This window comes from Ranitomeya variabilis, chromosome 3 (genome assembly GCF_051348905.1).
Source record: "Ranitomeya variabilis isolate aRanVar5 chromosome 3, aRanVar5.hap1, whole genome shotgun sequence".
Taxonomy (NCBI): Eukaryota; Metazoa; Chordata; class Amphibia; order Anura; family Dendrobatidae; genus Ranitomeya; species Ranitomeya variabilis.
The window spans coordinates 2,140,541-2,212,629 of record NC_135234.1 but is presented as its reverse complement, the minus strand read 5'-3'; the positions used below and the strand labels follow the sequence as shown (position 1 = coordinate 2,212,629).

General features: G+C 49.0%; 1 protein-coding gene across 1 annotated transcript; it reads left to right on the top strand.

The window, feature by feature from the left end:
- The first annotated feature begins 27,186 nt into the window (after positions 1-27,186).
- AGPAT3 (1-acylglycerol-3-phosphate O-acyltransferase 3) lies at positions 27,187-68,653 on the top strand. Its single transcript, XM_077293544.1, has 9 exons — positions 27,187-27,434; positions 65,047-65,278; positions 65,353-65,522; positions 65,728-65,889; positions 66,132-66,285; positions 66,582-66,684; positions 66,765-66,840; positions 66,982-67,180; positions 67,543-68,653. Exons 2-9 carry the CDS (start codon positions 65,101-65,103, stop codon positions 67,629-67,631), a joined length of 1,131 nt encoding a protein of 376 aa, XP_077149659.1. The 5' UTR covers positions 27,187-27,434; positions 65,047-65,100; the 3' UTR covers positions 67,632-68,653.
- The last annotated feature ends 3,436 nt before the right edge of the window (positions 68,654-72,089 follow it).

The window sequence follows — 72,089 nt, the reverse complement described above, 5'->3', positions numbered from 1 at the left end:
TCAGGCTGTGTACCGTATATGTGTGTATATCAGGCTGTGTACCGTATATGTGTGTATATCAGGCTGTGTACCGTATATGTCTGTATATCAGGCTGTGTACCGTATATGTCTGTATATCAGGCTGTGTACCGTATATGTCTGTATATCAGGCTGTGTACCGTATATGTGTGTATATCAGGCTGTGTACCGTATATGTGTGTATATCAGGCTGTGTACCGTATATGTGTGTATATCAGGCTGTGTACCGTATATGTCTGTATATCAGGCTGTGTACCGTATATGTGTGTATATCAGGCTGTGTACCATATATGTCTGTATATCAGGCTGTGTACCGTATATGTGTGTATATCAGGCTGTGTACCGTATATGTCTGTATATCAGGCTGTGTACCGTATATGTCTGTATATCAGGCTGTGTACCGTATATGTGTGTATATCAGGCTGTGTACCGTATATGTGTGTATATCAGGCTGTGTACCGTATATGTGTGTATATCAGGCTGTGTACCGTACATGTCTGTATATCAGGCTGTGTACCGTATATGTCTGTATATCAGGCTGTGTACCGTATATGTGTGTATATCAGGCTGTGTACCGTATATGTGTGTATATCAGGCTGTGTACCGTATATGTCTGTATATCAGGCTGTGTACCGTATATGTGTGTATATCAGGCTGTGTACCGTATATGTGTATATCAGGCTGTGTACCGTATATATGTGTGTATATCAGGCTGTGTACCGTATATGTCTGTATATCAGGCTGTGTACCGTATATGTGTGTATATCAGGCTGTGTACCGTATATGTGTGTATATCAGGCTGTGTACCGTATATGTCTGTATATCAGGCTGTGTACCGTATATGTCTGTATATCAGGCTGTGTACCGTATATGTGTGTATATCAGGCTGTGTACCGTATATGTCTGTATATCAGGCTGTGTACCGTATATGTGTGTATATGAGGCTGTGTACCGTATATGTGTGTATATCAGGCTGTGTACCGTATATATCTGTATATCAGGCTGTGTTCCGTATATGTCTGTATATCAGGCTGTGTACCGTATATGTCTGTATATCAGGCTGTGTACCGTATATGTCTGTATATCAGGCTGTGTACCGTATATGTGTGTATATCAGGCTGTGTACCGTATATGTCTGTATATGAGGCTGTGTACCGTATATGTCTGTATATCAGGCTGTGTACCGTATATGTCTGTATATCAGGCTGTGTACCGTATATGTCTGTATATCAGGCTGTGTACCGTATATGTCTGTATATCAGGCTGTGTACCGTATATGTCTGTATATCAGGCTGTGTACCGTATATGTCTGTATATCAGGCTGTGTACCGTATATGTGTCTGTATATCAGGCTGTGTACCGTATATGTCTGTATATCAGGCTGTGTACCCTATATGTGTGTATATCAGGCTGTGTTCCGTATATGTGTGTGTATATCAGGCTGTGTACCGTATATGTGTGTGTATATCAGGCTGTGTACCGTATATGTCTGTATATCAGGCTGTGTACCGTATATGTCTGTATATCAGGCTGTGTACCTTATATGTGTGTATATCAGGCTGTGTACCGTATATGTGTGTATATCAGGCTGTGTACCGTATATGTCTGTATATCAGGCTGTGTTCCGTATATGTCTGTATATCAGGCTGTGTTCCGTATATGTGTCTGTATATCAGGCTGTGTACCGTATATGTCTGTATATCAGGCTGTGTACCGTATATGTGTGTATATCAGGCTGTGTACCGTATATGTCTGTATATCAGGCTGTGTACCGTATATGTCTGTATATCAGGCTGTGTACCGTATATGTCTGTATATCAGGCTGTGTACCGTATATGTGTGTATATCAGGCTGTGTACCGTATATGTGTGTGTATATCAGGCCGTATACCGTATATGTGTCTGTATATCAGGCCGTGTACCGTATATGTCTGTATATCAGGATGTGTACCGTATATGTCTGTATATCAGGCTGTGCACCGTATATGTCTGTATATCAGGCTGTGTACCGTATATGTGTGTATATCAGGCTGTGTACCGTATATGTGTGTATATCAGGCTGTGTACCGTATATGTCTGTATATCAGGCTGTGTACCGTATATGTGTGTATATCAGGCTGTGTACCGTATATGTGTGTATATCAGGCTGTGTACCGTATATGTGTGTATATCAGGCTGTGTACCGTATATGTGTGTATATCAGGCTGTGTACCGTATATGTCTGTATATCAGGCTGTGTACCGTATATGTGTCTGTATATCAGGCTGTGTACCGTATATGTCTGTATATCAGGCTGTGTACCGTATATGTGTCTGTATATCAGGCTGTGTACCGTATATGTCTGTATATCAGGCTGTGTACCGTATATGTGTGTATATCAGGCTGTGTACCGTATATGTGTGTATATCAGGCTGTGTACCGTATATGTGTGTGTATATGAGGCTGTGTACCGTATATGTGTGTATATCAGGCTGTGTACCGTATATATCTGTATATCAGGCTGTGTTCCGTATATGTCTGTATATCAGGCTGTGTACCGTATATGTGTCTGTATATCAGGCTGTGTACCGTATATGTCTGTATATCAGGCTGTGTACCGTATATGTCTGTATATCAGGCTGTGTACCGTATATGTCTGTATATCAGGCTGTGTACCGTATATGTGTCTGTATATCAGGCTGTGTACCGTATATGTCTGTATATCAGGCTGTGTACCCTATATGTGTGTATATCAGGCTGTGTTCCGTATATGTGTGTGTATATCAGGCTGTGTACCGTATATGTGTCTGTATATCAGGCTGTGTACCGTATATGTGTGTATATCAGGCTGTGTACCGTATATGTGTGTATATCAGGCTGTGTACCGTATATGTCTGTATATCAGGCTGTGTACTGTATATGTCTGTATATCAGGCTGTGTACCGTATATGTTTGTATATCAGGCTGTGTACCGTATATGTGTGTGTATATCAGGCTGTGTACCGTATATGTCTGTATATGAGGCTGTGTACCGTATATGTCTGTATATCAGGCTGTGTACCGTATATGTCTGTATATCAGGCTGTGTACCGTATATGTCTGTATATCAGGCTGTGTACCGTATATGTCTGTATATCAGGCTGTATACCGTATATGTGTCTGTATATCAGGCTGTGTACCGTATATGTCTGTATATCAGGCTGTGTACCGTATATGTGTCTGTATATCAGGCTGTGTACCGTATATGTCTGTATATCAGGCTGTGTACTGTATATGTCTGTATATCAGGCTGTGTACCGTATATGTCTGTATATCAGGCTGTGTACCGTATATGTCTGTATATCAGGCTGTGTACCGTATATGTCTGTATATCAGGCTGTGTACCGTATATATGTGTATATCAGGCTGTGTACCGTATATGTCTGTATATCACGCTGTGTACCGTATATATCTGTATATCAGGCTGTGTACCGTATATGTCTGTATATCAGGCTGTGTACCGTATATGTGTGTATATCAGGCTGTGTACCGTATATGTTAGTGTATATCAGGCTGTGTACCGTATATGTCTGTATATCAGGCTGTGTACCGTATATGTCTGTATATCAGGCTGTGTACCGTATATGTCTGTATATCAGGCTGTGTACCGTATATGTGTGTATATCAGGCTGTGTACCGTATATGTCTGTATATCAGGCTGTGTACCGTATATGTCTGTATATCAGGCTGTGTACCGTATATGTCTGTATATCAGGCTGTGTACCGTATATGTCTGTATATCAGGCTGTGTACCGTATATGTTAGTGTATATCAGGCTGTGTACCGTATATGTCTGTATATCAGGCTGTGTACCGTATATGTCTGTATATCAGGCTGTGTACCGTATATGTGTGTGTATCAGGCTGTGTACCGTATATGTGTGTATATCAGGCTGTGTACTGTATATGTCTGTATATCAGGCTGTGTACCGTATATGTGTGTATATCAGGCTGTGTACCGTATATGTCTGTATATCAGGCTGTGTACCGTATATGTCTGTATATCAGGCTGTGTACCGTATATGTGTGTATATCAGGCTGTGTACCGTATATGTGTGTATATCAGGCTGTGTACCGTATATATCTGTATATCAGGCTGTGTACCGTATATGTCTGTATATCAGGCTGTGTACCGTACATGTCTGTATATCAGGCTGTGTACCGTATATGTGTGTATATCAGGCTGTGTACCGTATATGTCTGTATATCAGGCTGTGTACCGTATATGTTAGTGTATATCAGGCTGTGTACCGTATATGTGTGTATATCAGGCTGTGTACCGTATATGTCTGTATATCAGGCTGTGTACCGTATATGTCTGTATATCAGGCTGTGTACCATATATGTTAGTGTATATCAGGCTGTGTACCGTATATGTGTGTATATCAGGCTGTGTACCGTATATATCTGTATATCAGGCTGTGTACCGTATATGTCTGTATATCAGGCTGTGTACCGTACATGTCTGTATATCAGGCTGTGTACCGTATATGTGTGTATATCAGGCTGTGTACCGTATATGTCTGTATATCAGGCTGTGTACCGTATATGTTTGTGTATATCAGGCTGTGTACCGTATATGTCTGTATATCAGGCTGTGTACCATATATGTTAGTGTATATCAGGCTGTGTACCGTATGTGTCTGTATATCAGGCTGTGTACCGTATATGTGTCTGTATATCAGGCTGTGTACCGTATATGTCTGTATATCAGGCTGTGTACCGTATATGTGTGTATATCAGGCTGTGTACCGTATATGTGTGTATATCAGGCTGTGTACCGTATATGTGTGTGTATATCAGGCTGTGTACCGTATATGTCTGTATATCAGGCTGTGTACCGTATATGTCTGTATATCAGGCTGTGTACCGTATATGTCTGTATATCAGGCTGTGTACCGTATATGTGTGTATATCAGGCTGTGTACCATATATGTGTGTATATCAGGCTGTGTACCGTATATGTCTGTATATCAGGCTGTGTACCGTATATATGTGTGTATATCAGGCTGTGTACCGTATATGTCTGTATATCAGGCTGTGTACCGTATATGTGTCTGTATATCAGGCTGTGTACCGTATATGTCTGTATATCAGGCTGTGTACCGTATATGTCTGTATATCAGGCTGTGTACCGTATATGTGTGTATATCAGGCTGTGTACCGTATATGTGTGTATATCAGGCTGTGTACCGTATATGTGTGTATATCAGGCTGTGTACCGTATATGTGTGTATATCAGGCTGTGTACCGTATATGTTAGTGTATATCAGGCTGTGTACCGTATATGTGTGTATATCAGGCTGTGTACCGTATATGTCTGTATATCAGGCTGTGTACCGTATATGTGTGTATATCAGGCTGTGTACCGTATATGTCTGTATATCAGGCTGTGTAACGTATATGTGTGTATATCAGGCTGTGTACCGTATATGTTAGTGTATATCAGGCTGTGTACCGTATATGTCTGTATATCAGGCTGTGTACCGTATATGTCTGTATATCAGGCTGTGTACCGTATATGTTAGTGTATATCAGGCTGTGTACCGTATATGTGTGTATATCAGGCTGTGTACCGTATATGTCTGTATATCAGGCTGTGTACCGTATATGTCTGTATATCAGGCTGTGTACCGTATATGTGTGTATATCAGGCTGTGTACCGTATATGTGTGTATATCAGGCTGTGTACCGTATATGTGTCTGTATATCAGGCTGTGTACCGTATATGTCTGTATATCAGGCTGTGTACCATATACATTGGTATATCAGGCTGTGTACCGTATATGTCTGTATATCAGGCTGTGTACCGTATATGTGTGTATATCAGGCTGTGTTCCGTATATGTGTGTGTATATCAGGCTGTGTACCGTATATGTGTGTATATCAGGCTGTGTACCGTATATGTGTGTATATCAGGCTGTGTACCGTATATGTGTGTATATCAGGCTGTGTACCGTATATGTCTGTATATCAGGCTGTGTACCGTATATGTCTGTATATCAGGCTGTGTACCGTATATGTCTGTATATCAGGCTGTGTACCGTATATGTTAGTGTATATCAGGCTGTGTACCGTATATGTCTGTATATCAGGCTGTGTACCGTATATGTCTGTATATCAGGCTGTGTACCGTATATGTCTGTATATCAGGCTGTGTACCGTATATGTGTGTATATCAGGCTGTGTACCGTATATGTCTGTATATCAGGCTGTGTACCGTATATGTCTGTATATCAGGCTGTATACCGTATATGTGTGTATATCAGGCTGTGTACCGTATATGTCTGTATATCAGGCTGTGTACCGTATATGTGTGTATATCAGGCTGTGTACCGTATATGTGTGTATATCAGGCTGTGTACCGTATATGTGTGTATATCAGGCTGTGTACCGTATATGTCTGTATATCAGGCTGTGTACCGTATATGTCTGTATATCAGGCTGTGTACCGTATATGTGTGTATATCAGGCTGTGTACCGTATATGTGTGTATATCAGGCTGTGTACAGTATATGTCTGTATATCAGGCTGTGTACCGTATATGTCTGTATATCAGGCTGTGTACCGTATATGTGTGTATATCAGGCTGTGTACCGTATATGTTTGTGTATATCAGGCTGTGTACCGTATATGTGTGTATATCAGGCTGTGTACCGTATATGTCTGTATATCAGGCTGTGTACCGTATATGTGTGTATATCAGGCTGTGTACCGTATATGTCTGTATATCAGACTGTGTACCGTATATGTCTGTATATCAGGCTGTGTACCGTATATGTCTGTATATCAGGCTGTGTACCGTATATATGTGTATATCAGACTGTGTACCATATATGTGTGTATATCAGGCTGTGTACCGTATATGTCTGTATATCAGGCTGTGTACCGTATATGTCTGTATATCAGGCTGTGTACCGTATATGTGTGTATATCAGGCTGTGTACCGTATATGTTAGTGTATATGAGGCTGTGTACCGTATATGTCTGTATATCAGGCTGTGTACCGTATATGTCTGTATATCAGGCTGTGTACCGTATATGTGTGTATATCAGGCTGTGTACCGTATATGTGTGTATATCAGGCTGTGTACCGTATATGTCTGTATATCAGGCTGTGTACCGTATATGTGTGTATATCAGGCTGTGTACCGTATATGTCTGTATATCAGGCTGTGTACCGTATATGTGTATATCAGGCTGTGTACCGTATATGTGTGTATATCAGGCTGTGTACCGTATATGTCTGTATATCAGGCTGTGTACCGTATATGTGTCTGTATATCAGGCTGTGTACCGTATATGTGTGTATATCAGGCTGTGTACCGTATATGTGTGTATATCAGGCTGTGTACCGTATATGTGTCTGTATATCAGGCTGTGTACCGTATATGTGTGTATATCAGGCTGTGTACCGTATATGTGTGTATATCAGGCTGTGTACCGTATATGTCTGTATATCAGGCTGTGTACCGTATATGTGTGTATATCAGGCTGTGTACCGTATATGTCTGTATATCAGGCTGTGTACCGTATATGTGTATATCAGGCTGTGTACCGTATATGTGTGTATATCAGGCTGTGTACCGTATATGTCTGTATATCAGGCTGTGTACCGTATATGTGTGTATATCAGGCTGTGTACCGTATATGTCTGTATATCAGGCTGTGTACCGTATATGTGTATATCAGGCTGTGTACCGTATATGTGTGTATATCAGGCTGTGTACCGTATATGTCTGTATATCAGGCTGTGTACCGTATATGTGTCTGTATATCAGGCTGTGTACCGTATATGTGTGTATATCAGGCTGTGTACCGTATATGTGTGTATATCAGGCTGTGTACCGTATATGTGTCTGTATATCAGGCTGTGTACCGTATATGTGTGTATATCAGGCTGTGTACCGTATATGTGTGTATATCAGGCTGTGTACCGTATATGTCTGTATATCAGGCTGTGTACCGTATATGTTTGTGTATATCAGGCTGTGTACCGTATATGTCTGTATATCAGGCTGTGTACCGTATATGTCTGTATAGCAGGCTGTGTACCGTATATGTTAGTGTATATCAGGCTGTGTACCGTATATGTGTGTATATCAGGCTGTGTACCGTATATGTCTGTATATCAGGCTGTGTACCGTATATGTGTGTGTATATCAGGCTGTGTACCGTATATGTCTGTATATCAGGCTGTGTACCGTATATGTCTGTATATCAGGCTGTGTACCGTATATGTGTGTATATCAGGCTGTGTACCGTATATGTGTGTATATCAGGCTGTGTACCGTATATGTTAGTGTATATCAGGCTGTGTACCGTATATGTTAGTGTATATCAGGCTGTGTACCGTATATGTCTCTATATCAGGCTGTGTACCGTATATGTGTGTATATCAGGCTGTGTACCGTATATGTCTGTATATCAGGCTGTGTACCGTATATGTCTGTATATCAGGCTGTGTACCGTATATATCTGTATATCAGGCTGTGTACCGTATATGTCTGTATATCAGGCTGTGTACCGTATATATCTGTATATCAGGCTGTGTACCGTATATGTGTGTATATCAGGCTGTGTACCGTATATGTGTCTGTATATCAGGCTGTGTACCGTATATGTTAGTGTATATCAGGCTGTGTACCGTATATATCTGTATATCAGGCTGTGTACCGTATATGTGTGTATATCAGGCTGTGTACCGTATATGTGTGTATATCAGGCTGTGTACCGTATATGTCTGTATATCAGGCTGTGTACCGTATATGTCTGTATATCAGGCTGTGTACCGTATATGTCTGTATATCAGGCTGTGTACCGTATATATCTGTATATCAGGCTGTGTACCGTATATGTGTGTATATCAGGCTGAGTACCGTATATGTCTGTATATCAGGCTGTGTACCGTATATGTGTGTATATCAGGCTGTGTACCGTATATGTCTGTATATCAGGCTGTGTACCGTATATGTGTGTATATCAGGCTGTGTACCGTATATGTGTGTATATCAGGCTGTGTACCGTATATGTGTGTATATCAGGCTGTGTACCGTATATGTCTGTATATCAGGCTGTGTACCGTATATGTGTCTGTATATCAGGCTGTGTACCGTATATGTGTGTATATCAGGCTGTGTACCGTATATGTGTGTATATCAGGCTGTGTACCGTATATGTGTGTATATCAGGCTGTGTACCGTATATATCTGTATATCAGGCTGTGTACCGTATATGTGTGTATATCAGGCTGTGTACCGTATATGTGTGTATATCAGGCTGTGTACCGTATATGTGTGTATATCAGGCTGTGTACCGTATATGTCTGTATATCAGGCTGTGTACCGTATATGTGTCTGTATATCAGGCTGTGTACCGTATATGTGTGTATATCAGGCTGTGTACCGTATATGTCTGTATATCAGGCTGTGTACCGTATATGTGTGTATATCAGGCTGTGTACCGTATATGTGTGTATATCAGGCTGTGTACAGTATATGTCTGTATATCAGGCTGTGTACAGTATATGTCTGTATATCAGGCTGTGTACCGTATATGTCTGTATATCAGGCTGTGTACCGTATATGTCTGTATATCAGGCTGTGTACCGTATACGTTTGTGTATATCAGGCTGTGTACCGTATATGTGTGTATATCAGGCTGTGTACCGTATATGTCTGTATATCAGGCTGTGTACCGTATATGTGTGTATATCAGGCTGTGTACCGTATATGTCTGTATATCAGGCTGTGTACCGTATATGTCTGTATATCAGGCTGTGTACCGTATATGTCTGTATATCAGGCTGTGTACCGTATATGTCTGTATATCAGGCTGTGTACCGTATATGTGTGTATATCAGGCTGTGTACCGTATATGTGTGTATATCAGGCTGTGTACCGTATATGTCTGTATATCAGGCTGTGTACCGTATATGTGTGTATATCAGGCTGTGTACCGTATATGTCTGTATATCAGGCTGTGTACCGTATATGTTAGTGTATATCAGGCTGTGTACCGTATATGTCTGTATATCAGGCTGTGTACCGTATATGTCTGTATATCAGGCTGTGTACCGTATATGTCTGTATATCAGGCTGTGTACCGTATATGTGTGTATATCAGGCTGTGTACCGTATATGTGTGTATATCAGGCTGTGTACCGTATATGTGTGTATATCAGGCTGTGTACCGTATATGTGTGTATATCAGGCTGTGTACCGTATATGTGTGTATATCAGGCTGTGTACCGTATATGTGTGTATATCAGGCTGTGTACCGTATATGTCTGTATATCAGGCTGTGTACCGTATATGTGTGTATATCAGGCTGTGTACCGTATATGTGTGTATATCAGGCTGTGTACCGTATATGTCTGTATATCAGGCTGTGTACCGTATATGTGTGTATATCAGGCTGTGTACCGTATATGTCTGTATATCAGGCTGTGTACCGTATATGTCTGTATATCAGGCTGTGTACCGTATATGTCTGTATATCAGGCTGTGTACCGTATATGTCTGTATATCAGGCTGTGTACCGTATATGTGTGTGTATATCAGGCTGTGTACCGTATATGTGTGTATATCAGGCTGTGTACCGTATATGTGTGTATATCAGGCTGTGTACCGTATATGTGTGTATATCAGGCTGTGTACCGTATATGTCTGTATATCAGGCTGTGTACCGTATATATGGGTATATCAGGCTGTGTACCGTATATGTCTGTATATCAGGCTGTGTACCGTATATGTCTGTATATCAGGCTGTGTACCGTATATGTGTGTGTATATCAGGCTGTGTACCGTATATATTGGTATATCAGGCTGAGTACCGTATATGTCTGTATATCAGGCTGTGTACCGTATATGTCTGTATATCAGGCTGTGTACCGTATATGTGTGTATATCAGGCTGTGTACCGTATAAGTGTGTGTATATCAGGCTGCGTACCGTATATGTCTGTATATCAGGCTGTGTACCGTATATGTGTGTGTATATCAGGCTGTGTACCGTATATGTGTGTATATCAGGCTGTGTACCGTATATGTGTGTATATCAGGCTGTGTACCGTATATGTCTGTATATCAGGCTGTGTACCGTATATGTCTGTATATCAGGCTGTGTACCGTATATGTCTGTATATCAGGCTGTGTACCGTATATGTGTGTGTATATCAGGCTGTGTACCGTATATGTCTGTATATCAGGATGTGTACCGTATATGTGTGTATATCAGGCTGTGTACCGTATATATCTGTATATCAGGCTGTGTACCGTATATGTCTGTATATCAGGCTGTGTACCGTATATGTGTGTATATCAGGCTGTGTACCGTATATGTGTGTATATCAGGCTGTGTACCGTATATGTGTGTATATCAGGCTGTGTACCGTATATGTCTGTATATCAGGCTGTGTACCGTATATGTCTGTATATCAGGCTGTGTACCGTATATGTTAGTGTATATCAGGCTGTGTACCGTATATGTGTGTATATCAGGCTGTGTACCGTATATGTGTGTATATCAGGCTGTGTACCGTATATGTGTGTATATCAGGCTGTGTACCGTATATGTTAGTGTATATCAGGCTGTGTACCGTATATGTGTGTATATCAGGCTGTGTACCGTATATGTCTGTATATCAGGCTGTGTACCGTATATGTGTGTATATCAGGCTGTGTACCGTATATGTCTGTATATCAGGCTGTGTAACGTATATGTGTGTATATCAGGCTGTGTACCGTATATGTTAGTGTATATCAGGCTGTGTACCGTATATGTCTGTATATCAGGCTGTGTACCGTATATGTTAGTGTATATCAGGCTGTGTACCGTATATGTGTGTATATCAGGCTGTGTACCGTATATGTCTGTATATCAGGCTGTGTACCATATATATTGGTATATCAGGCTGTGTACCGTATATGTCTGTATATCAGGCTGTGTACCGTATATGTGTGTATATCAGGCTGTGTTCCGTATATGTGTGTGTATATCAGGCTGTGTACCGTATATGTGTGTATATCAGGCTGTGTACCGTATATGTCTGTATATCAGGCTGTGTACCGTATATGTCTGTATATCAGGCTGTGTACCGTATATGAGTGTATATCAGGCTGTGTACCGTATATGTGTGTATATCAGGCTGTGTACCGTATATGTGTGTATATCAGGCTGTGTTCCGTATATGTGTGTGTATATCAGGCTGTGTACCGTATATGTGTGTATATCAGGCTGTGTACCGTATATGTGTATATCAGGCTGTGTACCGTATATGTGTGTATATCAGGCTGTGTACCGTATGTCTGTATATCAGGCTGTGTACCGTATATGTTAGTGTATATCAGGCTGTGTACCGTATATGTCTGTATATCAGGCTGTGTACCGTATATGTGTGTATATCAGGCTGTGTACCGTATATGTCTGTATATCAGGCTGTGTACCGTATATGTCTGTATATCAGGCTGTGTACCGTATATGTCTGTATATCAGGCTGTGTACCGTATATGTGTGTATATCAGGCTGTGTACCGTATATGTGTGTATATCAGGCTGTGTACCGTATATGTGTGTATATCAGGCTGTGTACCGTATATGTCTGTATATCAGGCTGTGTACCGTATATGTCTGTATATCAGGCTGTGTACCGTATATGTCTGTATATCAGGCTGTGTACCGTATATGTGTGTATATCAGGCTGTGTACCGTATATGTGTGTATATCAGGCTGTGTACCGTATATGTCTGTATATCAGGCTGTGTACCGTATATGTCTGTATATCAGGCTGTGTACCGTATATGTCTGTATATCAGGCTGTGTACCGTATATGTCTGTATATCAGGCTGTGTACCGTATATGTGTGTATATCAGGCTGTGTACCGTATATGTGTGTATATCAGGCTGTGTACCGTATATGTCTGTATATCAGGCTGTGTACCGTATATGTCTGTATATCAGGCTGTGTACCGTATATGTCTGTATATCAGGCTGTGTACCGTATATGTCTGTATATCAGGCTGTGTACCGTATATGTCTGTATATCAGGCTGTGTACCGTATATGTGTGTATATCAGGCTGTGTACCGTATATATCTGTATATCAGGCTGTGTACCGTATATGTGTGTATATCAGGCTGTGTACCGTATATGTCTGTATATCAGGCTGTGTACCGTATATGTCTGTATATCAGGCTGTGTACCGTATATGTGTGTATATCAGGCTGTGTACCGTATATGTGTGTATATCAGGCTGTGTACCGTATATGTCTGTATATCAGGCTGTGTACCGTATATGTCTGTATATCAGGCTGTGTACCGTATATGTGTGTATATCAGGCTGTGTACCGTATATGTGTGTATATCAGGCTGTGTACCGTATATGTCTGTATATCAGGCTGTGTACCGTATATGTCTGTATATCAGGCTGTGTACCGTATATGTCTGTATATCAGGCTGTGTACCGTATATGTGTGTATATCAGGCTGTGTACCGTATATGTGTGTATATCAGGCTGTGTACAGTATATGTCTGTATATCAGGCTGTGTACCGTATATGTCTGTATATCAGGCTGTGTACCGTATATGTCTGTATATCAGGCTGTGTACCGTATATGTGTGTATATCAGGCTGTGTACCGTATATGTCTGTATATCAGGCTGTGTACCGTATATGTCTGTATATCAGGCTGTGTACCGTATATGTCTGTATATCAGGCTGTGTACCGTATATGTCTGTATATCAGGCTGTGTACCGTATATGTGTGTATATCAGGCTGTGTACCGTATATGTCTGTATATCAGGCTGTGTACCGTATATGTGTCTGTATATCAGGCTGTGTACCGTATATGTCTGTATATCAGGCTGTGTACCGTATATGTGTGTATATCAGGCTGTGTACCGTATATGTGTCTGTATATCAGGCTGTGTACCGTATATGTCTGTATATCAGGCTGTGTACCGTATATGTCTGTATATCAGGCTGTGTACCGTATATGTTTGTGTATATCAGGCTGTGTACCGTATATGTCTGTATATCAGGCTGTGTACCGTATATGTCTGTATAGCAGGCTGTGTACCGTATATGTGTGTATATCAGGCTCTGTACCGTATATGTGTGTATATCAGGCTGTGTACCGTATATGTGTCTGTATATCAGGCTGTGTACCGTATATGTTAGTGTATATCAGGCTGTGTACCGTATATGTCTGTATATCAGGCTGTGTACCGTATATGTGTGTATATCAGGCTGTGTACCGTATATGTGTGTATATCAGGCTGTGTACCGTATATGTCTGTATATCAGGCTGTGTACCGTATATGTTAGTGTATATCAGGCTGTGTACCGTATATGTCTGTATATCAGGCTGTGTACCGTATATGTGTGTATATCAGGCTGTGTACCGTATATGTGTGTATATCAGGCTGTGTACCGTATATGTGTGTATATCAGGCTGTGTACCGTATATGTTAGTGTATATCAGGCTGTGTACCGTATATGTCTGTATATCAGGCTGTGTACCATATATGTGTGTATATCAGGCTGTGTACTGTATATGTCTGTATATCAGGCTGTGTACCGTATATGTGTGTATATCAGGCTGTGTACCGTATATATTGGTATATCAGGCTGTGTACCGTATATGTGTGTATATCAGGCTGTGTACCGTATATGTCTGTATATCAGGCTGTGTACCGTATATGTCTGTATATCAGGCTGTGTACCGTATATGTGTGTGTATATCAGGCTGTGTACCGTATATGTGTGTATATCAGGCTGTGTACCGTATATGTGTGTATATCAGGCTGTGTACCGTATATGTGTGTATATCAGGCTGTGTACCGTATATATCTGTATATCAGGCTGTGTACCGTATATGTGTGTATATCAGGCTGTGTACCGTATATGTCTGTATATCAGGCTCTGTACCGTATATGTGTGTATATCAGGCTGTGTACCGTATATGTGTGTATATCAGGCTGTGTACCGTATATGTGTGTATATCAGGCTGTGTACCGTATATGTCTGTATATCAGGCTGTGTACCGTATATGTCTGTATATCAGGCTGTGTACCGTATATGTGTGTATATCAGGCTGTGTACCGTATATGTGTGTATATCAGGCTGTGTACCGTATATGTCTGTATATCAGGCTGTGTACCGTATATGTCTGTATATCAGGCTGTGTACCGTATATGTGTCTGTATATCAGGCTGTGTACCGTATATGTGTGTATATCAGGCTGTGTACCGTATATGTCTGTATATCAGGCTGTGTACCGTATATGTCTGTATATCAGGCTGTGTACCGTATATGTGTGTATATCAGGCTGTGTACCGTATATGTGTGTATATCAGGCTGTGTACAGTATATGTCTGTATATCAGGCTGTGTACCGTATATGTCTGTATATCAGGCTGTGTACCGTATATGTGTGTATATCAGGCTGTGTACAGTATATGTCTGTATATCAGGCTGTGTACCGTATATGTCTGTATATCAGGCTGTGTACCGTATATGTCTGTATATCAGGCTGTGTACCGTATATGTTTGTGTATATCAGGCTGTGTACCGTATATGTCTGTATATCAGGCTGTGTACCGTATATGTGTGTATATCAGGCTGTGTACCGTATATGTCTGTATATCAGGCTGTGTACCGTATATGTCTGTATATCAGGCTGTGTACCGTATATGTGTGTATATCAGGCTGTGTACCGTATATGTCTGTATATCAGGCTGTGTACCGTATATGTCTGTATATCAGGCTGTGTACCGTATATGTGTGTATATCAGGCTGTGTACCGTATATGTGTGTATATCAGGCTGTGTACCGTATATGTGTGTATATCAGGCTGTGTACCGTATATGTCTGTATATCAGGCTGTGTACCGTATATGTCTGTATATCAGGCTGTGTACCGTATATGTGTGTATATCAGGCTGTGTACCGTATATATTGGTATATCAGGCTGTGTACCGTATATGTCTGTATATCAGGCTGTGTACCGTATATGTGTGTATATCAGGCTGTGTACCGTATATGTGTGTATATCAGGCTGTGTACCGTATATGTGTGTATATCAGGCTGTGTACCGTATATGTCTGTATATCAGGCTGTGTACCGTATATGTGTGTATATCAGGCTGTGTACCGTATATGTCTGTATATCAGGCTGTGTACCGTATATGTTAGTGTATATCAGGCTGTGTACCGTATATGTCTGTATATCAGGCTGTGTACCGTATATGTGTGTATATCAGGCTGTGTACCGTATATGTGTGTATATCAGGCTGTGTACCGTATATATGTGTATATCAGGCTGTGTACCGTATATGTGTGTATATCAGGCTGTGTACCGTATATGTGTGTATATCAGGCTGTGTACCGTATATGTGTGTATATCAGGCTGTGTACCGTATATGTGTGTATATCAGGCTGTGTACCGTATATGTGTGTATATCAGGCTGTGTACCGTATATGTCTGTATATCAGGCTGTGTACCGTATATGTCTGAATATCAGGCTGTGTACCGTATATGTGTGTATATCAGGCTGTGTACCGTATATGTCTGTATATCAGGCTGTGTACCGTATATGTCTGTATATCAGGCTGTGTACCGTATATGTCTGTATATCAGGCTGTGTACCGTATATGTGTGTATATCAGGCTGTGTACCGTATATATTGGTATATCAGGCTGTGTACCGTATATGTCTGTATATCAGGCTGTGTACCGTATATGTGTGTATATCAGGCTGTGTACCGTATATGTCTGTATATCAGGCTGTGTACCGTATATGTGTGTATATCAGGCTGTGTACCGTATATGTCTGTATATCAGGCTGTGTACCGTATATGTGTGTATATCAGGCTGTGTACCGTATATGTCTGTATATCAGGCTGTGTACCGTATATGTCTGTATATCAGGCTGTGTACCGTATATGTCTGTATATCAGGCTGTGTACCGTATATGTTAGTGTATATCAGGCTGTGTACCGTATATGTCTGTATATCAGGCTGTGTACCGTATATGTGTGTATATCAGGCTGTGTACCGTATATGTGTGTATATCAGGCTGTGTACCGTATATATGTGTATATCAGGCTGTGTACCGTATATGTGTGTATATCAGGCTGTGTACCGTATATGTGTGTATATCAGGCTGTGTACCGTATATGTGTGTATATCAGGCTGTGTACCGTATATGTGTGTATATCAGGCTGTGTACCGTATATGTCTGTATATCAGGCTGTGTACCGTATATGTCTGAATATCAGGCTGTGTACCGTATATGTGTGTATATCAGGCTGTGTACCGTATATGTGTGTATATCAGGCTGTGTACCGTATATGTTAGTGTATATCAGGCTGTGTACCGTATATGTCTGTATATCAGGCTGTGTACCGTATATGTCTGTATATCAGGCTGTGTACCGTATATGTGTGTATATCAGGCTGTGTACCGTATATGTGTGTATATCAGGCTGTGTACCGTATATGTTAGTGTATATCAGGCTGTGTACCGTATATGTGTGTATATCAGGCTGTGTACCGTATATGTGTGTATATCAGGCTGTGTACCGTATATGTCTGTATATCAGGCTGTGTACCGTATATGTGTGTATATCAGGCTGTGTACCGTATATGTGTGTATATCAGGCTGTGTACCGTATATGTCTGTATATCAGGCTGTGTACCGTATATGTGTGTATATCAGGCTGTGTACCGTATATGTGTGTATATCAGGCTGTGTACCGTATATATCTGTATATCAGGCTGTGTACCGTATATGTCTGTATATCAGGCTGTGTACCGTACATGTGTGTATATCAGGCTGTGTACCGTACATGTGTGTATATCAGGCTGTGTACCGTATATGTGTGTATATCAGGCTGTGTACCGTATATGTGTGTATATCAGGCTGTGTACCGTATATGTGTCTGTATATCAGGCTGTGTACCGTATATGTGTGTATATCAGGCTGTGTACCGTATATGTTAGTGTATATCAGGCTGTGTACCGTATATGTGTGTATATCAGGCTGTGTACCGTATATGTGTGTATATCAGGCTGTGTACCGTATATGTCTGTATATCAGGCTGTGTACCGTATATGTGTGTATATCAGGCTGTGTACCGTATATGTGTGTATATCAGGCTGTGTACCGTATATGTTAGTGTATATCAGGCTGTGTACCGTATATGTGTGTATATCAGGCTGTGTACCGTATATGTGTGTATATCAGGCTGTGTACCGTATATGTGTCTGTATATCAGGCTGTGTACCGTATATGTGTGTATATCAGGCTGTGTACCGTATATGTTAGTGTATATCAGGCTGTGTACCGTATATGTGTGTATATCAGGCTGTGTACCGTATATGTGTGTATATCAGGCTGTGTACCGTATATGTCTGTATATCAGGCTGTGTACCGTATATGTGTGTATATCAGGCTGTGTACCGTATATGTGTGTATATCAGGCTGTGTACAGTATATGTCTGTATATCAGGCTGTGTACCGTATATGTCTGTATATCAGGCTGTGTACCGTATATGTCTGTATATCAGGCTGTGTACCGTATATGTGTGTATATCAGGCTGTGTACCGTATATGTGTGTATATCAGGCTGTGCACCGTATATGTGTGTATATCAGGCTGTGCACCGTATATGTCTGTATATCAGGCTGTGTACCGTATATGTCTGTATATCAGGCTGTGTACCGTATATGTGTGTATATCAGGCTGTGTACCGTATATGTGTGTATATCAGGCTGTGTACCGTATATGTGTGTATATCAGGCTGTGTACCGTATATGTGTGTATATCAGGCTGTGTACCGTATATGTCTGTATATCAGGCTGTGTACCGTATATGTCTGTATATCAGGCTGTGTACCGTATATGTCTGTATATCAGGCTGTGTACCGTATATGTGTGTATATCAGGCTGTGTACCGTATATGTCTGTATATCAGGCTGTGTACCGTATATGTCTGTATATCAGGCTGTGTACCGTATATGTGTGTATATCAGGCTGTGTACCGTATATGTCTGTATATCAGGCTGTGTACCGTATATGTCTGTATATCAGGCTGTGTACCGTATATGTGTGTATATCAGGCTGTGTACCGTATATGTCTGTATATCAGGCTGTGTACCGTATATGTCTGTATATCAGGCTGTGTACCGTATATATGTGTGTATATCAGGCTGTGTACCGTATATGTGTGTATATCAGGCTGTGTACCGTATATGTCTGTATATCAGGCTGTGTACCGTATATGTCTGTATATCAGGCTGTGTACCGTATATATTGGTATATCAGGCTGTGTACCGTATATGTTAGTGTATATCAGGCTGTGTACCGTATATGTCTGTATATCAGGCTGTGTACCGTATATGTCTGTATATCAGGCTGTGTACCGTATATGTCTGTATAGCAGGCTGTGTACCGTATATGTCTGTATATCAGGCTGTGTACCGTATATGTCTGTATATCAGGCTGTGTACCGTATATGTGTCTGTATATCAGGCTGTGTACCGTATATGTCTGTATATCAGGCTGTGTACCGTATATGTCTGTATATCAGGCTGTGTACCGTATATGTCTGTATATCAGGCTGTGTACCGTATATGTCTGTATATCAGGCTGTGTACCGTATATGTCTGTATATCAGGCTGTGTACCGTATATGTGTGTATATCAGGCTGTGTACCGTATATGTGTGTATATCAGGCTGTGTACCGTATATGTCTGTATATCAGGCTGTGTACCGTATATGTCTGTATATCAGGCTGTGTACCGTATATGTCTGTATATCAGGCTGTGTACCGTATATGTCTGTATATCAGGCTGTGTACCGTATATGTCTGTATATCAGGCTGTGTACCGTATATGTCTGTATATCAGGCTGTGTACCGTATATGTGTGTATATCAGGCTGTGTACCGTATACGTCTGTATATCAGGCTGTGTACCGTATACGTCTGTATATCAGGCTGTGTACCGTATATGTCTGTATATCAGGCTGTGTACCGTATATGTGTCTGTATATCAGGCTGTGTACCGTATATGTCTGTATATCAGGCTGTGTACCGTATATGTCTGTATATCAGGCTGTGTACCGTATTTATGTGTGTATATCAGGCTGTGTACCGTATATGTCTGTATATCAGGCTGTGTACCGTATATGTCTGTATATCAGGCTGTGTACCGTATATGTGTGTATATGAGGCTGTGTACCGTATATATTGGTATATCAGGCTGTGTACCGTATATGTTAGTGTATATCAGGCTGTGTACCGTATATGTCTGTATATCAGGCTGTGTACCGTATATGTGTGTATATCAGGCTGTGTACCGTATATGTCTGTATATCAGGCTGTGTACCGTATATGTCTGTATAGCAGGCTGTGTACCGTATATGTGTGTATAGCAGGCTGTGTACCGTATATGTGTGTATATCAGGCTGTGTACCGTATATGTCTGTATATCAGGCTGTGTACCGTATATGTGTGTATATCAGGCTGTGTACCGTATATGTCTGTATATCAGGCTGTGTACCGTATATGTGTGTATATCAGGCTGTGTACCGTATATGTGTGTATATCAGGCTGTGTACCGTATATGTCTGTATATCAGGCTGTGTACCGTATATGTCTGTATATCAGGCTGTGTACCGTATATGTCTGTATATCAGGCTGTGTACCGTATATGTGTGTATATCAGGCTGTGTACCGTATATGTGTGTATATCAGGCTGTGTACCGTATATGTCTGTATATCAGGCTGTGTACCGTATATGTCTGTATATCAGGCTGTGTACCGTATATGTGTGTATATCAGGCTCTGTACCGTATATGTGTGTGTATATCAGGCTGTGTACCATATATGTGTGTGTATATCAGGCTGTGTACCGTATATATGTGTGTATATCAGGCTGTGTACCGTATATGTCTGTATATCAGGCTGTGTACCGTATATGTGTGTATATCAGGCTCTGTACCGTATATGTCTGTATAGCAGGCTGTGTACCGTATATGTCTGTATATCAGGCTGTGTACCGTATATGTTAGTGTATATCAGGCTGTGTACCGTATATGTCTGTATATCAGGCTGTGTACCGTATATGTGTGTATATCAGGCTGTGTACCGTATATGTCTGTATAGCAGGCTGTGTACCGTATATGTTAGTGTATATCAGGCTGTGTACCGTATATGTCTGTATATCAGGCTGTGTACCGTATATGTGTGTATATCAGGCTGTGTACCGTATATGTTAGTGTATATCAGGCTGTGTACCGTATATGTCAGTGTATATCAGGCTGTGTACCGTATATGTCTGTATATCAGGCTGTGTACCGTATATGTCTGTATATCAGGCTGTGTACCGTATATGTGTGTATATCAGGCTGTGTACCGTATATGTTAGTGTATATCAGGCTGTGTACCGTATATGTCTGTATATCAGGCTGTGTACCGTATATGTCTGTATATCAGGCTGTGTACCGTATATGTGTGTATATCAGGCTGTGTACCGTATATGTGTGTATATCAGGCTGTGTACCGTATATGTCTGTATATCAGGCTGTGTACCGTATATGTGTGTATATCAGGCTGTGTACCGTATATGTGTGTATATCAGGCTGTGTACCGTATATGTGTGTATATCAGGCTGTGTACCGTATATGTGTGTATATCAGGCTGTGTACCGTATATGTGTGTATATCAGGCTGTGTACCGTATATGTGTGTATATCAGGCTGTGTACCGTATATGTCTGTATATCAGGCTGTGTACCGTATATGTGTGTATATCAGGCTGTGTACCGTATATGTCTGTATATCAGGCTGTGTACCGTATATGTGTGTATATCAGGCTGTGTACCGTATATGTTAGTGTATATGAGGCTGTGTACCGTATATGTTAGTGTATATCAGGCTGTGTACCGTATATGTCTGTATATCAGGCTGTGTACCGTATATGTCTGTATATCAGGCTGTGTACCGTATATGTGTGTATATCAGGCTGTGTACCGTATATGTCTGTATATCAGGCTGTGTACCGTATATGTCTGTATATCAGGCTGTGTACCGTATATGTCTGTATAGCAGGCTGTGTACCGTATATGTCTGTATATCAGGCTGTGTACCGTATATGTCTGTATATCAGGCTGTGTACCGTATATGTCTGTATATCAGGCTGTGTACCGTATATGTCTGTATATCAGGCTGTGTACCGTATATGTCTGTATAGCAGGCTGTGTACCGTATATGTCTGTATAGCAGGCTGTGTACCATATATGTTAGTGTATATCAGGCTGTGTACCGTATATGTTAGTGTATATCAGATATCAGGCTGTGTACCGTATATGTGTATATCAGGCTGTGTACCGTATATGTCTGTATATCAGGCTGTGTACCGTATATGTGTGTGTATATCAGGCTGTGTACCGTATATGTGTCTGTATATCAGGCTGTGTACCGTATATGTGTGTGTATATCAGGCTGTGTACCGTATATGTCTGTATATCAGGCTGTGTACCGTATATGTCTGTATAGCAGGCTGTGTACCGTATATGTCTGTATAGCAGGCTGTGTACCATATATGTTAGTGTATATCAGGCTGTGTACCGTATATGTCTGTATATCAGGCTGTGTACCGTATATGTCTGTATATCAGGCTGTGTACCGTATATGTGTGTGTATATCAGGCTGAGTACCGTATATGTCTGTATATCAGGCTGTGTACCGTATATGTGTGTATATCAGGCTGTGTACCGTATATGTCTGTATATCAGGCTGTGTACCGTATATGTGTGTATATCAGGCTGTGTACCGTATATGTCTGTATATCAGGCTGTGTACCGTATATGTCTGTATATCAGGCTGTGTACCGTATATGTCAGTGTATATCAGGCTGTGTACCGTATATGTCTGTATATCAGGCTGTGTACCGTATATTTCTGTATATCAGGCTGTGTACCGTATATGTTAGTGTATATCAGGCTGTGTACCGTATATGTCTGTATATCAGGCTGTGTACCGTATATGTCTGTATATCAGGCTGTGTACCGTATATGTGTCTGTATATCAGGCTGTGTACCGTATATGTGTGTATATCAGGCTGTGTACCGTATATGTCTGTATATCAGGCTGTGTACCGTATATGTGTCTGTATATCAGGCTGTGTACCGTATATGTCTGTATAGCAGGCTGTGTACCGTATATGTCTGTATATCAGGCTGTGTACCGTATATGTGTGTATATCAGGCTGTGTACCGTATATGTCTGTATATCAGGCTGTGTACCGTATACGTCTGTATATCAGGCTGTGTACCGTATATGTCTGTATAGCAGGCTGTGTACCGTATATGTGTGTATATCAGGCTGTGTACCGTATATGTGTGTATATCAGGCTGTGTACCGTATATGTGTATATCAGGCTGTGTACCGTATATGTCTGTATATCAGGCTGTGTACCGTATATGTGTGTATATCAGGCTGTGTACCGTATATGTGTGTATATCAGGCTGAGTACCGTATATGTCTGTATATCAGGCTGTGTACCGTATATGTGTGTATATCAGGCTGTGTACCGTATATGTCTGTATATCAGGCTGTGTACCGTATATGTGTGTATATCAGGCTGAGTACCGTATATGTCTGTATATCAGGCTGTGTACCGTATATGTCTGTATATCAGGCTGTGTACCGTATATGTCTGTATATCAGGCTGTGTACCGTATATGTCTGTATATCAGGCTGTGTACCGTATATGTCAGTGTATATCAGGCTGTGTACCGTATATGTCTGTATATCAGGCTGTGTACCGTATATGTCTGTATATCAGGCTGTGTACCGTATATGTTAGTGTATATCAGGCTGTGTACCGTATATGTCTGTATATCAGGCTGTGTACCGTATATGTCTGTATATCAGGCTGTGTACCGTATATGTATATCAGGCTGAGTACCGTATATGTCTGTATATCAGGCTGTGTACCGTATATGTCTGTATATCAGGCTGTGTACCGTATATGTCTGTATATCAGGCTGTGTACCGTATATGTGTCTGTATATCAGGCTGTGTACCGTATATGTGTGTATATCAGGCTGTGTACCGTATATGTGTGTATATCAGGCTGTGTACCGTATATGTGTGTATATCAGGCTGTGTACCGTATATGTCTGTATATCAGGCTGTGTACCGTATATGTCTGTATATCAGGCTGTGTACCGTATATGTCTGTATATCAGGCTGTGTACCGTATATGTTAGTGTATATCAGGCTGTGTACCGTATATGTGTGTATATCAGGCTGTGTACCGTATATGTCTGTATATCAGGCTGTGTACCGTATATGTGTGTATATCAGGCTGTGTACCGTATATGTTAGTGTATATCAGGCTGTGTACCGTATATGTGTGTATATCAGGCTGTGTACCGTATATGTCTGTATATCAGGCTGTGTACCGTATATGTCTGTATATCAGGCTGTGTACCGTATATGTCAGTGTATATCAGGCTGTGTACCGTATATGTCTGTATATCAGGCTGTGTACCGTATATGTCTGTATATCAGGCTGTGTACCGTATATGTTAGTGTATATCAGGCTGTGTACCGTATATGTGTGTATATCAGGCTGTGTACCGTATATGTGTGTATATCAGGCTGTGTACCGTATATGTCTGTATATCAGGCTGTGTACCGTATATGTCTGTATATCAGGCTGTGTACCGTATATGTCTGTATATCAGGCTGTGTACCGTATATGTGTGTATATCAGGCTGAGTACCGTATATGTCTGTATATCAGGCTGTGTACCGTATATGTGTGTATATCAGGCTGTGTACCGTATATGTCTGTATATCAGGCTGTGTACCGTATATGTCAGTGTATATCAGGCTGTGTACCGTATATGTCTGTATATCAGGCTGTGTACCGTATATGTCTGTATATCAGGCTGTGTACCGTATATGTTAGTGTATATCAGGCTGTGTACCGTATATGTGTGTATATCAGGCTGTGTACCGTATATGTCTGTATATCAGGCTGTGTACCGTATATGTCTGTATATCAGGCTGTGTACCGTATATGTTAGTGTATATCAGGCTGTGTACCGTATATGTGTGTATATCAGGCTGTGTACCGTATATGTGTGTATATCAGGCTGTGTACCGTATATGTGTGTATATCAGGCTGTGTACCGTATATGTGTGTATATCAGGCTGTGTACCGTATATGTCTGTATATCAGGCTGTGTACCGTATATGTCTGTATATCAGGCTGTGTACCGTATATGTCTGTATATCAGGCTGTGTACCGTATATGTTAGTGTATATCAGGCTGTGTACCGTATATGTCAGTGTATATCAGGCTGTGTACCGTATATGTCTGTATATCAGGCTGTGTACCGTATATGTCTGTATATCAGGCTGTGTACCGTATATGTTAGTGTATATCAGGCTGTGTACCGTATATGTTAGTGTATATCAGGCTGTGTACCGTATATGTGTGTATATCAGGCTGTGTACCGTATATGTGTGTATATCAGGCTGTGTACCGTATATGTCTGTATATCAGGCTGTGTACCGTATATGTCTGTATATCAGGCTGTGTACCGTATATGTGTGTATATCAGGCTGTGTACCGTATATGTGTGTATAGCAGGCTGTGTACCGTATATGTCTGTATATCAGGCTGTGTACCGTATATGTGTGTATATCAGGCTGTGTACCGTATATGTCTGTATATCAGGCTGTGTACCGTATATGTCTGTATATCAGGCTGTGTACCGTATATGTCTGTATATCAGGCTGTGTACCGTATATGTCTGTATATCAGGCTGTGTACCGTATATGTCTGTATATCAGGCTGTGTACCGTATATGTGTGTATAGCAGGCTGTGTACCGTATATGTCTGTATATCAGGCTGTGTACCGTATATGTCTGTATAGCAGGCTGTGTACCGTATATGTTAGTGTATATCAGGCTGTGTACCGTATATGTGTGTATATCAGGCTGTGTACCGTATATGTGTGTATATCAGGCTGTGTACCGTATATATGTCTGTATATCAGGCTGTGTACCGTATATGTCTGTATATCAGGCTGTGTACCGTATATGTCTGTATATGAGGCTGTGTACCGTATATGTGTGTATATCAGGCTGTGTACCGTATATGTCTGTATATCAGGCTGTGTACCGTATATGTGTGTATATCAGGCTGTGTACCGTATATGTGTGTATATCAGGCTGTGTACCGTATATGTCTGTATATCAGGCTGTGTACCGTATATGTTAGTGTATATCAGGCTGTGTACCGTATATGTGTGTATATCAGGCTGTGTACCGTATATGTGTGTATATCAGGCTGTGTACCGTATATGTGTGTATATCAGGCTGTGTACCGTATATGTGTGTATATCAGGCTGTGTACCGTATATGTCTGTATATCAGGCTGTGTACCGTATATATCTGTATATCAGGCTGTGTACCGTATATGTCTGTATATGAGGCTGTGTACCGTATATGTGTGTATATCAGGCTGTGTACCGTATATGTCTGTATATCAGGCTGTGTACCGTATATGTGTGTATATCAGGCTGTGTACCGTATATGTGTGTATATCAGGCTGTGTACCGTATATGTCTGTATATCAGGCTGTGTACCGTATATGTTAGTGTATATCAGGCTGTGTACCGTATATGTCTGTATATCAGGCTGTGTACCGTATATGTCTGTATATCAGGCTGTGTACCGTATATGTTAGTGTATATATCAGGCTGTGTACCGTATATGTCAGTGTATATCAGGCTGTGTACCGTATATGTCTGTATATCAGGCTGTGTACCGTATATGTCAGTGTATATCAGGCTGTGTACCGTATATGTGTGTATATCAGGCTGTGTACCGTATATGTTAGTGTATATGAGGCTGTGTACCGTATATGTTAGTGTATATCAGGCTGTGTACACGGCGCACTCCCCGCTCCGGCTGCTCACTGTCCCGGACTCCCGGTCACTCTGACCTCTACGTGTTCCTGCCTCTAGAGCTCCCGGCAGGCATTGCGTCCTGCAGCCAACCAGCGCCGAGGAGCGACAGCTGAAGTTCCCTCATGACGGTCATGTGACTTAGGGGCGTGGTCAGTATAGACGCGCCGCCGGGTGACTGGGCGTGTTTTACCTGCATTGCACAGCTGGGGGCGTGGCTGCGGAAAGGCGGAGCTCAGTGCTGACTGCTGATTGGACTGTTCTCCACGTGCTCGGTCGCTTCCGGTTCAGGCCGGCATCTGTGGGCGGGGTTGCGGTGTTAGCTGTAACATTTGGATCCGGGACGGGACGTGACAGACGGGAGAACCGGGCGAGGAGGCAGAGGAGAGCCGGTACACGCCTGCGGGCCAGCTGTGTGAGTGACGGGGGAGAACACGGGGGAAACCGGAGGGAGGAGACACCGGGGAGGGAGGAGAGGAGACACCGGGGAGGGAGGAGAGGAGACACCGGGGAGGGAGGAGACACCGGAGAGGAGAGGAGACACCGGGGAGGAGACACCGGGGAGGGAGGAGAGGAGACACCGGGGAGGGAGGAGAGGAGACACCGGGGAGGGAGGAGACACCGGAGAGGAGAGGAGACACCGGGGAGGAGACACCGGGGAGGGAGGAGACACCGGGGAGGAGAGGAGAGGAGACACCGGGGAGGGAGGAGAGGAGACACCGGGGAGGGAGGAGAGGAGACACCGGGGAGGGAGGAGAGGAGACACCGGGGAGGGAGGAGAGGAGACACCGGGGAGGGAGGAGAGGAGACACCGGGGAGGGAGGAGAGGAGACACCGGGGAGGGAGGAGAGGAGACACCGGGGAGGGAGGAGACACCGGGGAGGGGAGGGGAGGAGACACCGGGGAGGAGAGGAGACACCGGGGAGAGAGGAGAGGAGACACCGGGGAGAGAGGAGAGGAGACACCGGGGAGGGAGGAGAGGAGACACCGGGGAGAGAGGAGAGGAGACACCGGGGAGGGAGGAGAGGAGACACCGGGGAGGGAGGAGAGGAGACACCGGGGAGAGAGGAGAGGAGACACCGGGGAGGGGAGGAGACACCGGGGAGGGAGGGGAGGAGACACCGGGGAGGGGAGGAGACACCGGGGAGGAGAGGAGACACCGGGGAGGGAGGAGAGGAGACACCGGGGAGGGAGGAGAGGAGACACCGGGGAGGGAGGAGAGGAGACACCGGGGAGGGAGGAGAGGAGACACCGGGGAGGGAGGAGAGGAGACACCGGGGAGGGAGGAGACACCGGGGAGGGGAGGAGACACCGGGGAGGAGAGGAGACACCGGGGAGGGAGGAGAGGAGACACCGGGGAGGAGAGGAGACACCGGGGAGGGAGGAGAGGAGACACCGGGGAGGGAGGAGAGGAGACACCGGGGAGGGAGGAGAGGAGACACCGGGGAGGGAGGAGAGGAGACACCGGGGAGGGAGGAGAGGAGACACCGGGGAGGGAGGAGAGGAGACACCGGGGAGAGAGGAGAGGAGACACCGGGGAGAGAGGAGACACCGGGGAGAGAGGAGAGGAGACACCGGGGAGGGAGGAGAGGAGACACCGGGGAGAGAGGAGACACCGGGGAGGGAGGAGAGGAGACACCGGGGAGAGAGGAGACACCGGGGAGGGAGGAGAAGAGACACCGGGGAGAGAGGAGACACCGGGGAGAGAGGAGAGGAGACACCGGGGAGGGAGGAGAGGAGACACCGGGGAGAGAGGAGACACCGGGGGGGAGGTGACACCGGGGAGGGAGGAGAGGAGACACCGGGGAGGGAGGAGAGGAGACACCGGGGAGGAGAGGAGACACCGGGGAGGGAGGAGAGGAGACACCGGGGAGGGAGGAGAGGAGACACCGGGGAGGGAGGAGAGGAGGCACCGGGGAGAGAGGAGAGGAGACACCGGGGAGGGAGGAGAGGAGACACCGGGGAGAGAGGAGAGGAGACACCGGGGAGGGAGGAGAGGAGACACCGGGGAGGGAGGAGAGGAGACACCGGGGAGAGAGGAGAGGAGACACCGGGGAGGGAGGGGAGGAGACACCGGGGAGGGAGGGGAGGAGACACCGGGGAGGAGAGGAGACACCGGGGAGGGAGGAGAGGAGACACCGGGGAGGGAGGAGAGGAGACACCGGGGAGGGAGGAGAGGAGACACCGGGGAGGGAGGAGAGGAGACACCGGGGAGGGAGGAGAGGAGACACCGGGGAGGGAGGAGACACCGGGGAGGGGAGGAGACACCGGGGAGGAGAGGAGACACCGGGGAGGGAGGAGAGGAGACACCGGGGAGGAGAGGAGACACCGGGGAGGGAGGAGAGGAGACACCGGGGAGGGAGGAGAGGAGACACCGGGGAGGGAGGAGAGGAGACACCGAGGAGGGAGGAGAGGAGACACCGGGGAGGGAGGAGAGGAGACACCGGGGAGGGAGGAGAGGAGACACCGGGGAGGGAGGAGAGGAGACACCGGGGAGGGAGGAGACACCGGGGAGGGGAGGGGAGGAGACACCGGGGAGGAGAGGAGACACCGGGGAGAGAGGAGAGGAGACACCGGGGAGAGAGGAGAGGAGACACCGGAGAGAGGAGAGGAGACACCGGGGAGGGAGGAGACACCGGGGAGGGGAGGGGAGGAGACACCGGGGAGGGAGGAGAGGAGACACCGGGGAGGGAGGAGAGGAGACACCGGGGAGAGAGGAGAGGAGACACCGGGGAGGGGAGGAGACACCGGGGAGGAGAGGAGACACCGGGGAGGGAGGAGAGGAGACACCGGGGAGGGAGGAGAGGAGACACCGGGGAGGGAGGAGAGGAGACACCGGGGAGGGAGGAGAGGAGACACCGGGGAGGGAGGAGACACCGGGGAGGGAGGAGAGGAGACACCGGGGAGGAGAGGAGACACCGGGGAGGGAGGAGAGTAGACACCGGGGAGGGAGGAGAGTAGACACCGGGGAGGGAGGAGAGGAGACACCGGGGAGGGAGGAGAGGAGACACCGGGGAGGGAGGAGAGGAGACACCGGGGAGGGAGGAGAGGAGACACCGGGGAGGGAGGAGAGGAGACACCGGGGAGGGAGGAGAGGAGACACCGGGGAGGGAGGAGAGGAGACACCGGGGAGGGAGGAGAGGAGACACCGGGGAGAGAGGAGACACCGGGGAGAGAGGAGACACCGGGGAGAGAGGAGAGGAGACACCGGGGAGGGAGGAGAGGAGACACCGGGGAGAGAGGAGACACCGGGGAGGGAGGAGAGGAGACACCGGGGAGAGAGGAGACACCGGGGAGGGAGGAGAGGAGACACCGGGGAGAGAGGAGACACCGGGGAGAGAGGAGAGGAGACACCGGGGAGGGAGGAGAGGAGACACCGGGGAGGGAGGAGAGGAGACACCGGGGGGGAGGTGACACCGGGGAGGGAGGAGAGGAGACACCGGGGAGGGAGGAGAGGAGACACCGGGGAGGGAGGAGAGGAGACACCGGGGAGGAGAGGAGACACCGGGGAGGGAGGAGAGGAGACACCGGGGAGGGAGGAGAGGAGACACCGGGGAGGGAGGAGAGGAGGCACCGGGGAGGGAGGAGAGGAGACACCGGGGAGAGAGGAGACACCGGGGAGGGAGGAGAGGAGACACCGGGGAGGGAGGAGAGGAGACACCGGGGAGGGAGGAGACACCGGGGAGAGAGGAGAGGAGACACCGGGGAGGGAGGAGAGAAGACACCGGGGAGAGAGGAGACACCGGGGAGGAGAGGAGAGGAGACACCGGGGAGGGAGGAGACACCGGGGAGGGAGGAGACACCGGGGAGGGAGGAGACACCGGGGAGGGAGGAGACACCGGGGAGAGAGGAGAGGAGACACCGGGGAGAGAGGAGAGGAGACACCGGGGAGGGAGGAGAGGAGACACCGGGGAGAGAGGAGACACCGGGGAGGAGAGGAGACACCGGGGAGGAGAGGAGACACCGGGGAGGAGAGGAGACACCGGGGAGGAGAGGAGACACCGGGGAGGAGAGGAGACACCGGGGAGGAGAGGAGACACCGGGGAGGAGAGGAGACACCGGGGAGGGAGGAGACACCGGGGAGGAGAGGAGAGGAGACACCGGGGAGGGAGGAGAGTAGACACCGGGGAGGGAGGAGAGGAGACACCGGGGAGGGAGGAGAGGAGACACCGGGGAGAGAGGAGAGGAGACACCGGGGAGGGAGGGGAGGAGACACCGGGGAGGGAGGAGACACCGGGGAGAGAGGAGAGGAGACACCGGGGAGAGAGGAGAGGAGACACCGGGGAGGGAGGAGAGGAGACACCGGGGAGAGAGGAGACACCGGGGAGGAGAGGAGACACCGGGGAGGGAGGAGACACCGGGGAGGAGAGGAGAGGAGACACCGGGGAGAGAGGAGACACCGGAGAGGAGAGGAGACACCGGGGAGGAGAGGAGACACCGGGGAGGGAGGAGACACCGGGGAGGAGAGGAGAGGAGACACCGGGGAGAGAGGAGAGGAGACACCGGGGAGAGAGGAGAGGAGACACCGGGGAGGGAGGAGAGGAGACACCGGGGAGGGAGGAGAGGAGACACCGGGGAGGGAGGAGAGGAGACACCGGGGAGGGAGGAGAGGAGACACCGGGGAGGGAGGAGAGGAGACACCGGGGAGGGAGGAGAGGAGACACCGGGGAGGGAGGAGAGGAGACACCGGGGAGGGAGGAGAGGAGACACCGGGGAGGGAGGAGAGGAGACACCGGGGAGGGAGGAGAGGAGACACCGGGGAGGGAGGAGAGGAGACACCGGGGAGGGAGGAGAGGAGACACCGGGGAGGGAGGAGAGGAGACACCGGGGAGGGAGGAGAGGAGACACCGGGGAGGGAGGAGACACTGGGGAGGGAGGGAGGAGACACTGGGGAGGGAGGAGAGGAGACACCGGGGAGGGGACACCGGGGAGGGGAGGAGGGGACACCGGGGAGGAGAGGTGTCATGATTCCCAATGGCAGGGACACGGGTAAAAACGGACTAGCTCTAGGAAGATGGTATCTCAGGTAACCGCGATGCTGAACCTAACACGCAAATAAAAGTAGCCAGGGGGTGTGCCTACGATTATCCCTAGACACCTCGCGCCAGCCGGAGATCTAGCTGCCCCTAGAAGAGGAATACACAGACCTGGCTTGCCTCCAGAGAAACCCCAAAAGTGATAGTAGCCCCCCACATATAATAACGGTTAGGTAAGAGGAAAACACGTACGCAGTATGAATATAGATTCAGCAAAGAGAGGCCCTCTGACTAGATAGCAGAAAATACAAAAGAGGACTTCGCGGTCACCTCAAAACCCTAAGCAGCCATCCTGAAATTACCTTAACTCCGTTATCAACTCATGACACCTGAGTAGTAATTTCAGATCACTAGAGCTTCCAGCAGCATGAGAAATACAAATGCATGCTGGACAAAACAAACACAAAAAATGCCAAAAAATTCAACTTAGCTGAATTGCAGACTTGGAGCAGGTAGCAAGCAACAGAGGTGCTCTGGTAACATTGATTGCCGGCGCTAGAGTGACTGAGAAGCCAGACTAAATAGGAAACTCCCAATTTCCTGATGAAAACAGGTGCACTGGAAACACAAGACAAAAGTCAACCAGTACCACCAGTAGCCACCAGAGGGAGCCCAAAAACAGAATTCACAACAGAGAGGAGACACCGGGGAGGAGAGGAGACACCGGGGAGAGAGGAGAGGAGACACCGGGGAGAGAGGAGAGGAGACACCGGGGAGGAGGGAGGAGAGGAGACACCGGAGAGGAGAGGAGACACCGGGGAGAGAGGAGAGGAGACACCGGGGAGAGAGGAGAGGAGACACCGAGGAGAGGAGACACCGGGGAGGGAGGAGAGGAGACACCGGGGAGGAGAAAAGACACCGGGGAGGGAGGAGACACCGGGGAGGAGAGGAGAGGAGACACCAGGGAGAGAGGAGACACCGGGGAGGGAGGAGAGGAGACACCGGGGAGGGAGGAGAGGAGACACCGGGGAGAGAGGAGAGGAGACACCGGGGAGAGAGGAGAGGAGACACCGGGGAGAGAGGAGAGGAGACACCGGGGAGGAGAGGAGAGGAGACACCGGAGAGGAGAGGAGACACCGGGGAGAGAGGAGAGGAGACACCGGGGAGAGAGGAGAGGAGACACCGGGGAGGGAGGAGAGGAGACACCGGGGAGGGAGGAGAGGAGACACCGGGGAGGGAGGAGAGGAGACACCGGGGAGGGAGGAGAGGAGACACCGGGGAGAGAGGAGAGGAGACACCGGGGAGGGGAGGAGACACCGGGGAGGGAGGGGAGGAGACACCGGGGAGGGGAGGAGACACCGGGGAGGAGAGGAGACACCGGGGAGGGAGGAGAGGAGACACCGGGGAGGGAGGAGAGGAGACACCGGGGAGGGAGGAGAGGAGACACCGGGGAGGGAGGAGAGGAGACACCGGGGAGGGAGGAGAGGAGACACCGGGGAGGGAGGAGAGGAGACACCGGGGAGGGAGGAGACACCGGGGAGGGGAGGAGACACCGGGGAGGAGAGGAGACACCGGGGAGGGAGGAGAGGAGACACCGGGGAGGAGAGGAGAGGAGACACCGGGGAGGGAGGAGAGGAGACACCGGGGAGGGAGGAGAGGAGACACCGGGGAGGGAGGAGAGGAGACACCGGGGAGGGAGGAGAGGAGACACCGGGGAGGGAGGAGAGGAGACACCGGGGAGGGAGGAGAGGAGACACCGGGGAGGGAGGAGAGGAGACACCGGGGAGAGAGGAGAGGAGACACCGGGGAGAGAGGAGACACCGGGGAGAGAGGAGACACCGGGGAGAGAGGAGAGGAGACACCGGGGAGGGAGGAGAGGAGACACCGGGGAGAGAGGAGACACCGGGGAGGGAGGAGAGGAGACACCGGGGAGAGAGGAGACACCGGGGAGGGAGGAGAGGAGACACCGGGGAGAGAGGAGACACCGGGGAGAGAGGAGAGGAGACACCGGGGAGGGAGGAGAGGAGACACCGGGGAGAGAGGAGACACCGGGGGGAGGTGACACCGGGGAGGGAGGAGAGGAGACACCGGGGAGGGAGGAGAGGAGACACCGGGGAGGAGAGGAGACACCGGGGAGGGAGGAGAGGAGACACCGGGGAGGGAGGAGAGGAGACACCGGGGAGGGAGGAGAGGAGGCACCGGGGAGAGAGGAGAGGAGACACCGGGGAGGGAGGAGAGGAGACACCGGGGAGAGAGGAGAGGAGACACCGGGGAGGGAGGAGAGGAGACACCGGGGAGGGAGGAGAGGAGACACCGGGGAGAGAGGAGAGGAGACACCGGGGAGGGGAGGAGACACCGGGGAGGGAGGGGAGGAGACACCGGGGAGGAGAGGAGACACCGGGGAGGGAGGAGAGGAGACACCGGGGAGGGAGGAGAGGAGACACCGGGGAGGGAGGAGAGGAGACACCGGGGAGGGAGGAGAGGAGACACCGGGGAGGGAGGAGAGGAGACACCGGGGAGGGAGGAGACACCGGGGAGGGGAGGAGACACCGGGGAGGAGAGGAGACACCGGGGAGGGAGGAGAGGAGACACCGGGGAGGAGAGGAGACACCGGGGAGGGAGGAGAGGAGACACCGGGGAGGGAGGAGAGGAGACACCGGGGAGGGAGGAGAGGAGACACCGAGGAGGGAGGAGAGGAGACACCGGGGAGGGAGGAGAGGAGACACCGGGGAGGGAGGAGAGGAGACACCGGGGAGGGAGGAGAGGAGACACCGGGGAGGGAGGAGACACCGGGGAGGGGAGGGGAGGAGACACCGGGGAGGAGAGGAGACACCGGGGAGAGAGGAGAGGAGACACCGGGGAGAGAGGAGAGGAGACACCGGAGAGAGGAGAGGAGACACCGGGGAGGGAGGAGACACCGGGGAGGGGAGGGGAGGAGACACCGGGGAGGGGAGGAGAGGAGACACCGGGGAGGGAGGAGAGGAGACACCGGGGAGAGAGGAGAGGAGACACCGGGGAGGGGAGGAGACACCGGGGAGGGAGGGGAGGAGACACCGGGGAGGAGAGGAGACACCGGGGAGGGAGGAGAGGAGACACCGGGGAGGGAGGAGAGGAGACACCGGGGAGGGAGGAGAGGAGACACCGGGGAGGGAGGAGAGGAGACACCGGGGAGGGAGGAGAGGAGACACCGGGGAGGGAGGAGACACCGGGGAGGGGAGGAGACACCGGGGAGGAGAGGAGACACCGGGGAGGGAGGAGAGGAGACACCGGGGAGGAGAGGAGACACCGGGGAGGGAGGAGAGGAGACACCGGGGAGGGAGGAGAGGAGACACCGGGGAGGGAGGAGAGGAGACACCGGGGAGGGAGGAGAGGAGACACCGGGGAGGGAGGAGAGGAGACACCGGGGAGGGAGGAGAGGAGACACCGGGGAGAGAGGAGACACCGGGGAGAGAGGAGAGGAGACACCGGGGAGGGAGGAGAGGAGACACCGGGGAGAGAGGAGACACCGGGGAGGGAGGAGAGGAGACACCGGGGAGAGAGGAGACACCGGGGAGGGAGGAGAGGAGACACCGGGGGGAGAGGAGACACCGGGGAGAGAGGAGAGGAGACACCGGGGAGGGAGGAGAGGAGACACCGGGGAGGGAGGAGAGGAGACACCGGGGAGAGAGGAGACACCGGGGGGGAGGTGACACCGGGGAGGGAGGAGAGGAGACACCGGGGAGGGAGGAGAGGAGACACCGGGGAGGAGAGGAGACACCGGGGAGGGAGGAGAGGAGACACCGGGGAGGGAGGAGAGGAGACACCGGGGAGGGAGGAGAGGAGACACCGGGGAGGGAGGAGAGGAGGCACCGGGGAGGGAGGAGAGGAGACACCGGGGAGAGAGGAGACACCGGGGAGAGAGGAGACACCGGGGAGGGAGGAGACACCGGGGAGAGAGGAGAGGAGACACCGGGGAGGGAGGAGAGAAGACACCGGGGAGAGAGGAGACACCGGGGAGGAGAGGAGAGGAGACACCGGGGAGAGAGGAGACACCGGGGAGGGAGGAGACACCGGGGAGGGAGGAGACACCGGGGAGAGAGGAGAGGAGACACCGGGGAGAGAGGAGAGGAGACACCGGGGAGGGAGGAGAGGAGACACCGGGGAGAGAGGAGACACCGGGGAGAGAGGAGACACCGGGGAGAGAGGAGACACCGGGGAGGAGAGGAGACACCGGGGAGGAGAGGAGACACCGGGGAGGAGAGGAGACACCGGGGAGGAGAGGAGACACCGGGGAGGAGAGGAGACACCGGGGAGGAGAGGAGACACCGGGGAGGGAGGAGACACCGGGGAGGAGAGGAGAGGAGACACCGGGGAGGGAGGAGAGTAGACACCGGGGAGGGAGGAGAGGAGACACCGGGGAGGGAGGAGAGGAGACACCGGGGAGAGAGGAGAGGAGACACCGGGGAGGGAGGGGAGGAGACACCGGGGAGGGAGGAGACACCGGGGAGAGAGGAGAGGAGACACCGGGGAGAGAGGAGAGGAGACACCGGGGAGGGAGGAGAGGAGACACCGGGGAGAGAGGAGACACCGGGGAGGAGAGGAGACACCGGGGAGGGAGGAGACACCGGGGAGGAGAGGAGAGGAGACACCGGGGAGAGAGGAGACACCGGAGAGGAGAGGAGACACCGGGGAGGAGAGGAGACACCGGGGAGGGAGGAGACACCGGGGAGGAGAGGAGAGGAGACACCGGGGAGAGAGGAGAGGAGACACCGGGGAGAGAGGAGAGGAGACACCGGGGAGGGAGGAGAGGAGTCACCGGGGAGAGAGGAGAGGAGACACCGGGGAGGGAGGAGAGGAGACACCGGGGAGGGAGGAGAGGAGACACCGGGGAGGGAGGAGAGGAGACACCGGGGAGGGAGGAGAGGAGACACCGGGGAGGGAGGAGAGGAGACACCGGGGAGGGAGGAGAGGAGACACCGGGGAGGGAGGAGAGGAGACACCGGGGAGGGAGGAGAGGAGACACCGGGGAGGGAGGAGAGGAGACACCGGGGAGGGAGGAGAGGAGACACCGGGGAGGGAGGAGAGGAGACACCGGGGAGGGAGGGAGGAGACACCGGGGAGGGAGGAGAGGAGACACTGGGGAGGAGAGGAGACACTGGGGAGGGAGGGAGGAGACACTGGGGAGGGAGGAGAGGAGACACCGGGGAGGGGACACCGGGGAGGGGAGGAGGGGACACCGGGGAGGAGAGGTGTCATGATTCCCAATGGCAGGGACACGGGCAAAAACGGACTAGCTCTAGGAAGATGGTATCTCAGGTAACCGCGATGCTGAACCTAACACGCAAATAAAAGTAGCCAGGGGGTGTGCCTACGATTATCCCTAGACACCTCGCGCCAGCCGGAGATCTAGCTGCCCCTAGAAGAGGAATACACAGACCTGGCTTGCCTCCAGAGAAACCCCAAAAGTGATAGTAGCCCCCCACATATAATAACGGTTAGGTAAGAGGAAAACACGTACGCAGTATGAATATAGATTCAGCAAAGAGAGGCCCTCTGACTAGATAGCAGAAAATACAAAAGAGGACTTCGCGGTCACCTCAAAACCCTAAGCAGCCATCCTGAAATTACCTTAACTCCGTTATCAACTCATGACACCTGAGTAGTAATTTCAGATCACTAGAGCTTCCAGCAGCATGAGAAATACAAATGCATGCTGGACAAAACAAACACAAAAAATGCCAAAAAATTCAACTTAGCTGAATTGCAGACTTGGAGCAGGTAGCAAGCAACAGAGGTGCTCTGGTAACATTGATTGCCGGCGCTAGAGTGACTGAGAAGCCAGACTAAATAGGAAACTCCCAATTTCCTGATGAAAACAGGTGCACTGGAAACACAAGACAAAAGTCAACCAGTACCACCAGTAGCCACCAGAGGGAGCCCAAAAACAGAATTCACAACAGAGAGGAGACACCGGGGAGGAGAGGAGACACCGGGGAGAGAGGAGAGGAGACACCGGGGAGAGAGGAGAGGAGACACCAGGGAGAGAGGAGACACCGGGGAGGGAGGAGAGGAGACACCGGGGAGGGAGGAGAGGAGACACCGGGGAGAGAGGAGAGGAGACACCGGGGAGAGAGGAGAGGAGACACCGGGGAGAGAGGAGAGGAGACACCGGGGAGGAGAGGAGAGGAGACACCGGAGAGGAGAGGAGACACCGGGGAGGAGAGGAGAGGAGACACCGGGGAGGAGAGGAGAGGAGACACCGGGGAGGAGAGGAGACACCGGGGAGGGGAGGAGGAGACACCGGGGAGGGAGGAGAGGGGACACCGGGGAGGGGAGGAGGGGACACCGGGGAGGAGAGGAGACACCGGGGAGAGAGGAGAGGAGACACCGGGGAGAGAGGAGAGGAGACACCGGGGAGGAGAGGAGACACCGGGGAGGAGAGGAGACACCGGGGAGAGAGGAGAGGAGACACCGGGGAGAGAGGTTAGGAGACACCGGGGAGAGAGGAGAGGAGACACCGGGGAGAGAGGTTAGGAGACACCGGGGAGAGAGGTTAGGAGACACCGGGGAGAGAGGAGAGGAGACACCGGGGAGGGGAGGAGAGGAGACACCGGGGAGGGGAGGAGAGGAGACACCGGGGAGGGGAGGAGAGGAGACACCGGGGAGGGGAGGAGAGGAGACACCGGGGAGAGAGGAGAGGAGACACCGGGGAGGAGAGGAGAGGAGACACCGGAGAGGAGAGGAGACACCGGGGAGGAGAGGAGAGGAGACACCGGGGAGGGAGGAGAGGAGACACCGGGGAGGGAGGAGAGGAGACACCGGGGAGGGAGGAGAGGAGACACCGGGGAGGGAGGAGAGACCGGTAGAGATGAGACCGGGGAGGGAGGAGAGAACGGGAGGAAAGGAGGAGATGAGAGACCGGGGAGAGAGGAGAGTCCAGGGAGGGGGGAGAGAGGAGAGTCCAGGGAGGGAGGAGAGGAGACACTTGAGGAGAAAAACCTGAGGAGACAGCGGAGGAGAGCAGAGATCAGCGAGGAGAGACACCTGAGAAGAGGATAGACTGAGGAGGGAGGAGACACCGGAGGAGAGAAGAGATGCCTGAGGAGAGACTGGGGAGGAGAGACAACTGAGGAAGAGAGGAGATACAACTGGGGAGGGGGAGGAAAGACCAGAGAGGAGACTGCTGAGTAGTGGGAGGAGAGTCACCGGAGGAGGAGGAGAGACAGTTGACAAGGGAGAGGAGAGGCGAGACTGGAGAGGAGACACATGAGGAGGGGGATGGTGCCCCTGTGTGGGAGGGGGATGTGCCCCTGTGTGGGAGGGGGATGGTGCCCTCCTCTATTTATTGTGTATTTATCCTTTGATCCTAATATGTTAGAAATCCTCCAGCTGTGGTGATGATCCAGACATCTGTAGGAGAAGCTTTGTTGCCTGCGGTATGTTCCCTTCTGTGGTTCCTGCCTCTCCAGGCTCATGTCATTTAGTAATGCTTGTGGTCCCTGCTGATGGCGCCGTGCCCTCACCAGGTGGACAGTGCAGGTGAGAATGAGACGTGCAGTGGAGGATCTACAGAGCGTGTTATGTTGGAGAAGCTGCTCTGTACAGGATGCTGAAACCGCTGCAGCAGAACAAGTGCAGGTGCGGAGCCAGCGTCATGGATCATGTGTGAGCAGGTGCGGAGCCAGCGTCATGGAGCATAATGAAGCAGGTGTGTCAGCAGAAGTGCAGGTGCGGAGTTGGCCCCATGGATCATGTCTGAGCAGGAGCGGAGCCAGCGTCATGGAGCATAATGAAGCAGGTGTGTCAGCAGAAGTGCAGGTGCGGAGTTGGCCCCATGGATCATGTCTGAGCAGGAGCGGAGCCAGCGTCATGGAGCATAATAAAGCAGGTGTGTCAGCAGAAGTGCAGGTGCGGAGTTGGCCCCATGGATCATGTCTGAGCAGGTGCGGAGCCAGCGTCATGCAGCATAATGAAGCAGGTCAATCACAAAGAGAGAACCGGTATAAAGTGCCAGTATATACTGGAAAATATTTTATTAAGTAATTCACATAAGAATAAACAAAACAAAACAACAATACATGCAAGGTTGCTACTATGAAGCAGGGACTGCCACAAACAATTGAAGATGTTAATGTTACCACCACACCTATGCCTGTATATAAATACCCATACACATCAACTCCATATACTACATAATGTAGGGGTAAACCACCCTGTTAAAATACATAATGGTGATGTGCTGGGAAAAAATATAGAAGTAAATAGCGGCACTTACGTAGATTGGTGTGGATACTAAGTGGCGTCCCTGCCGCCCCAACGCACGTTTCGCTTCTTCGTCAGGAGGCGTGTGTGAAGCAGGTGTCAACAGAAGTGCAGGTGTGGAGTCGGCACCAGGGATCATGTATGAGCAGGTGTGGAGCCAGCGTCATGGACCATAATAAAGCAGGTGTGTCAGCAGAAGTGCAGGTTTGGAGTCGGCCCCATGGATCATGTCTGAGCAGGTGGGGAGCCAGCGTCATGGAGCATAATGAAGCAGGTGTGTCAGCAGAAGTGCAGGTGCGGAGTCGGCACCAGGGATCATTTGTATGAGCAGGTGTGGGGCCAGCGTCATGGAGCATAATGAAGCAGGTGTGTCAGCAGAAGTGCAGGTGCGGAGTCGGCACCAGGGATCATGTATGAGCAGGTGTGGAGCCAGCGTCATGGAGCATAATGAAGCAGGTGTGTCAGCAGAAGTGCAGGTGCGGAGTCGGCCCCAGGGATCATGTATGAGCAGGTGCGGAGCCAGCGTCATGGAGCATAATGAAGCAGGTGTGTCAGCAGAAGTGCAGGTGCTGAGTCGGCACCAGGGATCATGTATGAGCAGGTGTGGAGCCAGCGTCATGGAGCATAATGAAGCAGGTGTGTCAGCAGAAGTGCAGGTGCGGAGTCGGCACCAGGGATCATGTATGAGCAGGTGTGGAGCCAGCGTCATGGAGCACAATGAAGCAGGTGTGTCAGCAGAAGTGCAGGTTTGGAGTCGGCCCCATGGATCATGTCTGAGCAGGTGGGGAGCCAGCGTCATGGAGCATAATGAAGCAGGTGTGTCAGCAGAAGTGCAGGTGCGGAGTCGGCACCAGGGATCATGTATGAGCAGGTGTGGAGCCAGCGTCATGGACCATAATAAAGCAGGTGTGTCAGCAGAAGTGCAGGTTTGGAGTCGGCCCCATGGATCATGTCTGAGCAGGTGGGGAGCCAGCGTCATGGAGCATAATGAAGCAGGTGTGTCAGCAGAAGTGCAGGTGCGGAGTCGGCACCAGGGATCATGTATGAGCAGGTGTGGAGCCAGCGTCATGGAGCATAATGAAGCAGGTGTGTCAGCAGAAGTGCAGGTGCGGAATCGGCACCAGGGATCATGTATGAGCAGGTGTGGAGCCAGCGTCATGGAGCATAATGAAGCAGGTGTGTCAGCAGAAGTGCAGGTGCGGAGTCGGCCCCAGGGATCATGTATGAGCAGGTGCAGAGCCAGCGTCATGGAGCATAATGAAGCAGGTGTGTCAGCAGAAGTGCAGGTGCTGAGTCGGCACCAGGGATCATGTTTGAGCAGGTGTGGAGCCAGCGTCATGGAGCATAATGAAGCAGGTGTGTCAGCAGAAGTGCAGGTGCGGAGTCGGCACCAGGGATCATGTATGAGCAGGTGTGGAGCCAGCGTCATGGAGCACAATGAAGCAGGTGTGTCAGCAGAAGTGCAGGTTTGGAGTCGGCCCCATGGATTATGTGTGAGCAGGTGTGGAGCCAGCGTCATGGACCATAATAAAGCAGGTGTGTCAGCAGAAGTGCAGGTGTGGAGTCGGGCCCCAGGGATCATGTATGAGCAGGTGTGGAGCCAGCGTCATGGAGTATAAAGAAGCAGGTGTGTCAGCAGAAGTGCAGGTGTGGAGTCGGCCCCATGGATCATGTATGAGCAGGTGCGGAGCCAGCGTCATGGAGTATAAAGAAGCAGGTGTCAGCAGAAGTGCAGGTGTGGAGTCGGCCCCATGGATTATGTATGAGCAGGTGTGGAGCCAGCGTCATGGAGCATAATGAAGCAGGTGTGTCAGCAGAAGTGCAGGTGTGGAGTCGGCCCCAGGGATCATGTATGAGCAGGTGTGGAGCCAGCGTCATGGAGTATAAAGAAGCAGACGTGTCAGCAGAAGTGCAGGTGTGGAGTCGGCCCCATCGATTATGTGTGAGCAGGTGTGGAGCCAGCGTCATGGAGTATAAAGAAGCAGGTGTCAGCAGAAGTGCAGGCGTGGAGTCGGCCCCATGGATCATGTATGAGCAGGTGTGGAGCCAGCGTCATGGAGCATAATGAAGCAGGTGTGTCAGCAGAAGTGCAGGTGTGGAGTCGGCACCAGGGATCATGTATGAGCAGGTGCGGAGCCAGCGTCATGGAGCATAATGAAGCAGGTGTGTCAGCAGAAGTGCAGGTGTGGAGTCGGCCCCATGGATCATGTATGAGCAGGTGCGGAGCCAGCGTCATGGAGTATAAAGAAGCAGGTGTCAGCAGAAGTGCAGGTGTGGAGTCGGCCCCATGGATTATGTATGAGCAGGTGCGGAGCCAGCGTCATGGAGCATAATGAAGCAGGTGTGTCAGCAGAAGTGCAGGTGCGGAGTCGGCACCAGGGATCATGTATGAGCAGGTGTGGAGCCAGCGTCATGGAGCATAATGAAGCACGTGTGTCAGCAGAAGTGCAGGTGCGGAGTCGGCACCAGGGATCATGTATGAGCAGGTGTGGATCCAGCGTCATGGAGCATAATGAAGCAGGTGTGTCAGCAGAAGTGCAGGTGCGGAGTCGGCACCAGGGATCATGTATGAGCAGGTGCGGAGCCAGCGTCATGGAGTATAATGAAGCAGGTGTGTCAGCAGAAGTGCAGGTGTGGAGTCGGCCCCATGGATCATGTATGAGCAGGTGTGGAGCCAGCGTCATGGAGTATAATGAAGCAGGTGTGTCAGCAGAAGTGCAGGTGTGGAGTCGGCCCCAGGGATTATGTATGAGCAGGTGTGGAGCCAGCGTCATGGAGTATAAAGAAGCAGGTGTCAGCAGAAGTGCAGGTGTGGAGTCGGCCCCATGGATTATGTATGAGCAGGTGTGGAGCCAGCGTCATGGAGCATAATGAAGCAGGTGTGTCAGCAGAAGTGCAGGTGTGGAGTCGGCCCCAGGGATCATGTATGAGCAGGTGTGGAGCCAGCGTCATGGAGTATAAAGAAGCAGACGTGTCAGCAGAAGTGCAGGTGTGGAGTCGGTCCCATGGATCATGTATGAGCAGGTGTGGAGCCAGCGTCATGGAGTATAAAGAAGCAGGTGTCAGCAGAAGTGCAGGTGTGGAGTCGGTCCCATGGATCATGTATGAGCAGGTGTGGAGTGGAGCCAGCGTCATGGAGTATAAAGAAGCAGACGTGTCAGCAGAAGTGCAGGTGTGGAGTCGGCCCCATGGATTATGTGTGAGCAGGTGTGGAGCCAGCGTCATGGAGTATAAAGAAGCAGACGTGTCAGCAGAAGTGCAGGTGTGGAGTCGGCCCCATGGATTATGTGTGAGCAGGTGTGGAGCCAGCGTCATGGAGCATAATGAAGCAGGTGTGTCAGCAGAAGTGCAGGTGTGGAGTCGGCACCAGGGATCATGTATGAGCAGGTGCGGAGCCAGCGTCATGGAGCATAATGAAGCAGACGTGTCAGTAGTAGGGCTGTAGAGTCAGAGTTGTGGAGTTGGTGTCCATTTTGGAGGAGTCGGTATAAAATGGACTGACTCTGAGTCCTATCATATATAACACATTGGGTGCAGTTGTACAATGCAGGATGTGCTGTAAATGTTTTCATAATTGGGAAAGTTATGAAATATAAATGTCTGCTCAGTTCCTGATCTGAGGATCTCGGCTTTTAGTTGAGATGAATCTGTGCTGCACTTTATGTCCATGCTCAGTAGTGAGGCAGTGCTGTGGAGTTGGAAGTCAGGGAAATTGAGGAGTCAGTCGGTGGTTTGGCTTACTGGCTCCACCGACGTGGTCAGAAGATCTGACGTGGAGGTGGCACAATAGAACTTGTCGAAATGCACTTTGAGGTGGCAGAGCCATGGAGCAGGTGCTGTACTGGCGGCGGCATCGTGAAGCATTGGTGGATGATGGAGTATCCAGATATCCTTTCTCACTTTGTGACATCCCCATTTTCATCAGTGGCAGGTACTTATATTTCCCAGTGTAGAGACATTTGGGATGAAGTTATGACTGGAAGGTTTTCAGTATTTCCCCTTTAAACGATCCTATTTGGTGAATAATTGGAAAACCCTATTCAGCTGAAAATAAACCGAAATGAGATGGGACAACTGTGGATATACACGCGCTACAAGTGGTTTTGCCAATTGGAGATAAATGTTATAAAGATGTAATGTTTTTTTCCCATAACCTCATGGACTGTTTGTGTCTCAGGGTCTTTGGATCACTGACCTCAATCTCAGACCCGTGTGATAATTAGTTGCCAGGTGAGGCCTAATTAAAGGAAAGCTTAATACAGATTAGTGAATTAAGCAGCCGCAGGTTTCGGTAATATGGGAAAGAAAATGATCTGTCTGTTGCTGAAAAGCATCACATAGTGCAATATCTCGGACAACGTGTGAAAACATTAGATATTTAAGGGAAACTGAAGTGTGATCATCATATTGTGAAGAGATTTGTGGCTGATACAGAGTACAGACGGGTTCCTGCAGTTAAAGGCATAATGAGGAAGGTTCCTGCAGGTAAAGGCATAATGTGTGTATGGGTCTAGACTTTCCCAATGTTATACACTTTTTTCTTGTTTTTAGCTTGCACACTAATAGACACCAACTGGATATTGGTGACATTATATGTTCTGTTTATAATGTCATATGGCCTTTTACCAGGTTTAATCATTTTTATAAACCTATATAATTGACACATTTGAGACATCTGAGATGGGCAGTGACAAACTGGAAATTGTAAAGGACTTCAAGCTACTCTGATTAATTATCACTCAAGATGTAACGACAACACCGAAGTCAATAGAATACGAGCAAATCAACAATGAAGTCACTGGACGAGGTCTTCAGATCGAAGAATATTTCACTGGCGACAAAAAAACGGATCGCATATAGTCTGGTGTTTTTTTGTGGTAACATATGAATTGAAAACCTGGATGATAATGAAACGAGACACATCTGCAGGTTTTTCCCAATATCTGACATGAAATCAGAATAAACCTTTCCCGTTTTAGGACAATTAGGACTACCATAATTATTAATATTTGCCAAATGTCAGAATGAAAGAGAGAATGTTTTAAGGTATTTTTATTACTTACTGCAAAGTCAGAAGTTTCCATACACTACGATTACTCTGCCCTTAAACAGTTCTGGACTGCCCGTATGATGATGTCATGTGTTTGGAAGCTTGCGATAAGTTTTTTGGCAACATCTGAGTTAATTAGAGACACACCTGTGTATGTATTTTAATGCACACCTGAAATGCACTGCTTCTTTGTGTAGCATCATGGGAAAATCTAAAGAAATCCACCAAGATATCAGGAAGAGAATTGTGGACTTGCACAAGTCTGGCTCACCTCATCCTTGGGTACAATTTAAAGATACTTGAAGGTTCCTCGTTCATCTGTACAAACAATTAAATGCAAGTACAAACAAGATTGGAATGTCCATCCATCATACCGCTCAGGAAGGAGACGGGTTCTTCGTCCCAGCGATGAACGTGCTTTGTTCCGACATGTGCACATCATCCCAAGGACAAAAGCAAAAGACCTTGTGAAAATGATGGAAGCTGGTAAGATTGTGTCAATATCCACAGTAAAACAAGTGCTGTATCTACATTGGCTGAAAGGCCACTCTGCCAGGAAGAAGCCATTATTGCAAAAGAAACAAGCCAGATTAATGTTTGCAAATGCACACAGGAGCAAAGACCTTAATTTTGGAGATCTGTCCTGTGGTCTGATGAAACTAAAATTGAACTTTTTGGGCATAATGACCACTGTTAGGTTTGGAGGAAAAATGGACAAGCTAAGAACACCATCCCAACTGTGAAACATGGGAGAGGAAGCATCATGTTGTGGGGTTGTTTTGCTGCAGAAGGGACTGGTGAACTTCTCAAAATAGATGGCATCATGAGAAAAGATTATGTGGAATACTGAAGCAACATCTCAAGACATCAGATAGGAAGTTAAAGCTTGGGGCGGAAATGGGTCTTCCAAATAGACAATGACCCGAAGCAGACTGCCAAAATGGTAACAAAGTGGCTTAAGGATAACTGTCCCGATAGGACGGGAGGGGACGTGGCTTAGCTTAGTTAGCTTACGCTCCCACGACGACGTGGAGCATGCGTCCCAGGTAGTAATGGAATGTGGACCCCACTGGACCACAAAGGTGGACCCGGGCCTACCCAGAGTAGGGAAGGGCAGTGACTGGGGTCTGTGGCAGCTGAGCATGTGGGCAAGGTGGTGACATGTAGGACTAGATGACACCGCACAACTTCAGGTATGAAGAAACATAGTTTACTTAGACAAAGTCATCATACAGAACATCAGACATAATGCTAGGCTCCCGATTCCACACATCAAGGAAGGGTGAACATCACAGGACAGCAGACGTCACACGATGGCAAGAGGTCATCACGGGTTGATGCAGTTCAGGGTCATCTGGCATGGGCATATCAGGAGAACCTCTCTTGGGCCTCAGGCATAGTGCAGGCACAGCAGGAGAACATCAAACACCGACCTCGGACCGACGTCATCACAGGATGGACCCCAGGGCACAGGCAGGACATTGGGACACAGGCAAAACACGGACAGCACAGACCCAGGAACACCGACATCGAAGCTCAAGACATCGGCTGGTCAGATCCAGGACTCAGGCAGAGCCGTCAGCAGGAAGCAAGACTGGAGACGCCCCAGGAACATGGAGGAGGAGCCCATCTACAAACACGAGTAGTACTGACTCTGAAACACTGGCTGGACCACCAGGACCATAGACTGGATATTAAGACACCGGATGGACATAAGGACACAGGCAAGACACGGACAGCACAGGTCCAGGAATATCGACATGGCAGCTCAGGACATCAGCTGGTCAGATCCATGACTCGCAGGCAGAGCTGTCACCAGGAAACAAGACTGGAGACTCCCCAGGAACACTGAGGAGGAGCCCATCCAGGAACACGAGTGGGACCGACTCTGAAACACCGGCTGGACCACTAGGACCACGGACTGGATATCTGGATACAGGCTGGACATCTAGGGCAAAGGCAGGACATCTGGACTTCAGACAACAGACACCGCTCCAGGCAGAGAACATCAGGGACACCGGCAGGTCATCAGGGACACCGGCAGGACATCAGGCTCCAGGTACCAGACAGCGGTCACCAAACTCCGGACATCAGACACGACCTAGAAGGGTACTCAAGCGGTATGGTACAAGCATGTGATCGGAGCTAGCACAGCATAAGCTGAGCACAGCGTAGTAGACGCTCAGCAGGAACACCAGACACCATCTTCAGAAGACGAACACAGGTTTGTTCTCAGGACACAGGTTACAGGAAACTCAGTCACTGGGTTCATGGTTCAAGACACAGAAAGACTTCAGGAACATCACACAGCAGGACTCCACATTCAAGGCAAGGACTTTGGTACTAACACATAGACAGGAGAGGTCCGGGGACAAAGACATCAGCTTTCCTAGAACTGATAGCAGGCAGAACAGGAGCTTAAGAACAGACAGACCAAGAGCAACATGGAGGACCAAACAGACATGGCTAGGTTAAGAAACCTAATGAGAAGCTCTCGCCACGCCCAATAGGGAAGAGGAACTTTAAATAGGAGCTGCCCCTCAGCAATAGGCTGAGGACAGCAATTCAAGCGCGCACACTGCCCCTAATAAAAGCAGGGAAGGTGTGGTCGCGCCCACCCTAAGCACAGACAGAAACCAGTACAGCATGGCAAGCACAGGAACTGCGGCTTAATGCACCTGGCAGTGGCTGCAAGCCTGGGGACACGTGGAAAGTCATGCACCAGCTGCAGAGGACCTCGCAACCCGTGGATACCTTTCACAGCAGCAGCCAGGGACTGCACACGCGGATGGTTGTGCAGTGGCGCAAAGACATTACAACACATGTATGGCTACGCAGAAGAGCAGGGAACTGAGTAGCATCCATACAGGTAACAGTCAAAAGTATCCCAGCTGGTTAGGGGGAACGAAGCAAAGGGTAAGAGCACAGACATGCAGAGTAACGCCGGGGAAACCTGGCACAAACACACTGGCGTTACAATAGCAAAGTCAATGTTTTGGAGCGGCTAGCACAAAGCTCTGCTCTCAATCCTATTGAAAATGTATGGGCAAAGCTGAAAAGGCCAGTGCGAGCAAGGCAGCCAACAAACCTGGATCAGTTACACCAATTATGTCAAGAGGAATGGGCCCAAATTCCAACCAACTATTGTGAGAAGCTTGTGAAAGGAGATCCCAAACGTGTGACCCAAGTCATTGTGTAAGGGCAATGGTACCAAATCTAATGAAATGGATGGAAACTTCTGACTTTGCAGTAAGTAATACAAAGCCTTAAAACATTCTCTCTCATTATTCTGGCATTTGGCAAATATTAATAATTATGGTAAATCTAATTGACCTAAAATGGGAAAGGTTTATTCTGATTCCATGTCAGATATTCAGAAAAACCTTCAGATGTGTCTTTATATATTTGATGGAAACTTCTGGTTTCAGCTGTACATGAAGACTCATTGTAAACCAGTATTGTGTACTGACGATGCCATTCAACCCTGAATGGGCCTTATGGATGGAGTAGTAGATAGTTGGTGCACGGCCCCCGCGTCCTAACAAGGCATTGACGTCAACAAGGAGGTGGCGGAGTCATGTTTTGGGCCAGAATCATGGGGCGAGAGCTGGTAGGCCCCTTTAGTGTCCCTGAAGGTGTGAAAATGACCCCGGCTAAGTATATAGAGTTTCTGACTGTCCACTTTCTTCCATAGTACAAAAAGCAAAATCCGCAGCAAAACGATCTTCATACTGACAATGTCCTATCTCTTGCTGCAAAGAAAAGAGTCATTGGCTGCTATGAGCATAAAAGGAGAGAACCTCATAGTGCAGCCATCATCCTCCTTTTTACCTCAGCCCTTTGAGAACCTTTGGAGTCTCCTCGAGTCTGTTGTTTTGTGACATGTGCTCGATCTCTCCTCACTAGTCTCTCGTGTTGTGGTGACGTGTGCTCAGTCTCCTCACTAGTCTCTCGTGTTGTGGTGACGTGTGCTCGGTCTCTCCTCACTAGTCTCTCGTGTTGTGGTGACGTGTGCTCAGTCTCCTCACTAGTCTGTTATGTTGTGGTGACGTGTGCTTAGTCTCTCCTCACTAGTCTGTTATGTTGTGGTGACGTGTGCTTAGTCTCTCCTCACTAGTCTCTCGTGTTGTGGTGACGTGTGCTTAGTCTCTCCTCACTAGTCTCTCGTGTTGTGGTGACATGTGCTCAGTCTCTCCTCACTAGTCTCTCGTGTTGTGGTGACGTGTGCTCGGTCTCTCCTCACTAGTCTCTCGTGTTGTGGTGACGTGTGCTTAGTCTCTCCTCACTAGTCTGTTATGTTGTGGTGACGTGTGCTTAGTCTCTCGTGTTATGGTGACGTGTGTTCGGTCTCTTCTCACTAGTCTGTTGTGTTGTGACGTGTGCTCCATCTCTTCTCACTAGTCTCTCGTGTTGTGTTAACGTGTACTCGGTCTCTTCTCACTAGTCTCATGTGGTGTTGTGTGCTCGGTCTCTTCTCACTACTCTCGTGGTGACGTGTGCTTGGTCTCTTCTCACTAGTCTCATGTTGTGGTGACGTGTGCTCGGTCTCTTCTCACTAGTCTCATGTGGTGTTGCGTGCGCGGTCTCTTCTCACTAGTCTCATGTTGTGGTGACGTGTGCTTGGTCTCTTCTCACTAGTCTCGTGGTGACGTGTGCTTGGTCTTTTCTCACTAGTCTCATGTGGTGATGTGTGTTCGGTCTCTTCTCACTAGTCTCATGTGGTGACTTGTGCTCGGTCTCTTCTCACTAGTCTCATGTGGTGTTGAGTGTTCGGTCTCTTCTCACTAGTCTCATGTGGTGACGTGTGCTCGGTCTATTCTCCCTAGTCTCATGTGGTGACAGTTGCTTAGTCTCTCATGTTGTGGTGATGTGTGCTCGGTCTCTTCTCACTAGTCTCATGTGACGTGTGCTCGGTCTATTCTCCCTAGTCTCATGTGGTGACAGTTGCTTAGTCTCTCATGTTGTGGTGACGTGTGCTCGGTCTCTTCTCACTAGTCTCATGTGACGTGTGCTCAGTCTCTTCTCACTAGTCTCATGTGGTGACGTGTGCTCGGTCTATTCTCACTAGTCTCATGTGGTGACGTGTGCTCGGTCTCTTCTCACTAGTCTCATGTGGTGTTGTGGGTTCGGTCTCTTCTCACTAGTCTCATGTGGTGACGTGTGCTTGGTCTCTTCTCACTAGTCTCATGTGGTGACGTGTGCTCGGTCTCTTCTCACTAGTCTCATGTGGTGACGTGTGCTCGGTCTCTTCTCACTAGTCTCATTTGGTGTTGTGGGTTCGGTCTCTTCTCACTAGTCTCATGTGGTGACGTGTGCTTGGTCTCTTCTCACTAGTCTCATGTGGTGATGTGTGCTTAGTCTCTCATGTTGTGGTGATGTGTGCGCGGTCTCTTCTCACTAGTCTCATGTTGTGGTGACGTGTGCTCGGTCTCTTCTCACTAGTCTCGTGTTGTGTGCTCGGTCTCTTCTCACTAGTCTCATGTGGTGATGTGTGCGCGGTCTCTTCTCACTAGTCTCATGTTGTGGTGACGTGTGCTCGGTCTCTTCTCACTAGTCTGGTGTTGTGTGCTGGGTCTCTTCTTACTAGTCTCATGTTGTGGTGACGTGTGCTCAGTCTCTCCTCACTAGTCTGTTGTGTTGTGACGTGTGCTCGGTCTCTTCTCACTAGTCTCATGTGGTGACGTGTGCTCGGTCTCTTCTCACTAGTCTCATGTGGTGTTGTGGGTTCGGTCTCTTCTCACTAGTCTCATGTTGTGGTGACGTGTGCTTGGTCTCTTCTCACTAGTCTCGTGGTGACGTGTGCTTGGTCTCTTCTCACTAGTTTCATGTGGTGATGTGTGTTCGGTCTCTTCTCACTAGTCTCATGTGGTAATGTGTGCTCGGTCTCTTCTCACTAGTCTCATGTGGTGACGTGTGCTTAGTCTCTCATGTTGTGGTGATGTGTGCTCGGTCTCTTCTCACTAGTCTCGTGGTGACGTGTGCTTGGTCTCTTCTCACTAGTCTCATGTGGTGACGTGTGCTCGGTCTCTTCTCACTAGTCTCATGTGGTGACGTGTGCTCGGTCTCTTCTCACTAGTCTCATGTGGTGACGTGTGTTCGGTCTCTTCTCACTAGTCTCGTGGTGACGTGTGCTTGGTCTCTTCTCACTAGTCTCATTTGGTGACGTGTGCTCGGTCTCTTCTCACTAGTCTCATGTGGTGACGTGTGCTCGGTCTCTTCTCACTTGTCTCATGTGGTGTTGTGTGTTCGGTCTCTTCTCACTAGTCTCATGTGGTGACGTGTGCTCGGTCTCTTCTCTAGTCTCATGTGGTGACGTGTGCTCGGTCTCTTCTCACTAGTCTCATGTGGTGTTGTGTGTTCGGTCTCTTCTCACTAGTCTCATGTGGTGACGTGTGCTCAGTCTCTTCTCACTAGTCTCATGTGGTGACGTGTGCTCAGTCTCTTCTCACTAGTCTCATGTGGTGACGTGTGCTCGGTCTCTTCTCACTAGTCTCATGTGGTGACGTGTGCTCGGTCTCTTCTCACTAGTCTCATGTGGTGTTGTGGGTTCGGTCTCTTCTCACTAGTCTCATGTGGTGACGTGTGCTTGGTCTCTTCTCACTAGTCTCATGTGGTGACGTGTGCTCGGTCTCTTCTCACTAGTCTCATGTGGTGACGTGTGCTCGGTCTCTTCTCACTAGTCTCATGTGGTGTTGTGGGTTCGGTCTCTTCTCACTAGTCTCATGTGGTGACGTGTGCTTGGTCTCTTCTCACTAGTCTCATGTGGTGACGTGTGCTTAGTCTCTCATGTTGTGGTGATGTGTGCGCGGTCTCTTCTCACTAGTCTCATGTGGTGACGTGTGCTCAGTCTCTTCTCACTAGTCTCATGTGGTGACGTGTGCTCGGTCTCTTCTCACTAGTCTCATGTGGTGACGTGTGCTCGGTCTCTTCTCACTAGTCTCATGTGGTGACGTGTGCTCGGTCTCTTCTCACTAGTCTCATGTGGTGTTGTGGGTTCGGTCTCTTCTCACTAGTCTCATGTGGTGACGTGTGCTTGGTCTCTTCTCACTAGTCTCATGTGGTGACGTGTGCTTAGTCTCTCATGTTGTGGTGATGTGTGCGCGGTCTCTTCTCACTAGTCTCATGTTGTGGTGACGTGTGCTCGGTCTCTTCTCACTAGTCTCGTGTTGTGTGCTCGGTCTCTTCTCACTAGTCTCATGTGGTGATGTGTGCGCGGTCTCTTCTCACTAGTCTCATGTTGTGGTGACGTGTGCTCGGTCTCTTCTCACTAGTCTGGTGTTGTGTGCTGGGTCTCTTCTCACTAGTCTCATGTTGTGGTGACGTGTGCTCGGTCTCTCCTCACTAGTCTGTTGTGTTGTGACGTGTGCTCGGTCTCTTCTCACTAGTCTCATGTTGTGGTGACGTGTGCTCGGTCTCTTCTCACTAGTCTCATGTTGTGGTGACGTGTGCTCGGTCTCTTCTCACTAGTCTCATGTGGTGACGTGTGCTTGGTCTCTTCTCACTAGTCTCATGTGGTGATGTGTGCTTGGTCTCTTCTCACTAGTCTCATGTGGTGTTGTGTGTTCGGTCTCTTCTCACTAGTCTCATGTGGTGACGTGTGCTCAGTCTCTTCTCACTAGTCTCATGTGGTGACGTGTGCTCGGTCTCTTCTCACTAGTCTCATGTGGTGACGTGTGCTCGGTCTCTTCTCACTAGTCTCATGTGGTGACGTGTGCTCGGTCTCTTCTCACTAGTCTCATGTGGTGTTGTGGGTTCGGTCTCTTCTCACTAGTCTCATGTGGTGACGTGTGCTTGGTCTCTTCTCACTAGTCTCATGTGGTGACGTGTGCTTAGTCTCTCATGTTGTGGTGATGTGTGCGCGGTCTCTTCTCACTAGTCTCATGTTGTGGTGACGTGTGCTCGGTCTCTTCTCACTAGTCTCGTGTTGTGTGCTCGGTCTCTTCTCACTAGTCTCATGTGGTGATGTGTGCGCGGTCTCTTCTCACTAGTCTCATGTTGTGGTGACGTGTGCTCGGTCTCTTCTCACTAGTCTGGTGTTGTGTGCTGGGTCTCTTCTCACTAGTCTCATGTTGTGGTGACGTGTGCTCGGTCTCTTCTCACTAGTCTCGTGTTGTGTGCTCGGTCTCTTCTCACTAGTCTCATGTGGTGATGTGTGCGCGGTCTCTTCTCACTAGTCTCATGTTGTGGTGACGTGTGCTCGGTCTCTTCTCACTAGTCTGGTGTTGTGTGCTGGGTCTCTTCTTACTAGTCTCATGTTGTGGTGACGTGTGCTCAGTCTCTCCTCACTAGTCTGTTGTGTTGTGACGTGTGCTCGGTCTCTTCTCACTAGTCTCATGTGGTGACGTGTGCTCGGTCTCTTCTCACTAGTCTCATGTGGTGTTGTGGGTTCGGTCTCTTCTCACTAGTCTCATGTTGTGGTGACGTGTGCTTGGTCTCTTCTCACTAGTCTCGTGGTGACGTGTGCTTGGTCTCTTCTCACTAGTTTCATGTGGTGATGTGTGTTCGGTCTCTTCTCACTAGTCTCATGTGGTAATGTGTGCTCGGTCTCTTCTCACTAGTCTCATGTGGTGACGTGTGCTTAGTCTCTCATGTTGTGGTGATGTGTGCTCGGTCTCTTCTCACTAGTCTCGTGGTGACGTGTGCTTGGTCTCTTCTCACTAGTCTCATGTGGTGACGTGTGCTCGGTCTCTTCTCACTAGTCTCATGTGGTGACGTGTGCTCGGTCTCTTCTCACTAGTCTCATGTGGTGACGTGTGTTCGGTCTCTTCTCACTAGTCTCGTGGTGACGTGTGCTTGGTCTCTTCTCACTAGTCTCATTTGGTGACGTGTGCTCGGTCTCTTCTCACTAGTCTCATGTGGTGACGTGTGCTCGGTCTCTTCTCACTTGTCTCATGTGGTGTTGTGTGTTCGGTCTCTTCTCACTAGTCTCATGTGGTGACGTGTGCTCGGTCTCTTCTCTAGTCTCATGTGGTGACGTGTGCTCGGTCTCTTCTCACTAGTCTCATGTGGTGTTGTGTGTTCGGTCTCTTCTCACTAGTCTCATGTGGTGACGTGTGCTCAGTCTCTTCTCACTAGTCTCATGTGGTGACGTGTGCTCAGTCTCTTCTCACTAGTCTCATGTGGTGACGTGTGCTCGGTCTCTTCTCACTAGTCTCATGTGGTGACGTGTGCTCGGTCTCTTCTCACTAGTCTCATGTGGTGTTGTGGGTTCGGTCTCTTCTCACTAGTCTCATGTGGTGACGTGTGCTTGGTCTCTTCTCACTAGTCTCATGTGGTGACGTGTGCTCGGTCTCTTCTCACTAGTCTCATGTGGTGACGTGTGCTCGGTCTCTTCTCACTAGTCTCATGTGGTGTTGTGGGTTCGGTCTCTTCTCACTAGTCTCATGTGGTGACGTGTGCTTGGTCTCTTCTCACTAGTCTCATGTGGTGACGTGTGCTTAGTCTCTCATGTTGTGGTGATGTGTGCGCGGTCTCTTCTCACTAGTCTCATGTGGTGACGTGTGCTCAGTCTCTTCTCACTAGTCTCATGTGGTGACGTGTGCTCGGTCTCTTCTCACTAGTCTCATGTGGTGACGTGTGCTCGGTCTCTTCTCACTAGTCTCATGTGGTGACGTGTGCTCGGTCTCTTCTCACTAGTCTCATGTGGTGTTGTGGGTTCGGTCTCTTCTCACTAGTCTCATGTGGTGACGTGTGCTTGGTCTCTTCTCACTAGTCTCATGTGGTGACGTGTGCTTAGTCTCTCATGTTGTGGTGATGTGTGCGCGGTCTCTTCTCACTAGTCTCATGTTGTGGTGACGTGTGCTCGGTCTCTTCTCACTAGTCTCGTGTTGTGTGCTCGGTCTCTTCTCACTAGTCTCATGTGGTGATGTGTGCGCGGTCTCTTCTCACTAGTCTCATGTTGTGGTGACGTGTGCTCGGTCTCTTCTCACTAGTCTGGTGTTGTGTGCTGGGTCTCTTCTCACTAGTCTCATGTTGTGGTGACGTGTGCTCAGTCTCTCCTCACTAGTCTGTTGTGTTGTGACGTGTGCTCGGTCTCTTCTCACTAGTCTCATGTTGTGGTGACGTGTGCTCGGTCTCTTCTCACTAGTCTCATGTTGTGGTGACGTGTGCTCGGTCTCTTCTCACTAGTCTCATGTGGTGACGTGTGCTTGGTCTCTTCTCACTAGTCTCATGTGGTGATGTGTGCTTGGTCTCTTCTCACTAGTCTCATGTGGTGTTGTGTGTTCGGTCTCTTCTCACTAGTCTCATGTGGTGACGTGTGCTCAGTCTCTTCTCACTAGTCTCATGTGGTGACGTGTGCTCAGTCTCTTCTCACTAGTCTCATGTGGTGACGTGTGCTCAGTCTCTTCTCACTAGTCTCATGTGGTGACGTGTGCTCAGTCTCTTCTCACTAGTCTAATGTGGTGACGTGTGCTCGGTCTCTTCTCACTAGTCTCATGTGGTGTTGTGGGTTCGGTCTCTTCTCACTAGTCTCATGTTGTGGTGACGTGTGCTTGGTCTCTTCTCACTAGTCTCGTGGTGACGTGTGCTTGGTCTCTTCTCACTAGTTTCATGTGGTGATGTGTGTTCGGTCTCTTCTCACTAGTCTCATGTGGTAATGTGTGCTCGGTCTCTTCTCACTAGTCTCATGTGGTGACGTGTGCTTAGTCTCTCATGTTGTGGTGATGTGTGCTCGGTCTCTTCTCACTAGTCTCGTGGTGACGTGTGCTTGGTCTCTTCTCACTAGTCTCATGTGGTGACGTGTGCTCGGTCTCTTCTCACTAGTCTCATGTGGTGACGTGTGCTCGGTCTCTTCTCACTAGTCTCATGTGGTGACGTGTGTTCGGTCTCTTCTCACTAGTCTCGTGGTGACGTGTGCTTGGTCTCTTCTCACTAGTCTCATTTGGTGACGTGTGCTCGGTCTCTTCTCACTAGTCTCATGTGGTGACGTGTGCTCGGTCTCTTCTCACTTGTCTCATGTGGTGTTGTGTGTTCGGTCTCTTCTCACCAGTCTCATGTGGTGACGTGTGCTCGGTCTCTTCTCACTAGTCTCATGTGGTGACGTGTGCTCGGTCTCTTCTCACTAGTCTCATGTGGTGTTGTGTGTTCGGTCTCTTCTCACTAGTCTCATGTGGTGACGTGTGCTCAGTCTCTTCTCACTAGTCTCATGTGGTGACGTGTGCTCGGTCTCTTCTCACTTGTCTCATGTGGTGTTGTGTGTTCGGTCTCTTCTCACTAGTCTCATGTGGTGACGTGTGCTCGGTCTCTTCTCACTAGTCTCATGTGGTGACGTGTGCTCGGTCTCTTCTCACTAGTCTCATGTGGTGTTGTGTGTTCGGTCTCTTCTCACTAGTCTCATGTGGTGACGTGTGCTCGGTCTATTCTCCCTAGTCTCATGTGGTGACAGTTGCTTAGTCTCTCATGTTGTGGTGATGTGTGCTCGGTCTCTTCTCACTAGTCTCATGTGACGTGTGCTCGGTCTATTCTCCCTAGTCTCATGTGGTGACAGTTGCTTAGTCTCTCATGTTGTGGTGACGTGTGCTCGGTCTCTTCTCACTAGTCTCATGTGACGTGTGCTCAGTCTCTTCTCACTAGTCTCATGTGGTGACGTGTGCTCGGTCTATTCTCACTAGTCTCATGTGGTGACGTGTGCTCGGTCTCTTCTCACTAGTCTCATGTGGTGTTGTGGGTTCGGTCTCTTCTCACTAGTCTCATGTGGTGACGTGTGCTTGGTCTCTTCTCACTAGTCTCATGTGGTGACGTGTGCTCGGTCTCTTCTCACTAGTCTCATGTGGTGACGTGTGCTCGGTCTCTTCTCACTAGTCTCATTTGGTGTTGTGGGTTCGGTCTCTTCTCACTAGTCTCATGTGGTGACGTGTGCTTGGTCTCTTCTCACTAGTCTCATGTGGTGATGTGTGCTTAGTCTCTCATGTTGTGGTGATGTGTGCGCGGTCTCTTCTCACTAGTCTCATGTTGTGGTGACGTGTGCTCGGTCTCTTCTCACTAGTCTCGTGTTGTGTGCTCGGTCTCTTCTCACTAGTCTCATGTGGTGATGTGTGCGCGGTCTCTTCTCACTAGTCTCATGTTGTGGTGACGTGTGCTCGGTCTCTTCTCACTAGTCTGGTGTTGTGTGCTGGGTCTCTTCTTACTAGTCTCATGTTGTGACGTGTGCTCAGTCTCTCCTCACTAGTCTGTTGTGTTGTGACGTGTGCTCGGTCTCTTCTCACTAGTCTCATGTGGTGACGTGTGCTCGGTCTCTTCTCACTAGTCTCATGTGGTGTTGTGGGTTCGGTCTCTTCTCACTAGTCTCATGTTGTGGTGACGTGTGCTTGGTCTCTTCTCACTAGTCTCGTGGTGACGTGTGCTTGGTCTCTTCTCACTAGTTTCATGTGGTGATGTGTGTTCGGTCTCTTCTCACTAGTCTCATGTGGTAATGTGTGCTCGGTCTCTTCTCACTAGTCTCATGTGGTGACGTGTGCTTAGTCTCTCATGTTGTGGTGATGTGTGCTCGGTCTCTTCTCACTAGTCTCGTGGTGACGTGTGCTTGGTCTCTTCTCACTAGTCTCATGTGGTGACGTGTGCTCGGTCTCTTCTCACTAGTCTCATGTGGTGACGTGTGCTCGGTCTCTTCTCACTAGTCTCATGTGGTGACGTGTGTTCGGTCTCTTCTCACTAGTCTCGTGGTGACGTGTGCTTGGTCTCTTCTCACTAGTCTCATTTGGTGACGTGTGCTCGGTCTCTTCTCACTAGTCTCATGTGGTGACGTGTGCTCGGTCTCTTCTCACTTGTCTCATGTGGTGTTGTGTGTTCGGTCTCTTCTCACTAGTCTCATGTGGTGACGTGTGCTCGGTCTCTTCTCTAGTCTCATGTGGTGACGTGTGCTCGGTCTCTTCTCACTAGTCTCATGTGGTGTGTGTTCGGTCTCTTCTCACTAGTCTCATGTGGTGACGTGTGCTCAGTCTCTTCTCACTAGTCTCATGTGGTGACGTGTGCTCAGTCTCTTCTCACTAGTCTCATGTGGTGACGTGTGCTCGGTCTCTTCTCACTAGTCTCATGTGGTGACGTGTGCTCGGTCTCTTCTCACTAGTCTCATGTGGTGTTGTGGGTTCGGTCTCTTCTCACTAGTCTCATGTGGTGACGTGTGCTTGGTCTCTTCTCACTAGTCTCATGTGGTGACGTGTGCTCGGTCTCTTCTCACTAGTCTCATGTGGTGACGTGTGCTCGGTCTCTTCTCACTAGTCTCATGTGGTGTTGTGGGTTCGGTCTCTTCTCACTAGTCTCATGTGGTGACGTGTGCTTGGTCTCTTCTCACTAGTCTCATGTGGTGACGTGTGCTTAGTCTCTCATGTTGTGGTGATGTGTGCGCGGTCTCTTCTCACTAGTCTCATGTGGTGACGTGTGCTCAGTCTCTTCTCACTAGTCTCATGTGGTGACGTGTGCTCGGTCTCTTCTCACTAGTCTCATGTGGTGACGTGTGCTCGGTCTCTTCTCACTAGTCTCATGTGGTGACGTGTGCTCGGTCTCTTCTCACTAGTCTCATGTGGTGTTGTGGGTTCGGTCTCTTCTCACTAGTCTCATGTGGTGACGTGTGCTTGGTCTCTTCTCACTAGTCTCATGTGGTGACGTGTGCTTAGTCTCTCATGTTGTGGTGATGTGTGCGCGGTCTCTTCTCACTAGTCTCATGTTGTGGTGACGTGTGCTCGGTCTCTTCTCACTAGTCTCGTGTTGTGTGCTCGGTCTCTTCTCACTAGTCTCATGTGGTGATGTGTGCGCGGTCTCTTCTCACTAGTCTCATGTTGTGGTGACGTGTGCTCGGTCTCTTCTCACTAGTCTGGTGTTGTGTGCTGGGTCTCTTCTCACTAGTCTCATGTTGTGGTGACGTGTGCTCAGTCTCTCCTCACTAGTCTGTTGTGTTGTGACGTGTGCTCGGTCTCTTCTCACTAGTCTCATGTTGTGGTGACGTGTGCTCGGTCTCTTCTCACTAGTCTCATGTTGTGGTGACGTGTGCTCGGTCTCTTCTCACTAGTCTCATGTGGTGACGTGTGCTTGGTCTCTTCTCACTAGTCTCATGTGGTGATGTGTGCTTGGTCTCTTCTCACTAGTCTCATGTGGTGTTGTGTGTTCGGTCTCTTCTCACTAGTCTCATGTGGTGACGTGTGCTCAGTCTCTTCTCACTAGTCTCATGTGGTGACGTGTGCTCAGTCTCTTCTCACTAGTCTCATGTGGTGACGTGTGCTCAGTCTCTTCTCACTAGTCTCATGTGGTGACGTGTGCTCAGTCTCTTCTCACTAGTCTCATGTGGTGACGTGTGCTCAGTCTCTTCTCACTAGTCTCATGTGGTGACGTGTGCTCAGTCTCTTCTCACTAGTCTCATGTGGTGACGTGTGCTCGGTCTCTTCTCACTAGTCTCATGTGGTGTTGTGGGTTCGGTCTCTTCTCACTAGTCTCATGTTGTGGTGACGTGTGCTTGGTCTCTTCTCACTAGTCTCGTGGTGACGTGTGCTTGGTCTCTTCTCACTAGTTTCATGTGGTGATGTGTGTTCGGTCTCTTCTCACTAGTCTCATGTGGTAATGTGTGCTCGGTCTCTTCTCACTAGTCTCATGTGGTGACGTGTGCTTAGTCTCTCATGTTGTGGTGATGTGTGCTCGGTCTCTTCTCACTAGTCTCGTGGTGACGTGTGCTTGGTCTCTTCTCACTAGTCTCATGTGGTGACGTGTGCTCGGTCTCTTCTCACTAGTCTCATGTGGTGACGTGTGCTCGGTCTCTTCTCACTAGTCTCATGTGGTGACGTGTGTTCGGTCTCTTCTCACTAGTCTCGTGGTGACGTGTGCTTGGTCTCTTCTCACTAGTCTCATTTGGTGACGTGTGCTCGGTCTCTTCTCACTAGTCTCATGTGGTGACGTGTGCTCGGTCTCTTCTCACTTGTCTCATGTGGTGTTGTGTGTTCGGTCTCTTCTCACTAGTCTCATGTGGTGACGTGTGCTCGGTCTCTTCTCACTAGTCTCATGTGGTGACGTGTGCTCGGTCTCTTCTCACTAGTCTCATGTGGTGTTGTGTGTTCGGTCTCTTCTCACTAGTCTCATGTGGTGACGTGTGCTCAGTCTCTTCTCACTAGTCTGATGTGGTGACGTGTGCTCAGTCTCTTCTCACTAGTCTCATGTGGTGACGTGTGCTCAGTCTCTTCTCACTAGTCTCATGTGGTGACGTGTGCTCAGTCTCTTCTCACTAGTCTCATGTGGTGACGTGTGCTCGGTCTCTTCTCACTAGTCTCATGTGGTGTTGTGGGTTCGGTCTCTTCTCACTAGTCTCATGTGGTGACGTGTGCTTGGTCTCTTCTCACTAGTCTCATGTGGTGACGTGTGCTCGGTCTCTTCTCACTAGTCTCATGTGGTGACGTGTGCTCGGTCTCTTCTCACTAGTCTCATGTGGTGTTGTGGGTTCGGTCTCTTCTCACTAGTCTCATGTGTTGACGTGTGCTTGGTCTCTTCTCACTAGTCTCATGTGGTGACGTGTGCTTAGTCTCTCATGTTGTGGTGATGTGTGCTCGGTCTCTTCTCACTAGTCTCATGTTGTGGTGATGTGTGCTCGGTCTATTCTCACTAATCTCATGTGGTGATGTGTGCTCGGTCTCTTCTCACTAGTCTCATGTTGTGGTGACATGTGCTCGGTCTCTTCTCACTAGTCTCATGTGGTGTTGTGTGTTCGGTGTCTTCTCACTAGTCTCATGTGGTGTTGTGTGTTAGGTCTCTTCTCACTATTCTGATGTGTTGTGATGACGTGCTCGGTCTCTTCTCACTAGTCTCATGTTGTGGTGATGTGTGCTCGGTCTCTTCTCACTAGTCTCGTGGTGACGTGTGCTTGGTCTCTTCTCACTAGTCTCATGTGGTGATGTGTGCTCGGTCTCTTCTCACTAGTCTCATGTTGTGGTGACGTGTGCTCGGTCTCTTCTCACTAGTCTCATGTGGTGACGTGTGCTTAGTCTCATGTTGTGGTGACGTGTGCTTGGTCTTTTCTCACTAGTCTCATGTGGTGATGTGTGTTCGGTCTCTTCTCACTAGTCTCATGTGGTGACTTGTGCTCGGTCTCTTCTCACTAGTCTCATGTGGTGACGTGTGCTCGGTCTCTTCTCATTAGTCTCATGTGGTGACGTGTGCTTAGTCTCTCATGTTGTGGTGATGTGTGCTCGGTCTCTTCTCACTAGTCTCATGTGGTGATGTGTGCTCGGTCTCTTCTCACTAGTCTCATGTGGTGACGTGTGCTTAGTCTCTCATGTTGTGGCGATGTGTGCTCGGTCTCTTCTCACTAGTCTCATGCGGTGTTGTGTGCGCGGTCTCTTCTCACTAGTTTCATGTTGTGGTTACGTGTGCCCGGTGTCTTCTCACTAGTCTCATGTGGTGACGTGTGCTTGGTCTCTTCTCACTAGTCTCATTATTATTATTATTATTATTATTATTATTATTTATTTATAGAGCACCATTGATTCCATGGTGCTGTACATGAGAAGGGGTTACATACAAGTTACATATATCACTTACAGTAAACCAACTTACAATGACAGACTGATACAGAGGGGCGAGGACCCTGCCCTTGCGGGCTTACATTCTGCAGGATTATGGGGAAGTCTCATGTGGTGATGTGTGCGGGGTCTCTTCTCACTAGTCTCATGTTGTGGTGACGTGTGCTCGGTCTCTTCTCACTAGTCTCATGTGGTGACGTGTGCTCGGTCTCTTCTCACTAGTCTCATGTGGTGACGTGTGCTCGGTCTCTTCTCACTAGTCTCATGTGGTGACGTGTGCTCGGTCTCTTCTCACTAGTCTCATGTGGTGACGTGTGCTCGGTCTCTTCTCACTAGTCTCATGTGGTGACGTGTGCTTAGCTCTCATGTTGTTGTGATGTGTGCTCGGTCTCTTCTCACTAGTCTCATGTTGTGGTGACGTGTGCTCGGTCTCTTCTCACTAGTCTCATGTGGTGATGTGTGCTCGGTCTCTTCTCACTAGTCTCATGTTGTGGTGACGTGTGCTCGGTCTCTTCTCACTAGTCTCTCATGTTGTGATGTGTGCTCGGTCTCTTCTCACTAGTCTCATGTTGTGGTGACGTGTGCTCGGTCTCTTCTCACTAGTCTCATGTTGTGGTGATGTGTGCTCAGTCTCTCCTCACTAGTCTGTTGTGTTGTGGCGTGTGCTCGATCTCTTCTCACTAGTCTCGTGTTGTGTGCTCGGTCTCTTCTCACTAGTCTCTCATGTTGTGATGTGTGCTCGGTCTCTTCTCACTAGTCTCATGTTGTGGTGACGTGTGCTCGGTCTCTTCTCACTAGTCTCATGTTGTGGTGATGTGTGCTCAGTCTCTCCTCACTAGTCTGTTGTGTTGTGACGTGTGCTCGATCTCTTCTCACTAGTCTCGTGTTGTGTGCTCGGTCTCTTCTCACTAGTCTCATGTTGTGGTGACGTGTGCTCGGTCTCTTCTCACTAGTCTCATGTTGTGGTGACGTGTGCTCGGTCTCTTCTCACTAGTCTCATGTGGTGACGTGTGCTTAGTCTCATGTTTTGGTGATGTGTGCTCGGTCTCTTCTCACTAGTCTCATGTTGTGGTGACATGTGCTCGGTCTCTTCTCACTAGTCTCTCGTGTTGTGGTGTTGTGTGCTCGGTCTCTTGTCACTAGACTCGTGTTGTGGTGACGTGTGCTCGGTCTCTTCTCACTAGTCTCATGTTGTGGTGACGTGTGCTCGGTCTCTTCTCACTAGTCTCATGTGGTGACGTGTGCTTTGTCTCTTCTCATTAGTCTCATGTGGTGACGTGTGCTTAGCTCTCATGTTGTTGTGATGTGTGCTCGGTCTCTTCTCACTAGTCTCATGTTGTGGTGACGTGTGCTCGGTCTCTTCTCACTAGTCTCATGTGGTGATGTGTGCTCGGTCTCTTCTCACTAGTCTCATGTGGTGACGTGTGCTTAGTCTCTCATGTTGTGGTGATGTGTGCGCGGTCTCTTCTCACTAGTCTCATGTTGTGGTGACGTGTGCTCGGTCTCTTCTCACTAGTCTCGTGTTGTGGTGACTTGTGCGCGGTCTCTTCTCACTAGTCTCATGTTGTGGTGACGTGTGCTCGGTCTCTTCTCACTAGTCTCATGTTGTGGTGACGTGTGCTCAGTCTCTCCTCACTAGTCTGTTGTGTTGTGACGTGTGCTCGATCTCTTCTCACTAGTCTCGTGTTGTGTGCTCGGTCTCTTCTCACTAGTCTCATGTTGTGGTGACGTGTGCTCGGTCTCGTCTCACTAGTCTCATGTTGTGGTGACGTGTGCTCGGTCTCTTCTCACTAGTCTCATGTGGTGACGTGTGCTCGGTCTCTTCTCACTAGTCTCATGTTGTGGTGACGTGTGCTCAGTCTCTCCTCACTAGTCTGTTGTGTTGTGACGTGTGCTCGATCTCTTCTCACTAGTCTCGTGTTGTGTGCTCGGTCTCTTCTCACTAGTCTCATGTGGTGACGTGTGCTCGGTCTCTTCTCACTAGTCTCATGTTGTGGTGACGTGTGCTTTGTCTGTTCGCTGTGGTCTGTCTCTTCTGCTGTCTATTTGTACATTAATCAGATTATCAGCTTTACTCTGCTCAATCTATAAGTGCTTTCTTTGCGATTCTGTTTCGGCTCTGGGGTGGATTGTTACGGTTTTTGGATTTTACATCTTTCTTTCAGTCCCGCTGTTTGCTGGGAGTTGGGGTCCAGTGAATGAGGGGGCGTCCGGCCCCGGTCAGGCTTCTGCTGACCCTGCAGATCTGTCCCTCACAGGCTTAATCCTCGGGGATTGTCCGGCTTTAGTTAGACTCTCACCTGTCACGTCTGTGCTGGAGAAGAATCGACAGGACGCTTTTTCCACAAAAGACTCCCCTGAAATAGTTCCCCTTTTTATAAGCGATGTGAGGTAGACTCCTGGGGTTCATGGGGCAGTGAATCGGTGGCTCCAGACACCTTGAATGATCCCTGTGAAGATTATGGACGTCCTGTGAATTGTCGCAGTTGCCTTCTCGGGGGTTATAGTGAGCAGGCTACCTGATACCCGACTATTTCATTACCGTTCTGCTGTATTTCTTCATTGGGTCGGCAGCAGACTTTCTCTCAAGAACATACTGATCTTTGGCCACAATGTTGGCTAATCAGTCTGCCGTCTGCCTGTTCTCCGGAGTGTGCGCCACCTTGTTTGCTCTGGCCATGGTGTACTATCTTTACTGGTGAGTGCCTGTGTGTGTAGTAATCATGTGTCACCTCCACAGTTGGGTACTAGTCCTCTATGGTCACGCTTGTATGCTACCCCAGTGTCATCTCTCAACACTGGGGTTGTCCTGGGGATTTGATTCCTGCTAGGTTTGTGTGAGAAATGTTTTGTCTACAGTTGTGGGTCAATTGTTATTCAGGGTTCGGGTCTACTGGATCCGGATGGACATGATACTGAGCAGTCTATGAAGGATAAAGTATCGCCTGCATCTGATATGTAATGTCAGGCACGTTGAGACTGATGTGTTTTTTGCTTTTTTTGGTGCCCCCAGATAATGAGACCCTCTGCAAAGTTTGGCAGTAATGCATTGAGGTAAATGCAGACAAGCCCCCGGAGAGCTGGATGCTCATCGTGGCTGTATGTATGCTGCTGTGCATGCCTTGGTCACCCCTAATGTGTAGCCTGAGAGGTTGAGGGCGACTCTCACATCCTCTACCTCATGTTGGGTCCTGTTAGGTACATTCCATTCTCGCCCCAGCTTTACTCCTCAGCTCACTCTCATTCTTTTTTGTTTCTTCCCAGGACGGTGGCTTTGAGTGAGGGTCCGTGTAAGCGGCACTGAATGCTGGCTCCAGAATGGGGGCTTGGGGGTTCCTGAAGACTCAGTTTGTGGTCCACCTGCTAATTGGCTTTGTGTTTGTCGTAAGCGGCCTGATAATCAATTTCCTGCAGCTGTGTACCCTCCCGCTATGGAGCTACAACAAGCAGCTGTACCGCAGGGTGAACTGTCGTCTGTCCTACTCGCTGTGGAGCCGTAAGTGGCGTTCAGGGGTGCGCTGGGGCACGGTAAGGTTGTCCTGTGTGCTCACTATGTCCTGTCCCTCACAGAGCTGGTGATGCTCCTGGAGTGGTGGTCCGGCACACAGTGCACCCTTTTCACTGACCAAGAGACGGTGTCGCACTTCGGGAAGGAGCATGTCATAATCATCCTTAATCACAACTTTGAGATCGACTTCCTGTGTGGTTGGACCATGTGTGAACGTTTTGGAGTCTTGGGGGTGAGTAGTGTGGTGGTTGTGATGTCCTGCAGGAACTGTACGCTTCATGTTTAGTGTAATCTCTCACTACATGTGACGGAGGTGAGGCTGCGAATGTCTTACACCCAGCAGTGCCGTGACTGCAGCGTCTCCTCCGCTCAGAGTGTGACGGCTCCGTCTGCTCTAATCCAAGCTTTTTTGCTTTGTCCTCTGTTCTTGTCACAAGAGTTCGAAAGTTCTGGCCAAGAAAGAGCTGCTGATGGTGCCGCTGATTGGCTGGACGTGGTATTTCCTGGAAATTGTCTTCTGTAAGCGCAAATGGGAGGAAGATCGTGACATGGTCATCAATGGTCTGCACAGCCTCCGTGACTACCCGGAGTACATGTGGGTGAGTGCGGTCTTCTGTGGCTCGTGTCACCGAGGCTTTTTTCAGCATGAAGGTAATGGCCTTGACTTCTCGGCATGGTGCATCTTTCTGCTGAGAGCTCAGATTGTAAAAGAAATGTTTTTCTGATGATTGAAGGGCGACGCAGTTATCTAAAGCCAAGCCTTATTACATCAGATGATTTTCCCAGAACTTTGCCTCTTCTTTCCTCAGTGACTATCTTTTTTATCTATTCTCTCTCCTAGTTCTTGCTGTATTGTGAAGGGACAAGATTCACTGAGACGAAGCATAAGATCAGCATGGAAGTGGCAGATAAAAAGGGACTCGCTCGGCTGAAACATCACCTCCTGCCCCGAACGAAAGGCTTTACTACTGCAGTCCAGTGTCTCCGTGGAACAGGTAATGGAAACCTCTGCTCCACAAATGCCTTGCTTTAGTTTTCAGTATGTTTATAGCTGGGGCAATCTCCGCTACCTTATCAGATAAATGCTGTGTACAGGACAACCCAAAAAGCCCTTGTCAGGCATAAATGGCTAATGCAGTTGTAGGCCATAAGGAACCTGCGGCCGTCTCCCGTGCATGGTTTATGGTTGGTGAGAACGCATGCCTCAAGCTGCGCTGGGCGCACTCACATCAGCATGGTCATCGTGAGCCTCCACACTTACAGCTTTGTCATCTTCCATGTTCTTTCACAGTCTCTGCTGTGTATGACGTCACCCTGAATTTCCGTGAAAACAAGAATCCATCTTTACTGGGGATTTTGTATGGGAAGAAGTATGAAGCGGACATGTGTGTGAGGTGAGCTGCACATCAGCAGGGCCCAATAACCTTCTATCCTCTGACTATTGAGGACCCCTCTCATTTCACTGTCGTCTCAGGCGTTTCCCCCTTGAAGAGATCCCGGAAGATGAGCTGGAGGCGGCAGCTTGGCTCCACAGGCTCTATCAGGAGAAGGTACGCTTTGAAAGAGTGGTGCCTCCAACCAGCGGCAGAAGAGGTGGTCGGGGTGGTGGGGCTGCTGCTACATGATCTGTCCGGACAGTATTGCAATGCCTGTTGTCATGAGTTTCTGATGTGTTTTGGCTTCTTTTTCAGGATGCACTACAGGAGCAGTACATCCAGGAGGGCACCTTTCCTGGTCCCCAGATTGTGCCCTCTCGACGACCATGGACCCTGCTGAACTTTCTGTTTTGGGCCACGCTTCTCCTCTCTCCACTCATCTCATTTGCGATCGGCATCTTTGCCAGTGGTTCCCCCCTGCTCATCTTGGCATTTATGGGCTTCATGTGGACAGGTAGGAGCTGTTTTTCCTTCTCTAGGGTGGGCTTTCTTCTGGTGACTTGTGATGAGCGAGCACGCTCAGGTGGTCTCCCGAGTATTTGGATGTGCTCAGAGATTTAGTTTTAGTCTCCGCAGCTTCATGATTTGCGGCTGCTAGACAGGCTGAACACATGTGGGAATTCCCTAACAAACAGGCAACCCCCACATGTACTCAGGCTGGCTAGCAGTCGCAAATCATGCAGATGCGGCGACGAAAACTAAATCTCCGAGCACATCCAAATACTCGGAGACCACCCGAGCGTGCTCGGAGAAACCTGACTAACGAGTACACTCGCTCATCACTACTGGTGACCTTCTCTGATCTTCTCTCTTCAGCCTCGTTTGCTGTTCGGCGTCTGATCGGTGTGACGGAGATTGAGCGAGGCTCCAGTTATGGTAACAGTGCCGTGAAGAAGACCAATTAGCTGCAGGCGGCATGATTCGGAGGCAGTCTGGACTGTATCTTGCTTTCTGTTTCGTACTAACATGACTGGAGGGGGAGGTTTCGACTCTTGGGACTGGTGCCGAGAGCCAGTAGGAATCTGCCTTCTCTTAGGTGCAAGAACTAGCTGTGCACGACTTGCCCTATGACAGCAGAGGCTCTGACCTCCACTCCCCTCCTCTGAACACTGGGGGCCGCTTTATGCCAGCCCTGCCCCGTGCTCCTCCCTTCTCTCCACCAACTTTTATTTTGGCTCCTCTCTGCCCTTATTCTCATGCTGCCACTAGAATTTTGTGCGTTTTCACAGTCCTATTTCTGGTGTCACAGTATAGAGGCCTCGTCACTGGGATGCAAATAAACTGAGCCGGTCACACTTTTTGCGTTCTCTGTGACTTCTCTTCAGTCTTCTGCTCAGCAGCTGCGGGGGAGCGCGGCTCTGCAGCACAGCTCTGCAGCACATCCACTACACGCCACATGTTCTGCAGCAGGAACGGCTCTGCACACAGCAGCTACTGTGAATGTACGTTCTTTACCTGCACAAATCACTCCGGTATTTTGGACTAACCATTGGACTCGGGTCACGCTCCTGAAGACATGGATCTGCACAACCCGGTCTCTTGAGCGCTCTGCTCTTCCTTCACTCCCGGGCTCCAGGTCCCTGGAGGGGCCCGTGTCATATTACATGACTGCCTCCGGCCGGGGATAGAGGCTTAGAACTTAACAAGTCAGTAGCATGTAACGGAGTGGACAGAGGCAGCGTCATATCATGTCAGACATCTCATCCCGTAGGGAGCAGGGAAGTAACGTAGGGCTAATCCTGTGTGCGCAGGCGTCCGACCATGGAGACTGCCGCGGTGATCACATCTGCCTGGTCTTCAGTGTCCGATCACTAACGTGTGTCCTACATGTGACCACTGTGGTGATGCTTCCATGTCGCTGCCTGTCTGATCACCTCCACCCTCCCTGTAAAGAAAATCTAGGAGTAAAATAAAGAGATGAAACCTGTGCAGAGCTTCTTATTCTGGATGTGGGGTGGAGGTGGTGGGTGTCGTAGCTGAATGTGGGAGATGCGTGCAGTGAAATGACGTGATCCTGGACTGTATTATGGAGAGATCTGCGAGGGATGTGACGGGTGGATGGAGACCGGGTGGATGGAGACCGGGTGGATGGAGACCGGGTGGACGCAGTGTGACCCTCAGCTGTAGGGTGAGCTGATGAGGTCTCGTGAAGTCATCCACCAATTACTGATAACGATGACTAATATCACGGATTTCAGCAGGTCGGGCGAAACAAAGCTCCCATTGTAGAGTGCTGGGGCCAGATCTCCCATCTGCATCCACCCCATGAAATAAATAAGCAGTGTGATGGCGGTCTGCTGCTGATCCCATGTGGATGGACCCCGCCGGTCTCGCCTCCAGCCAATCTCTGATCATGCCAACATGTCACGGCTACAAGCCGCCATCATCTGCCCCACATCATCTGCCCCACATCATCTGCCCCATCACTAGAGCCCGGGGACTGAGGGCAGGTCAGGAAAGCTGCGGGCCAGCTGACTGCCATGGACAATATTACTACTTTTGTTATTTTAACCATTTGTAAGGCAAATTTCATGGGGTTGGAAAAACCTATAAATGAGATTAGAGAGAACATGAGAAACATGTACAGACGTTATACAGAGGGTGAAGGAGACCTCAGGAGAGTAAGACAAGAAATACCGTAAATGTGAGAAGGAAAACCTCCAAATCGGGAATAACAGCTGCAAGGAAATGAGACCAAGCGACAGAGGAGAGGTCAGGAACCGACTCGGGCGACTTTGGCCTCATGGTTGAAGGCATCTCATGGGGCTGAGGTTCGGGCTCTTTGCCTTTATGGAGCTTGCGGTACACATGGGCAGTAATGCTCCAAGCGGAAGGGGCCCCAACCAAACTGACCACGTAGATGGAGGTGACATTAGTGTGCTGTAATATTAACCTCTCGCTGGAACCACTGCAGGTACATGGAAATAAGCCTCCGCTCCAGAGTAATCCCCAGTAGCATTACTTATTTAATTTATTTGCATAGTTTTTCCTCCTCTGTTTTGAAAGTCAGCAAACTATCTGACCTTCACAATGCATAATTAGCATATCCATAAACAACACTAGTCATCAAGGATAAGAGCACAATATTTTATGTGAAATGTCAGCTTAAAATATAACCTTTAATTAGGTATCTATTTAAAAAGCCAATTTATAGGCAAACAACAAATAATATTGAAAAAAACACAAATACACAAAAACCTCAGTGCTCTGTGCCCTATTACCTACACAGAAAAAAGCACTTAAGATTTCCATATCGGGGTGGACATCAGGTGGACGGTGATAGAGCAACAGCTGATGTTGAACACGCGGTGAGATCCACCCAAATATATGGGATTCATTTAGATGTGTGATCTCGTGTATCAGAGCATTTTTTATAACACCCCACCTACTTTAACCCCTTTAAGGCGCCATAGAAAAACCCATTTGGGAACACACATATAAAATGCAATGTGAAATAATTGTATCCCAGAAGTTATAGATGGGTTATTATTTATATTTATATATGGTATTCCTTTAAGTTGGGTATATGTGCTGCTATTTTCTCATTGACAGGGTTCTAATCTTGAATACAACATGTATGGTAATATAACATGTATGGCTTTACTTCATTCCTAGAGCTAATATACTATGTTTGGGAAACTGTACGAAATACAGAGCTGAATGTTTGATACAGCTCAGGGAGCGAAAAGCAGAATTTTATATATATTGCTGAGCCAATAAATTGTACAAAAGCTCTATGTATGGTACGGCTCTACAGGCCATTCAATAGTATACTAGAGGTAAAGTAGTATTACCCTGCTTAGGTAGGCTGGTATAGGTATAGACAGCACCGCAGTATAGTAGAGCTACTGTAATAATTATTGGCCTATAGACATTGAGCCTACCGAAAATAATATTGATTGGAGGCCAACTCAACACTGTCAATGTTTTATTTGGTATCTGTATGTATTGTTCCCCCCTTTTTTCTGTGTAGGTAATAGGGCACAGAGCACTGAGGTTTTTGTGTATTTGTGTTTTTTTCAATATTATTTGTTGTTTGCCTATAAATTGGCTTTTTAAATAGATACCTAATTAAAGGTTATATTTTATCCGGTTGCTATTTCAATATTGATAACATTTATTGGATAAATACACCACGCTTATAATAGAAATGTCAGCTTACAAGTCAATATTACAGGCTCAAACAAGCAAAAGTCTGTTTTCTTGACCAACCAGAAATCAACATTTAAATTCAAAAGTCAACATAGCGATAACAGTCTATTCTTCGTAGCTAATTAAGATATAATGCTGGGTTTCACAATGATGATCGCCAGCTGATAGTGGCGGGATCTATGATAATTGGGTGATCAATGATGATCGCCAGGTGATAGTGGCGGGATCTATGATAATTAGGTGATCAATGATGATCGCCAGGTGATAGTGGCGGGATCTATGATAATTGGGTGATCAATGATGATCGCCAGGTGATAGTGGCGGGATCTATGATAATTGGGTGATCAATGATGATCGCCAGGTGATAATGGCGGGATCTATGATAATTGGATGATCAGTGATGATCGCCAGGTGATAGTGGCGGGATCTATGATAATTGGGTGATCAGTGATGATCGCCAGGTGATAATGGCGGGATCTATGATAATTGGATGATCAGTGATGATCGCCAGGTGATAGTGGCGGGATCTATGATAATTGGGTGATCAATGATGATCGCCAGGTGATAGTGGCGGGATCTATGATAATTGGGTGATCAATGATGATCGCCAGGTGATAATGGCGGGATCTATGATAATTGGGTGATCAATGATGATCGCCAGGTGATAATGGCGGGATCTATGATAATTGGATGATCAGTGATGATCGCCAGGTGATAGTGGCGGGATCTATGATAATTGGGTGATCAATGATGATCGCCAGGTGATAGTGGCGGGATCTATGATAATTGGGTGATCAGTGATGATCGCCAGGTGATAATGGCGGGATCTATGATAATTGGATGATCAGTGATGATCGCCAGATGATAGTGGTGGGATCTATGATAATTGGGTGATCAATGATGATCGCCAGGTGATAGTGGTGGGATCTATGATAATTGGGTGATCAATGATGATCGCCAGGTGATAGTGGTGGGATCTATGATAATTGGATGATCAATGATGATCGCCAGGTGATAGTGGTGGGATCTATGATAATTGGGTGATCAATGATGATCGCCAGGTGATAGTGGTGGGATCTATGATAATTGGGTGATCAATGATGATCGCCAGGTGATAGTGGCGGGATCTATGATAATTGGGTGATCAATGATGATCGCCAGGTGATAATGGCGGGATCTATGATAATTGGATGATCAGTGATGATCGCCAG

Bases quoted from the DNA above. Each gene is read 5' to 3' on its own strand.
- AGPAT3 (XM_077293544.1), top strand. From the start codon at position 65,101: ATGGGGGCTTGGGGGTTCCTGAAGACTCAGTTTGTGGTCCACCTGCTA. The intron at 65,523-65,727 runs GTGAGTAGTGTG...TCTTGTCACAAG, and splicing joins AACGTTTTGGAGTCTTGGGG to AGTTCGAAAGTTCTGGCCAA. The intron at 66,286-66,581 runs GTAATGGAAACC...GTTCTTTCACAG, and splicing joins CCAGTGTCTCCGTGGAACAG to TCTCTGCTGTGTATGACGTC.